Raw genomic sequence first — 70,567 nt, 5'->3', positions numbered from 1 at the left:
CTTAAAAGAAGTGTGGGGGTAGGAGTAGAGAGTGAGCGACGGGTGTGAAAGAGAAGAGAGATATCTGCAATGAAGTGAGCAGTTACGCGACGCGCGTCTTAAGCTCGGAGGAAGAATTGTCCGAATTGAAGGAGCATTATTGTTCCGCTTGAAGAAGTAGGCCGGGATAGCTCCGGTAGCTTTAAAATCCTCCATAGCGACAGCTTCGGTGCCTTTCATATTCAGACGGTGACAGCGTTCCAAATTTTGTTTGAACAGTTGGTTGATTACCGCGATTTTCGCGGCGGCGGCGACTACGATGCAGGAGTCGAAAGAGGACACCATGTGTACGAACGTGGCGCAGAATATTATAGTCATCAGCACCCCGCACGAGGGAAGGGCAACCAAATATGCAGGGATCCGGTCGCTCCGGGTCGGGGACAACGACCACGATGTTAACGCTTACTTGTCCGCGCCAAACGGGACGGCGAAGGGCGTCATTCGGGGGATATCCCTGGCTGATTCGAGCCAAGAGCTCCAGGGTAACATAGTGAACGACGCTAACCCACTCGCGTTAGACGCGCACAGGATCGGGAACACCACGATGGTGATTGTGGTGTTTGAGGGGAAGAAGGTGCCGAAATATGTGAAGTATGGTGCTATGCTCGTAAAGTGTAGTCTGTACAGGCAGCACTTTGAGGTGTGCCGCTGCTGCGGCAAAGTCGGTCACAGGACGGACGTGTGCCCCTTTCCGGACACGAAAGTATGCTTTGCGTGTAACGCGCCAAACCCTGGCCCAGACCACGAGCGGGAATGCAAGCCTCAATGTAAGCTATGTAACGGAACGCATCCCACCGGGGCAGCGGGGTGCAAAAATCGCTACAAGGTTCCCTACGTGGTCACTCGCCGCCGGTGGGGGCGTAAGCACGTGGAGGCCCAGCAGCCTCGATTAGGCTTAGAAAAGTTCCCGCAGCTGCAGCGGCGTGCCCACGTGACGGCACAGGCGCAGGTGGCGAGCGAGCGCGGGCGCCTACGTCAGCGCAGCAGCAGCCGGCGGCGCTCGGGCAACTGCGGCTCGAGCCGCAGCGCCAGTCGCAAGCGAGAGTCGAAGTCGAGAGAGCGTGTGGCGTGGGCCGACATGGTTAGACCGCAAATGCCAGAGCGAAACGCCGTATCCCCGACAAGTTCACCGCAGCCAAGCCCCGAATTGCTCATGCTACACCACGAGAACGAACGCCTAAAGAAGCGCATCGCCGAGCAAGACATGCGCATGCTGGAAATGAATCGGAAATTGGACTTGCTGCTGGCCAGCCAACGCCAGGAGCAGGCACGGGTCGTGGAGCGAGAACGGGAGCAGGAGAAGGTGCAAGCGCAAGCGCAAGTCCAGGCGCAACTGCAAGCGATGGAAACGCAGGTCGAAGAGGCCGAGACGACAGCGGGAGAGAAACCCACGACCGAACCCGAACCCCACGCCAAGCACCGGGTGGTGGAAACGAGAACGACGTACCGAACACTAGAGAAGCGCATCCAACGCCTGGAAGAGCGATTCGACAGGTTCGAAGAATTGGCGAACAGGAGGCTGGCCGCGCTGGAGGCGACGACGGCCGACATCGTCGTACGACTAACGAAGCTGGAGCAGATGTTCGAGGCGGTCGAAGAGACCCTGGTGCAAATGCAAGAGGCCATAGCAAGACTAAGCGCGGGATTCCAACAAATGTGCCCTGACCAGCGCCCAATATGGCCAGCACAACAATAAGACACGAACTCGTAGTGTGGCAGTGGAACGCGAACGGCCTGCGCGGCAAGAAGGCGTCGCTACAACAATACATTGAATAGGCGAGCCGGCGGCCGGACGTGATTCTACTGCAGGAAACACACAGCGAGACGCCCCCGAGCATGCCGGGGTACCGCTCGTACGCAAGCCCCCCCAGCGCGCGAACGCTCGGGAGGAGCGCCGGACAAGGGGTGTGCACGCTGATCAAGAAGGGACACACGTACGTGGAGCACGAGCTGCTGCGCAACAGCGCGGTGGAGCACCGAGCGATCGAGATCGTGGTGGGCCGCAAGAAGGAGAGCGTGTTCGTGATAAATGTGTATAGTAACCCGAAGCAGTTCCAGCAGAAGTTTCGAACATTGGTGCGCAAGGTGGATTAGCTAGCGGGGGCCGACGTCGCACTGCTGTGCGGGGACTTTAATGCGCCGCACGCGGCGTGGGGCTACCCGAAGACAACAGCGAAGGGGCGCAGCCTGTTTGAAGAAACGACGGAAGCCGGGTACCAACTGCTGAACGACCCGACGGCACACACGCGACACGGGACGTCGGTGCAACGCGACACGAACCCGGACCTGGCTTTCAGCAATAGGGCCGGTGTGCGGTGGAGGAACACGGGAGAGACGCTGGGTAGTGACCACTGTGTGTTGGAGATGGTGGTGCCGCTGCGTGGCAGGGCCCCGCAGCCACGAAAACAGCAGTTTACGGACTGGAGTGCGTACAGGGAAGCTCTGAGCGAAGGGCCGGGGGAGATTGGCGACATCGACGAGTGGGCAAGCGCGATCAACGAGGCGACGCGCAAAGCGACGACGGAGATCGAGGCGGACGACGAGACCCCGCAGGTGGACAGCCGACTTGCGCACCTGATGGAGGCGCGGAACTCCCTGAGGGAAAGATGGAAACGGCAACGACACAACCGGACGCTACGCAAGCGGGTGGCCCAGCTGAACCGTGAGATAGAGCGGCACAGCGCGGCTCTCTGCAGGCAGCAGTGGCACGCGGTCTGCCAGGAGGCGGATGGTCAAATTCATAAAAGTCGCACCTGGCAGGTGCTGCGCCACTTGCTGGACGAAAGTAAGACGAAGGGAACGCACCACCACATCTTTGCGCGCATGTTGCACAAGGCGAAGCGCGAGCTCGGCGAGGCCGAGGTCCGGAGGTGATTGAACAACAGGTACCTGCCGGCCACTCCACCGGTCCCCCTCCCGAGCTACACGGGCACGGCCAACAGCCAGCTCGACGCAGACATCGAGGATTGGGAGGTCCGCGCGGTGATCCAAACAATCAACGGCAGATCGGCGGCGGGGCCGGACAAGGTGTCGAACAAGGCGCTGCGGAACCTCGGCGACGCGGCGGTGACTGCACTGACGTGCTACTACAATAAGTGCTGGCGCGCAGGCAAGCTGCCCAAGAGTTGGAAGGACGCGCGGACGGTGCTGATCCCGAAACCGGGCAAGCCGCCGCACATTGACAACCTGCGGCCGATCTCGCTGACGTCGTGCGTCGGGAAGGTCTTTGAACACGTGCTACTGAACCGCTGGCAGAGGTACCTGGAAGAAGGGCTCTACCCCGACACAATGCTGGGCTTTCGGGCCAAGTTTAGCACGCAAGACGCGATGCTGTTGATCAAGCACGAGGTCCTGGACCAGCACACCCGTTCCATAGACAACAAGGCGGTGCTGGGCCTGGACTTGCAAAGCGCGTTTGACAAGGTCCATCACTCAGCAATCCTGAATCAGGTGTCTCGACTGAACATGGGAGAGCGCACGTTTTCCTACATCAAAGACTTCCTCACCGACCGCACGACGACGATCGCGGCGGGCGACATCGAACTACCGAGCAAAACGCTGGGGAGCGTGGGCACGCCGCAGGGCGCCGTGATCTCGCCGGTGCTGTTCAATCTGGTAATGATCGGGGTGGCCGAGCGTCTGCAGAGCCTCCCGGGAGTAAGCCACACGATATACGCCGATGACATAAAGATATGGATGACGGGCGCTAGCGACGGCGAGATCGAGGCGTCACTGCAGCGGGCAGTCGACGAGATCGAGGACCAGCTACGGGGCACGGGACTTGTGTGCTCGCCGACAAAGTCGGAGCTGCTGATCGTGCCGCCGCGAGGAGTAAGAAGGAGCAGGACGGCGGAGCCGGACATCACACTACGAACGAGTGACGGAACGACCATCCCGACGGTGAAAACGCTGCGGGTGCTCGGGCTACACATGGACGCCGGGCGCAGCAACGGACTAACGATTGCAAAGCTGGACGCGAAGGAGTCGGCGGCGATCCGACTCATCCGCAGAGTGTCGACGAGATATGCGGGCATGAAGGAAGCCAGTCTGCTGAAGTTGGTACAATCGTTTGCTGTCAGCCACGTGGCCTACGTCGAAGCTTTCCACGACTGGAAGGCGGCGGACCGCCAGAAGGTGGACGCGCTTATACGCAGGGCATACAAGACAGCGTTGGGGCTTTACACGTACACTAGTACGGAGCGACTCTTGGAGCTTGGGGTCCATAACACGCTGGACGAGGTGGCCGAGGCGCAGTGGACAGCACAGCGGGTCAGGTTAGAGAGTACCAAGACTGGGCGGTACATACTGAAAAGAGTTGGATACAGAGGAGGGCTGCAGGGAAGTGCGGGCCGATCGCCGTTGCCGCGCGGGTTGCTCAGCTCGTTGCAGGTGCCGCCGATCCCGCGCCACATGACCCCAGAGGTGGATCGAGGGCGACGGCTGGTGAGGGCGAAGGCCCTCGCGGCCACGCATGCGACGGACAACAGAGCACGATACGTCGACGTGGCGAGGTGTGCGGCGACTACCGGAGAGCTACTAGCGTCATGCAGCGTGCGGGCGCGAAGCCCGGGACAAGCGGAGGAGTTGGCCATCGCGTTGGCCCTGACGGACCCACACTGTACCACGGTGATGAGTGATTCGAGGAGCGCGATCATGAACTTTGCAACGGACAATGTGTCCCCGCGCGCGGCCAGGGTGTGCGGGGCCCTAAGACACAGAACGATGCCGGTCATCGTGAAGTGGTTCCCGGCCCACATGGGTCCGGTGAGCACCGGAGAGAACCGCAATGAGGGAGCGGACCGGGCGGCGCATGCGCTCACACAAGTCGCGACGCGTGCCCGAGCCCCCGACATGCAGAAGACGAAGACCACGACGAGGTGCTGCCGATCACCTCCTACCGGGAGGTGTTGGAGTGGTACCGGGATGGCAGACGAGTGTACCCGCCGCCCCACCGAAAACTCACGAGGCAGGAGGCGACGACGCTACGTCAACTACAGACACGAGCGGTGTGGACACCGGTTGTTGCAAAACACGTGTGCCCTGAGGTGTACGCGAGTGATGTGTGCGCGGTGTGCGGCAAGGGCCGGGCGACCATGGCGCACATACTGTGGAACTGCAAAGTGAGCGAAGGGACTACGGACGCGTTGCCACCAACCCTGGAAAAGGCGGTGCCAAAGGTTGGCTACGACGCCCAGTGCGAGGCCGTCCAGCAGACGTTGGTGGCCCTCGAGCAACAGATGCCGAAAGCGCAGCCCTGCGAAGGGGCGGTGCGAGTAGGCAGCTGAAGCCGAGCGGCCCGCCAACGTGACGTTTAGACCGCGTCACAACTTGCCGGAAATAAAGATGTTGTTTCTCTCTCTCTTGCAACGTTTTTGTAGCATCACTTTTTATAAGGCTTTGTTCCTTTCAATCGCCTAACAAAAAATTTGTAAAACAAAAATCTTGCTAACAATTTTGTTCTACAACTTTTAAAAATATATATTTTATTTATATACAAAAATATTTATTGTTGGTTTTCATATATAATATTTTGCATTTTCAATTACCTTTTACTATGATGTAACCATCTTTGCTTAAGTAGGAGTGTTTTAGAAACTAGTGTCAATATTCTTTGCCTTTTCTATTCTACTAAATTTTTCGTATATTAAAATAATTTTTTGTCACTTGTAATCGGCAGCACATGGCACCGTTAACGCAAGCGTTGCATCTGATGTGTTCGGCGTATTTGTTTATGGTATGTAACTGAGAGCATATAGATACCATGCACTCTAGTTATGAGAGTGTCGCTGTTGGTTTTTACATCCCACGAAACGTATTGTGCGGGCCTCATATATATCGCGATATCATTCGGTTGTCAGCGTATCATTCAAATTTGCTCCGGATGTTTAGCACGTTCTCGGAGTGGGAATTGTTAAGCCAGTTTGCGTCTTCTGTTGAACCTTGGGACCGCGCCCGCAAACACTTCACCTGCACCCACCGAAGTGCGTTCCGCCACTTACGCTATTTGCCGCCGCAAACTGCAGCGCTTTTTTCCTAGCCCTCCTCCTACCCACCTCCCGCACTGCTTTTTAAGTGCGAATGCACTTCTTAAGCGAGCCTGAATCGTCCGCCGCCGTCGTCCGCATAGCAACAGCTGCGGGTGCGCGCGCTCCTCGTCTTTCCTAGCAACGGGGGGAGATGGGCGCGCGCTACTCTCCTCCTCCTCTCTCCGCTCAGTGACTGCGGGTGTTGGGCGCCTCCTCTCCACTTCGGGCGGGAGAGCTCTCGCTCGCGTAGCGGGCGCTCCGCATTCCGACGCGTGAGGGCGCTCGTGTAGCGGCCGCGTGGCGCGGGAGGGTATTAGTCGAGCGCGCGCCGTCGTCGAGAGCGGTCGCTGGTCCTGCATCTCGATAACGATGATGGCGGACCGGGCAACGGTACCAGCAATAACGAGTGAAATATCTTTCTTTGTCGTTGTGTGCGTGTGTGTAATCTCTCGACTACTCATTAAGATCACGATATCCACCGTAATTGCGCAATCAACAACCGTGCATTCGCACTTACACACTCTCCCCCTCGGGGAAGTACGAGGGAATTTTTTTCCTCCTTGGTTGCTATCCCCTCCTCGCGCAACTGCAACTTTTCTGGAAGACCTTTTTTCGGAATCCTACAAAGTGTGTGCCTCAACAGAGAATTTAGCATTTTGCATTTAAGAGCACACCAGAAAGAGTAGAGCCGCGAGGAAAAATTGGTGCGATAAGAAACCCAAAATTTTAATTGTGACAGCACAACAACCGACAGAGAATTTCGAATGGTATTCGTAACGCATCAATGAAACGTCGAGATAAAAAAAATGTCCGCATACCTGCTGCTATCGTTTCAGATGATGATCTGATCTGATTGTGGGGTTTAACGCGCCGACGCAACGCAGGCGATGAGGCGCGCCGTAGTGGAGGGCTCCGGATTAATTTTGACCACCTGAGGATCTTTATCGTGCGCCGAAATCTCGTACACACGGGCGTTTTTGCTTTTCGCCTCCATCAGAAAAGCGGCCGCCGCGGCCGGGAATCGAACCCGCGACCTTGTGCTCAGCAGCGCAACGCCTTAGCCACTGAGCCACCGCGGCGGGTTGCTATCGTTTCAAACGTCAGCGAAAGACGATAGTCGACTGCGCCCCTGCCAAGTAAATATTCCCTTCTCTTCCCCGCTCTCCTCTCATGCTGTTCCTCTCAGTTGGCACAGGACCGTGGTAATTGGAGAATAATGGGAGAGGCCTTTGCCCTGCAGTGGGCGTAGATAGGCTGGTGATGATGATGATGATGGTGATGATGATGATGAACGGTCTGATGTTGGTCGGTTACAAGCTCAAATATCTGGGTTTCGCACGAACACCCTCGAAGAAATCCATGCTGATGAATATAAAAAAAGTTGTGCTCTGTAAGATATGTCATAACGGCTGATTATATAATTTGTTCTAGAATTTTGCATTGTACGCTTGTTAAGGGGATCGGTCTAAAATTGGAAAGTTCTGGTCGGCTGTCCTGGATTTAAATACGGGAACAGCGCGTGCGATTTTCCAGTCATCTGGTATGATACCGGTGTCGAGTGACTGTTGAAAAATAGCGGCTAAGATACAAGATATAATTGGTTTAGTCATTTTGAGCAGTTTTGGACAAACGCCATTGGGTCCTTGGGCGTAATTATTCGAAAGTCGATCAATGGCACATTCAATTCCTTACGGTGTAATGGAAAGGCCACTCCTAAACGCCGAAATAGAAGCTGGTTGGAGTTCAAGTGGTAGTGGGCTTTCATCTGTGAAAACAGAGCTAAAAAAGAATTAAGTGTGGTCGCAACCTCGCATGGTGAAAGTAATTCGCCTTCTTTGACAATAACTATACTAACTTGTGAGTTCTGTTTGGGATTGAATATATTCCAAACATTTTTTGTGTTATTTTTTAGCATGCTAATATTATCATTATTGTAGAATTTTTCGTTGGAATCATGAAATAAAGATTTGCATTTTTTTGATGCTTCGCGATAGCGTTCCCAATCACCATCCGAGTTTGAGGACTTGGCTTTTGAGTACATGCGTTTCTTCTTATTTATTGCTCTTTTTACGTGTGACATGAACCTTGTGCTTTGAACTGATGAAATGATTTCAAACTTTGGGATGTGCTTATACTTAGGTTCGATTAGCTTGTTTTTGACACAGATCCAGTTATAATTAACATTGCTATTACGCATTGTGCATATTACATTTCCAATATCCGTATCTTGATAACCTGTGGACAAAAAGACAAGATCTTCTGGAGAAGTTCTGGTGAAGGTGGGCAACCGAGTACCTGCTTGAGCTATCGTCTAACCCCACCGAGCCAATCGGACAGGAGACGTCGTATTACTCCAAGATCCTCTGAAGTCCCGTCAAAGCTGGAGACTGCAGCGCCAGGTTCGCATTCGACGCGCCAGAAAGATCAGAACCAGCTGAGTCAAACTCGCTGGTGAATTGTTATACAACGTTCCGTTTGCATGCGGTACACCTGCGGAGGACAGCCTCCTGCGAACTCATAATATCATTCATGGAATTTTTGGGGGGGCCGATTGTTAAAACATTACAGGAAAAAGAAGTGACACCAAATGGTGGCACCTGGCCTGCCGTGCATGCTTGGCGGTGTAGACCAGGCTATGCATTTTTGCCGTGTTCATGCTCTGTCATAGACGTCCACTGATGGTGGTTTCCGAGAGCCTCAATAACGGCGCCTTTTCTTCTTGCAGTGCACCATCGCCTTGTCAGTAGGTCTGAGCTAATACGAGGGTTACACGACACGATACCGGACCACAGTTCCAGTAGACGGGTACTCTTTGTTCCGAACATACAAGTAGGGGTTTGCCAATATATACGGGTCTCGGAGGCCATCGGGGGTTTGTTCTACACTTGGCCGAGAGTTTTCGCGCGGCCCAGGCTGTAACTGCCCTGCCGCCCGCCACACAGGACATGGTGCTGCCTCTGCTGCCTCGTTCAAGCAGCATCTTCGACTGCTCGGTGGCCAACGCTCTGGAACCTGGACCAACGACGGCCTCCCAAACATGGCTCAGCGGTGATGATCATGTCTGCGAGGACGTTTACCTTTTTCTGTCACTTGAATAGGCATTAAAATCTTTATCTTAGACCCCTGTGTTTCTTGTTCAAATCTGAGCATGCCTTTCATCTGTCACAGAAGTGGCGCTCCAAATGCAACTCATTCTCTTCTCTTTTTCTCGAGTTTCGATCCTATGCACCGCTGGCCTGCAAGGCTAATCGCATCCTCACACCACACCAACAAAACGAAGAGGAGAATACAAACACAAAGAAGAAGGCCAGGCTTGGGAAGGACTAGAACGCGCTGTATATGTTCTAGGTGAGTCTGAGGTTGTTCAAGGCTGTCATCAGAAGAAAGATCACAGGTACTTTGTAGCCGTTGTTTTATAATGTCCAGAGGATACGTCGCTGCCAGCAGTGCCTTGACGTGGCCACACCCCGATTGCCACTACTTCCCACTGCAATCGCCACCTGGTCTTCACTGCCCAGTTCCAAGCTTCCTGATCAGCCGTCGACACTTATCGAAACTCTTTCGTCGATCGTGCCCTCAAGTCCCTCGAAGGCGTCTGTCTCCCAGACACAAAGCACCATTCTAATCGTAAATATCACGAGACTCTTTAAACATTTCATCCTGTTTATTACCATTCGTCAATCTTTGCTTTATGCAAGTATCTTTTCCCTTGAACCCTCGCTTCTGACTTTTATTACATTTACATTTCCCGGGTAGCTCAAATGTTTTTTAATTAATTTGTATGGAAACTTTGTTCTGATTTTTTACTGCTGGCTTCATATCTCGTATTATGACTTGTTTCAAACCGACCCTATTTACTACGACACCGCCGCTCCCTCCCACGTAGTTTTTGTAGCATTTTGGAAGGGTTTACCGAATAAAGCAAGGTTATAAAATGCCGTGATCTCCTACCGTCGCGGATACAACCAAAAACGTGTGCAGGAGACTTTTCCCTTGTGTATTTCAGAAAAAAAAATTTTCCAGTCAAAATGTAACGCTTCTAAGGAATCACCGTGCAAAAGCGCACCTAGCTGTGGGTACAATTTAGCAATACTGAAATAGTAATATGAAATTGCTGATGCTCACGAAAATGGTAATCCTCACACGACAAGATCATCCCCCTCTAAATGTGAAAATGTCGTAATAGAAGCGGTTTCTCACAAGCTTTGAGTGTTCCTGCGAGACGCGCTGTTGGATGCATACTGCTGTTTTATACTTCGAATAAAACTCAACTGAGTGGACTATAAACCACCGTTTTTTTTTGTTTTAATTATTACGTTACACAAAACATTAGTACGCGAAAACCAATGCAGGCAAATGTTCCTTAATTTCAGTGATATGCCGAGTAAGAACGTGTATTTTCTTTAGCGCCCTTACAGGGAAGTGACTGAAGGTTGAAAAAGGGTAAATGGCCGTTAAGCAGACATCCGTGCCGGAAAGATATCACATGTGGCGAACTAGTTGTTGAGCGCAACAAGACCCACAATTATTACCGTTTAAATTACTCACAGGGCTTCGACGGAAATGCCGTACTGCGTTTGGTGCGAGGTCTTGGCCACCGCGTCGAAGCTCGATATGCGGGTCGTTGGAGCTCCTATTATAATTTCCGAGGCCCCATCGTAGTACATGGAATCGTACAAAACGAAGTCGCAGATGCCGTCAGGGGGAGCCTTGATGGTGGTCGTGTTACCTTTTGGATGGTACGCTTGAATAGTGCACGTCAAGGAGAACGTCGTGGGCCGGTCCGTAACACCTGCATGAAAGTGGTCAACGAACATGACGTGTTACGGTCCAGTTGTTAAATGGCAGTATTTACTGCATTCCTCACGAAATTAACACCATAAAATGGTGCAACAAAAAGTGAGAGGCGTTGTTATTGTTTCTGCAGAGATAATCCTGCAAATACAAGAAGCGTTGGTTCCATGGTGGCGTATTCGGTATTTTGTGAGGTCGTACCTCACGATAGAAGAATGGTAGAAAGCAAATGCACACGCAATGCAGAAACGACGGCCGGGTCGTTCAAAATCGGAGCAAGGAATAAACCACCCTGGACTGTGCACACTTGGCCGAGCGAAACGTTTTTCATATGGGTTGCCTAGGTGGGCTCGTGACCTGTTTAGAATGCGAAACGTCTTCGTTAACATCCCTAATAAGCGTTTATTTTGTTTTCCTAGGAAGAGAATTACCAATGCTGTATTGGGATAATTTGTTTTGTGTCGCAGTAAATTATCCCTAATGTAATGTCCTGTGAAGCATTACAAGCTTGCGTGCTCCCGTAATCTAAGTCCTATACATATTACGCGATTCCACTGGGAGCTGATATAGTGTTACACAAAATCAATGAATTTTTTTTTCCCATTCATCCTAACCCTAAAAATTATGACGGTACACACAAGGAATTTCGTAGAACATATAGGCCAAACATTTGGCAAAACAACCCGAAGGGGCCCCGAAATTTGTCCAATACAACCAACTGAAATTCCATCGAGGTAAACTGAAACAATTTCCGTAACTTGCCAGCGGCTGGGACTCTGTGTAACTAAGCTTGACAGGCGTATTTTCCGGCATGCCGTCTACTTTGATGGTGAAATGAAGATTTAAAAATCCCCTCTGTCAGTATCTTAGCTAGTGTTAAATATACCTAGGTGTTCTGTAATATTCCGCATCCCCAAAATAACCCGTGCTCTTAGGGGTTTCTACGTTTAAAATTAGTAGACATGACTAAACTTCGGTGTATCCACACCATTACTGCAAAACATGAAACCATAGTGTTACCCAGCACTAATCCATTATTTCTAAATAGAACAAAATAAACAAAGCCGTTCCGCACATAGTGTCATATAGATCGAAATAAAACAGGCCATTGATTTATTTGGAAGCGTGGCAAAAAGTGACTGCCTCTCTGGCAACTTAAGCCACTGGTGTTATGTACTGATTACGAGGTTCTTTAAGCATCCGAAATAGTAATTTCACTTTTTCACCGCTATTTCAACTCATTACAGAGGGAAATGTTTGTTACAAATGAGAACGCCCATGTTCCAAATGCCTCAAATTTCTCTGTAATCCTTTATGACCTCAATAGTGAGACTTTTAAAAGTCACCCCCAAAAGAGGCCCAATTGTTTTTTCATTTATGACTCATTATATCTAAATCCGGTTCAAATATGAAGCCGCTTTGCAGGTTAGGTGAGACATACTGATGCGTAAATCCTGTTTTAGAACCCATTAATCTAACCGACCCCTGTCGGGGTAAACCCTGAATTGCGTAAACTGCATATTTTTTGCGGATTTTTCGATATATTCTCTGCCGTTTAATATATCCAGCTGGTTTTTCTTACAAATATCTCCCGTACACGCGTCCTAACGGCAATTTGAGCATTTCGCCTTTACAAATATGTCAATTCGCTAACGTCATTTTATATCAGAGTTTGGCAGTGTGACAATAGTAATAGCGGCTTCCCAACTGAAGTATAAAACTAGAGGCATAAACTTTTGCGAGTATATTTGAGTATACAGGGAGCTGTCTAGGTTACATTACTTTAATGCAGCCGGACCAGTGCCCTAAATATGGACAGGTGTTAGGCTACTCACTCGAAACGTCGTTAAGATACCACCCCTAATCCGCCAGTGCTTTGTAGTTCCCCACTCCTTGCCCCCTTCCCGCATCGGTTTCGATTTGATTGTATTTATTTATTTATGTATTTATTTATTTATTTATTTATTTTTATACTCTTACCCGTAGGCAGGATGTTACAGGGTTTGGCTGGGGCGGCCCTATTCAACAATGAAATTGACGGAAACGTTTACACCTATGCAAAGAACATTCCCACATAAATATCAGCACAAGCAATGTTGCATATTTGCGCACAAATACAATTTGAACAGACAGGCCATGCCAGATCGACAAATTCAGACAAACAGCAAGTGTTCAACTCCACTGTGGGCATGAAACTCTTAGATGTCTCTGTTACAGCGCACCCTGTGGGAAACACAGGCAAAAATAAATCCCAAGATTCAAGCAGTCGAACGCTTTAGAGGAAGAAAGATGAATAAAACAGGGTATTGCTAACTGTCACCTTGAAATGAAGACTGCCTGGAACTGATGAACTGGGTCTGACGCAATCACCACCTGTTGCAGTGCATTCCAACCTTCTACCGTTCTCCTAAAAAACAGTATTCGAAACTACCTACTATTGCATTGATCGCAAAAAAACTGTACCCCCTCGTTTCTTCTGACGGTGCGCGTGTTACCTAGTTTTAAATAAGAGCGAGTGTTGTGCTGAGCGAAATATTTTCAACAATAAAAAAACTCATATTTTTGATTTATTGCGAAAGACGCGGTTTATGAATTTGGTGGAGCATATCGCTAACACCTAAGTGCGTTTAGGCTTCGAGGGAAAGCCAACCCACTTTTATTAAGGGGTCTTGAAAAGCGTTGTGAGCCACTAATTGCCGCGCAGCATGTTTGTCTGTTTGTCTGTTATGTTTTGCTTTTACCACTCGGTTGCGCCGGTATGTGTAATCTGTGTGTCAAGGGAGCGCGTGTTCCATTCTTTATTTCTATGCAGCACATGTTATCTCTCTCTCTCTTTTGATAGGTAGAGCGTTTCCAACTAACGTCAAACGCCTAGAATATTCTTGTTTGATCTACAATATTCTGGATGTAAATAGACGGCTCGAAAAACACTCGCAAAGAAAGGTAAAAGCGTGCAGAGCAGACGCCGCGGTATTCGTCTCGCCGATGATCGCTCGCGCACGGCACTTTGTGGACTGCTGCTTCGCCGCCTGTGTATTCTTTGAGTTGTTAGGGGAGCACAAGTTCGCTTTAATAAACCTGTTTTCCTTGAAGACAACAGCGTCGTCTTTGGGTTCATGACAATGCGAACATGTGCAATTGTTAGGCTGGGTGGTCAATGTCTTCTGTGCCAACAATGACTTTCACATGTGCTGCAGAAACTTCACACTTTCGTTTCCAAGTTTGTCGCACGTTTCCCAGTTTTTCCTGTGTGTTCAAAGCCATAAGCAGCCATGATGAAAGGCTTACAGAGAAGGCAGATGGTAATATTAAATTATTTATCTTCATATAGCAGCCGGACAAAGTGTCGAATGCATGCTAGATGTCGTATAACTACTGAACTTATGAAAACTATCGCACATAGTACGCTGGCTGCCATTCGGCAGAGAAACAACTCAAAATTGCTGCTTTCGCAGTCCGTAAACTTGTGCTCTCGGGAATGCGTCATCGATTCTCTTTCGCGCATCACACAGCATATATTCTGCTATTGGACGGCTTTTTTCTGGCATTGCCGGCGAAGTTTCGCCTCCTCAGCATCGGCGACTGCCGGTGGCAGCCTTGGTTATTGACGCTCCCTTGAGCATGCTTACACGCTACCGTGTTTGTCTGTATTTACCTTTTTTACTCTATTCACCCCATTCTCGTTATGTCGCAGCCACACTACGCCGAAATGCCGCCGACGGGAACCCGTCGGCCGCGTTCCGAGTTGGCAGGCCGCGTTGTCCCACTATGCTGACGACGTCACAAACACGTCTGCCCATCGGAAGTCCGGGTAGTGTGACTTGCTCGCCAGCAGAATACGCGAACAAAATGGGTTGGCTGACCCGGCTGACCGACAGTTGATAGGGAATCGGCCAAGAAATGAAAATAGCGCCCCGAAAACACTCGTCCCGTATGAATGCTGCTCTATTCGGTTACTGTCTAGAGCCTGACAAACTTAGGAAGGTACAGGAGGCCCAAACAACTCAATAACAGCACCGATGCGACCCGTACTTCGGCTTCCCAATCTTCGACTGTGTTCCGGCGTCTTCGCTTCCCCTGACATGCAAACTTCATATGCGTGGGCCACCGGCGCGCTTGTAGATAAGATAGTCTGAATTAAGTGCAGAAGAACAGGGCGTAAAAAATTATAGCGGTCAAGGAGACCCTATGGGCTAACGTTTTAGCGTAAAGTGTAGAACCAAAGTACGGGAAGCCCCTCTCTTACAGCACGAAATCACAATCGCATTCTCGCACCCTTCGACGATAGCTTTTATTCCCGAAGTAGGCAGTTGGTGGTGATTGACCGTAAAAGCTGTTATTGATCAACCTATTTGGTCGCCTCTGCATTTTTTCGATCTTATCAATCTCATATTTCCTGTACACATCATATATAATGGTGGTATATCCTCGTGTAGGCTGTACAAGCATTGATATGCCGTGGGCTTCGGTGTGGTTGATGCCAGTTTTATTTGTCTTCGTAGCAACCCGAGCATATATTCTGCAACGCTCAAAAAACGACCGATATCGGTTTTCAAACTAACGCCTTCAGGCAGGGTTAAGCCAAAGTGTTTAAATTGCGTTACCCGTTGTCCCGTTGCATGCCCGTCTAATCCCTTCGTAAACACCAACACACTTTTAAAAGTTGTTTACTACTGTCGTGTAGGAGGTTCGGCTACAGTTTCTTTCCATTTTTCGTTCATCGCCCCATTCGCGATGTGCACAAAGAGTATTGTGGAATATACGTCACAGTCATCTGCTAACAGAGGAAGGATAATATTGAAGGAAACCATTTCTGCGGTATGTGTAATTTGGCACAAGAAGAGAACCGGGTCGACCATGCAGCCCTGAACGACTCCTGATTGATCACAAATGATAGGTTATCACGTTAATTTGCTTCAAGGAATTGCGTCCTGTTGGATAGGTACTGCTTAAGCCGTTCAATTATTTACTCTTTACGCCAAGATGTACAAGTTCCTGTATCCATTAAGCGTAAAGAACACTATCAAACGCCTCCGTCATGTCAAAACAAACGCGCCAACTTGAATTTTAATTGAGTGCTTTCGGAAACTAGTATACTTTTTAATTAGTTGGGTCCCATTCAATATATGTGATACAGGATTTAATATGTTATAGCCTACGCAAGTGATTGAAATCAGTCTAATTTTCAACCCTATATTTTGCTCCAGACTTCTAAAAAGCGATTGCTTTTGCAGTTAACCAGTCTGGGAGTCAACTAGTTTGCATTTGTATAGTTACGAGTAGGGGTGCTTTGAAAATAAACCGCGTCACGCTTCAAGAACTCAGTTCGTATGCAATCAGGGCGTACAGGTACTGTTGTATCTATCTCCACAATGATCTAGAATATTCGTGTTTAAAAAATAACGCCTTCTGACAAGGTACATATGGTAAAGTAGTTACGATTACTGAAAATATGTTATTTCGGTCTTCTTGAGTAAAAAATACAGTATTAAAATAATCTTTGTACCTATCCGAAACTTGAGCACTGCCGGCCAAAATGTTTCAATCCTTGGCAAGATACTGTGCTCAAGGTGACGTCATTAAAGGTGCTGGGAAAATTTCCTAAACTCAGAAGTGTGTTTGCCTAACTGCATCGAAGCTGTCAGCTTAACCTTTAACGTTGACGAAAAAAAAAGTCTCGTCTGATTTATTACTGCGTATGGTTTCCTTCGCTTAATTTTGCGTTTGATTTGAATTTAATGTTTTTTCGCAGTTTTCGTTTTAGCAGCACAAAGTTGTCCTACAAGTAATCAGCTACACTTCCCGATATGCCCCCCAATCGGTCAACGATAGTTTGCCAGTTAAACAAAATTCGGGACATTTTTAAGTACTCCAACATGTAACGTCACCAGCTTGCTTAAAATATTTTACACTGGTTACTTTTAAGCTGTCTGGGTAGAATTACGTCTTTATTAAAAAGCAAGCTCAGTTTATATACAGAAGCACCGCAATAAATAGCTACTTCGTGTTCCTACCTTTCGCTCTACACAAATAATACATGCAAAACTGACTCCGTCGTTAGCCCTTCCAAGTGAATTCATTTTCAATTTGCATGAAGCCATTCTCAAAGTCAATATTCAGCAATATCGTGCCGTAGTTGACATTTGCCGTATCTATTTTGAGTGTATTTCTACATTTCCCGGATAGTTAAAATCCCCTCAATAATTACGTGGGCAAGACAAGGGACCTTGCTCTTGCATAGCTTTCTGAAAGGCAACAGGAGGCTTTGGTTGCTTCATAAACAGCATCAATGAGGCACGTAATCCCGCCCAACATGTTTTTTCTCTTTACACATTGTGCCCGGGCAATCATGAATAGCTACTGTTTGCACTCCGTAATTTATATAACTGCGTGTACGAGATTTCGCCACACCTTAAGATACCGAGGTGGTCAAAATTATTCCGGAGACCTCCTCTTCGGTGCGCCTCATCGCCTGCGCTGCGTCGGCGTGTTGAACCCGGCAATCAATCACTTTTAAGTAACTGGCACAGCTGCTCGGGTAAAATTGCGCTAATTGTGGATCATTTCGCACTTTGGCGGGATTATTTTGCTATTTTTTATGTCTGAAAACTACGCAAGTTTCAGTGGTAAAACAAAATTGGAGTTATTTCAATAAGCAAGTGTTCAAGTAGGAGGATATTTTTCACGAAGCTTTTCACATTTATGTTGACCAATGCAAACAATATCAAGTATGAGTGCACATCGCCACGGGCATTTAAATGCTCCCATCCCCCTTTTATAAACTTTAGTTGTGCAGTTTATTCCGTCGCTCGTGGGGAATCCTAAGTCATCAATACAATTTTGCGATGTGGAAATTCATCTTTCGAAACCCTAACCCTTTCCATATTAACAGCGGTGCTGTATGAGTAAGCAGTTCGTTCGACCAACGGCATGTGCAGGAAAACCTGGCCGAGCTGTGATGTCATCGCGCGTGCCGGTATCGTCGCAGCTATGCCACGCAGAACTCGGTCGGGACTTAGGTCGCCACCTGTCCGAGGGGCGATACAACTGGTACAAGCATGGCCTCGAAAACGCATCGCCGGGAGGCCAACTCTATTGCTTCTTGCGACAGGTGGTGCAGTTTTGACGATGCAAAGATACGAATTAAAGCCACAATTAAAGTAGTCTCAAATCCGAGAAGTGACAACGTTAATCAACCGCATTATCTTCCCACAGACCACGCCATAGAAGCCGAAAAGGCTCCTGTGGCCTGGAAGCTGAAAAAGCCACCAAACAAATTCAAGGAGTTTGAGCAAACGCCCGTCCCGTCCCGCCGGGCGGTCCACCCATCTTGGAGCTTCACAGCCAAGCCGTTAAGAAATGACCGACTGATCATTGCTCTTTGGGGAAATGACACTGCGCAGAATACTTGAACGAGTCACGAAGCATAACAATGCAGAAGACGTGGCCGACTATCCACAACCGTTAACTCGCATAAACGCAGCCGCACCAAAAATAAGTGAGGTGAGACCGCGAGCCTTGCTGTTTGCTCAGCCTTCACCCTGTATAGTGTGAGGCGGATTGATTCCTTTGAGCAGTATTCGCGTTTCGGAGTTTTTGCAATATTTTCTCGGAATAATCACCCCATATGAAAATTTTACAGCATTTCAGTTTCTCAAATGCTAAATACTGCCGCGTTTTTATTGTAATCAAACAATCGCACATGATCACAGCGCGGGTCATGCTGTCGCGCTGCTTCTCACCTTATGAGTTCTTTCCACCCTGCTGACTATATTACAAAGACGCTGGTTGAATTATCCAAGCGAATCTTTCTGTTTATTTCTTTCTCTCTCTTTCAAGCCTTCTGAAATACCAGAGACAGCCCAAATTGTTATAACGGCTCTAATCGTCCACATCGACTAGCTTTGGTGTATGAACATACTGTTGTTTCAACGATTTGCATTACCATTTTTTGATACTCTTTCCACGCTTTGTCTGAGGCACATTTGTTAGGGTTCCTTGAATTTGCTCTGTATCCTGATGGAGTGTTCAGCTTATCAGAGAGCAGATGTACATAATGACTAATTGACCACAGCCGGGGTGATTATGCCGCTGACATATTTGCCGTCCGGCAGCCAGGCTCTTTTTGGGCAGGGGTCCCGAGTTGTCGGCCAAGAGGCCCACGTCTTCGTCTGCCGGTGCTCGTTCCGGGTGCGTGAGCCTAATCACTGTATATTGCTGCATTCGAAGCGGTTTTTATTGCGCCGGATGGCAAAACACGGACGTGAAGCTTCTGCAACGGTTTTTTCATGCGCAGAAAACCCTGAAAATTAGGGCATACAGTTCAGGCATGTTCGTTCCAAGCGTTTCGCCGTGCCCACGATGTGGTTCCTTAGAGGCTGCTCCTATATAGCCGGTGCACTCCGTCGTCGGTGTACAGGTGCTCATTCTGGGCACGTGGTCCTATTAGAGCAAACCACGAGAGCGGTCATGGAATGCGACCTTCATTGCTCTTGACAGAGAAGCACGAGTATGAAGCTTGACAAGCCTTCGTTGCATGGCACAGGAAGACGTGGGAATGTAAGATATACCGCTGAGGCTCCCGCTGTAAAGATATTTCTGGGGTCTTCCAGAGTTCCGAAGGGAATCCAAGAGGTGCCTTCAATCCAAGAGGCCTTCAGACGAGACTCTATTTGAAAAGCCTGTTATCGATAAGACAAACACAACGCTCACTGCGGATACGTTGTTTCAAGGTTGTTGAGGCACGAGTCCTCTTCAAAATTGCATCATTCAATACCTTTACTTTGTTCTGAATTTGTTCGCTTAGCTGGTGTAAAATTGGGTGGGACCGGGAATATCGTTTTCGTGCTGTCCTTTAAAGACACAAACTTTTCTACGGCGACAATCTAAGCAAAAAAGGTACAAGAGGAGAAAAATCGTGACTTTTCTTTTTCAGCCATCGAGTTTCTCCTTCTAGCTGTTTACATGTGACGCCCTGCAGACTTTTCTACCGTACATGGACACGGCGGAGTGGACATTTTCTCCTATAGTATGCGATCACCCGACAGTGCCGGCGCCGATAACGAAACCATTCTAATTTCATCGAATGTACGCGATGACAATGTGCGACTCCGGCCCTGCAGTGTGCTGCTTTCTGGTCCGCTGACAGTGTTTTTTTAACCACGATATAATCCCCACGCAAACACACTGCTCCCCATCCGCGTGTTTTGCGCACATTTTGTACGGACCGCTGCATTTTTGCTATGTGCGGCTTGTGCGCGCCCTGTTCAACGTTATGACCGCTTTGGTGGACGCTTCCAACTGATGCCCTATGGTGAAAGGTGGCAGCGATGGTACTAAACTCTTCCTTTCTTCATCAACAAGCACAGACCGCTGCATATTCATGTATTAGTTACCAACAGCACAATGTCCACGTTTGGAAGCATTTGAACACGCCTACCCAAATGGTTGCGAGACTACGGGGGCGCCTTCTGCTAAAAGGGCGAAGGCGAAGCAATTAGTGTTAATAAGGGTAGCGTCCTGGGCAGGATGGTACTCCATTGCTCAGTAAATTACTTGCGCTAAAAACGGGGACACGGACGAACTTGGGACACACACGCAGGGCTAACTTCTACCCAGATTTTATGGCCACTGTGTCAACATTTATACACTTTACATAGGACGATCGCGCATTCGTAAGCATAAAGAGTAATTAAATGTCTAGCGATGCGGCGGCGAGAAAACCAATTATTTTTCGGTGAAAGCCAGCTAGGGCGTGCTGACACTTTTATCTCCGAGTCTTGCTATCACCTCAGCCTCAGTGATTTCTCGCATGATTTCTCACCCGGGTCGCACAGGCAACAAACCTCTTCTGGTGCTTCTTGTTGCCCTTCTCAGGGGTGGGGCGATTGGGTTTCATGAGTTTGCTCAGCATCCCATCCTTGCTGGGCGCCGAAAAACCCACCTTAGTGTTCGCCTTCTTCCCAATTTTCTTGTGGTTGTGGGAAATATGGTGCATATATGGCACTACAACAACTTTATGCCGATCGCCGGATGTGACATCTTCAACTGTATGTTGAAAACTGGGTCTGGCTTCTCTCAAATTTTTTTCGGCTACAGACACCTGCACTGGCTGACAGCACATGGGAACAGCAGATGGGAAGTCCTAATTGTGCACATCTCCACACGGCAGTAATTCTGAGCGGTTTAGAATTTCACAACGTTCGCACAACGATACACAGTGGCATCACCGGGAGCTACGGCAAATATTCATTGGTATGATAATACATCCGTAAGTGGTCTTTTGCTATGCTTTCAAACATCGTATCATAGTCATATTTGTAATGAAAAAGAGAAAGCGAACTCAAAGCTCACGTGGTCCCATTGGTTTTTGTAGTGGTTGCGTAGTTGTAGTGGCTACAGTGGTTGCGATCGTATTTGCAGGCGCTGTTTTCCCGGTTCTCGGCTGGCTTCTCGGGCTACGTGCCGGCAGGCTTGTTGTTTTGGCGGCCGGCGGGCTTTTGGGGCTTGGTGCCGGCAGGCTTGTTGTTTTGGCTGCGGACGGGCTTCTCGGGCTGGGGGATGACGTGCTTGTTTTGGCTGCCGGTGGGCTTCCTGGGCTGGATGCAGGCGGGCTTGTTGTATTGGCCGCCGGCGTGCTTCCGGGGCTGGATGCAGGCGGGCTTGTTGTTTTGGCTTCCGGCGGGCTTGTTGGGCTGGGTGCTGGCGAGCTAGCTTTAGTGTCTGCCGGCGGGCTTGTTGGGCTGGTTGTCGGTAGGCTTGCTGTTTTGGCTGCCGGCGGGCTTGGTGGGCTTGGTGCTGGCGGGCTTGCAGATTCGTCTGCCGGAGGGCTGCTTTGGCTGGGTTTCGGCACGTTTTTAGGGTCGGGTTCATCCACCTGGTAAAAAATTAAACGTAGCAATATCTCAACTCTGCGCTTGTAGAGAGATTAATTCATTTATCGCTGATCATCTTACTTCAAAGAAAAAACATCCCATTAAAACTTCCCAATATTGGCGAAAAATTTTGTACAAATGCATCGTAACCGCAGCAAGAATGTTGACCCTAGTGCCTGGGGATTACACCAGATTCAGTAGTTGCATTTGCTATGCCAAAAACCCATAGAGCTAAAATTGCGGTCATTATTTACTCCAAAGGCAGGGAACTGATCAAAAGAGCGATTTTGAGATTTTATATGGTGGTACTCATGATTACAGCATTGCACCTCAAACTGCAAAAAAGGGGAAAAAATGAGCCTTAAATATAGGGGTACTATTTCTTACAAACACATATAGAAGGCTGACGAACTACAAGAGTGGGTATGGTTAAAGACTTCAACGAAACATTTCTGACATGGAACTTTCGTGCCCTAAACTTTATAGAGAGTACGTGAAATAGACTCCGTGGCAAATGCTGCATCCTGCAAAACCCACAGGAGAAAACGTTTGGGTATGGCCCGAGATTTCAGTGCTGTCATGAGTGTAACGGCCGTCTTAGAGAACTGCTTGCTCAATGGAACACTGTGAACCAATCTGGCACGGCTAACTCGAGAAGCGCTTTGAAATATAGGAGCAGTACCCCAAAAAGAGCTGTAGTGACTTCCCATGCAAGCTATGTATCAAGAAAGACGACATGGGGTGGGGCATAAATACCTCATGGGAAATATATCTACTTGACCCGACCCAGCTTCGAAGAAGAAAGCGACATGCATTAATGTCCTTGTAATTTATACCACTTAGAAAACATCACGTTCGTGCACGGGCAGAAGCGCAATTTTGGCGCGCATTGGAATCATTCAACTGGGTGCATATTGCCGCGAACCATGCATTGGGTTTGTTCATTTGTGTTTTGCTTTTACCGCCCGGCTGCGGCGGTCTGTGTTATCTCTGTGCCAAGGGAATCGCATGTTTCTTCTTTCTTTCTGTGCCGCATGTGTTATCTGTTCTGATAGGGAGAGCATTCCGAGCTAACGTGAATAGCCCAGAGTAATATTCTTGGATCTACAATGTTCTAGATGCGAATCGACGCTTCGAGAACCACGCGCGCCGAAAGATAAAAAGCCTGCACAGAAGGCGCCACGGCATTCTGATTCTGCGACGCTCGCCGACGCAGGTTACTTTGTTGACCGCTGCTTCGCCGCCTGTGTGTTATTTTGAGTTGTTAGGGGAGCACAAGTTCACTGCAATAAACTTGTTTCTCCTTCAAGACAACTGCGTCGTCCTTGGCTTCGTGACAATCTTTTCTCTGCTTAAAAAGAGTAATGGCTGTGCCGTCGTCGCCGGCAGCTTTCCGAATAATCATGCTTTTCAGAGTCTTTTCAGAGTCTTTCCAACTTCCTCTTAAGTTACTAATGAGACATTGCAAGTTCAGCTTGCAATCTGAGTAGCTTGCTCTGGCCTAACGTCTTTTGGCACAAAGACTGAGGTAGAATTGTTCTGCTGCCGTAATTATCTCCTCCAAATGGTACGTTATGTTTCTCTCATAAACTCAGAGTGCGTACAATCTGTCTGCCGATGTCTAGCTTTCTTTTAGTTGCTTTCAAGCTTCCCCACATTTGTAGCACTTTCTCCACCACTGCCATGTTATATGCACAAATGTCTTTTGTTTTACTTTTGTTAATCAGTTGTGACAGCTTGGCTAATTCAATATGATCCACCACACTTGACCCTTTCATTTTATTACATTTGCACTTAGTTATTTCTTTGTTTTCCAGTTTGTTCCCTAGAAGCTGCTTCTCCAATAGGTGCTGGTGATCTACTGAGTCCCGATGTTACGTGGTCACTTACCCTGTCTACACTCACTTCATTCTTATAGTTTAGAAGAAAGAATTTGCTTCGAAGAGGTATTTTAAACTCCTGCGATTTTGCGCTGATTCTATGCGGGGTTTCGTAGTTTTCATACATATCGGTTGTTCTCTTCAGAGATTCAACCTTAGCTTCCATCTAACCCTCCTGTGATCACTCCTCCAAATCCTAATTAGCACATCTACATCTTGCACAATACCGGGTTTGTCACTTAGACTCAAGGTAATTTCGTTTTTTGTTGTACCATGAAGACTTTTCCGTGTACATTACCTGTTCTTTCGTTTGTAGAAGGAAGCATTCATTCACCTCAGGTTATTTATCTTTGCAAGTCCCACCAGTTTAATTCTCGGGTGTTGTGATTACCTCTTCAGATGTTTCCCGCTGACCTTCCCCTTCTCCCATTTGCTTCTTAGAGAGCTTTGGGTTATAAAGTCCCCAACTACAATTGAGAACTGTGTCGTGGCCTTCTTTATTACTGATGCGACGTCTTCGTAGAAGCAACCTACGGCTGCACCATTTCTGGTTGTTCACGCATAATCCTGTACCCTCTTAACCTGTATTCCTGATTTAGCTTGATCACAATAGCCCCAACTCTATTGCTAATGCTGAAACGCTCCGTTACATTTCAGGATATCTCTTCATAGATTAAAAATGAAAAACCTTGTTCTTTTTTCTCTTGGGGTCCACTGTTGCATACAATAAGCCCGCTAGTGAACTCCATGTAGCATTCTCCTGCGCTTGTAACTTCGCCTAACCCGATAATGCCGCAGGTAAAGTCATAGAGCTTCTCTGAAAGTGCAGCTCAGCTTCCTTCGTCAGACAGTGCGCGTGTGTTGAACGTTGCCATGGTCAAGTTCCATTGGCGGCCTGTCTGAACCCGGAGGTTCTCAGACCACTCTTCTGTATCGCTGTTCTGACCGCCACAGTGGGCAGGTGCTCTACAGCTTCTGGGGACTGAGGGCCTAGACTTGGGTTGGTTGCCCATGCGGCCGACTACTAAACCTGGGCAGCCAGATTCTTCTCTGGCCAAAGAGTGCAGTTTACCTCCCCAAGAGCCTTCCTTGCATGGTCGAACATCTGTAGTGTAGCTTCGTAGCTAGCCGGGATGCGGATTACTTCCAAAGACACGCAGCACTGCATACCTACATGAGCTAGGATTAGTGCCAATTGAAAAATATCGAGAAACCTTTCCCGCCAATGACGTTGTAAAGCACGGCTGTAGTGATACTGAGCAAGCGTTTGTCAATTTTGCTGTTTAAACTTGCGGTTCTCAAAAAATACGATGACAAGCTGGCTAACGGATAAGATTCACTGTGGTCTCTACGTTGGAAATGTATACCACTGCCATGTCCAAGTGTATAGCTACGACAAAATCGCTACATTGAAGCTCAGGCGGCCCAGCAAAAGCTGGTGAAGATAAGCCTGGCTTCTCAGCCGACGTTCAGCTGACTTGTTTGACGCTTCTATCGCGGCTCCGTCTAATCGTGTCCGACGTGAATGAAAGCTTCCCGAACGTGTGGTGACTGCTGAATTTCGGGTTTTGGATGTGTGTTTGCCAAAAATGGCCTAGCGAGGTGATATGACTTGTCGAACTATCAGAAGAGCAACACGATAACGCGAGTATGGCCGTTAAAAGGTCATCTTGTCGCGTAAGTTAGCTATCTGTAAAGCCTCCTGACGGGCTAGTTCGTCAGACATAGTGAAAAAAAACTTTGTGCTACAAGGACGGTGCGATAGAAGAGGACACACCCCACAGCCCAGACTAACATACTGTGTTGATTCCACGCGAATATATACTACTACCATGTAGACATGTGGAACCAAGAAAAGTTAGAAATACACAAAAATAACACACAAAAATTTAAACCCCAGACGTTCACCATGACACATAGAGTCTCAGCAAGACTATACACCACCAATAAACGCGATTTACTTGCCCAACAGTGATATTGAAGCAGCACTAATGCATCTATCCCCCGTACGCACAATTTTCCGCGCCTCCATTTTCTCCCGCGTGAGCACTTCACGTCTCCTAGCAAGCACCTTTGTTTTTGCAAAAAATGAAACACCTGTAGTCACGGCAATGAGTGCCAAGGTGCCCGCTTATCGCATTACTAACAATATTTTTGTGCTCACGGAGCCTATCAATAATACATGTGCCAGTTCGGCCGATATATACCTTTTTTGCAACGCAACAGAGTCAGACACACCACTCCCTGCGTGCAGGCAACGAAGTTACTTTGGTGCTTTGTGTGACACAGAACAAATGGTTTGAGTTGTTCAATGAAGAGAATCATTTGGACACTGTACAATCATTTCAAAAATGCTTTCATGAAGTCACTACTAGCCATCCGAATGAAACAGCTATAATTTTGATCGAAGTTACCGCAGAAAACTATGAACCTCACTGAAAAGCGCAAAAAACATGAGTGTCCACTCCGATAGGCAGAATAGAATTGGCCAAGTTTTCAAATTCATCATCAAAACTAAAACTTCCGACATCACTGCTTCCAACCTTGCATTAGTAAAAGCAGCAATGAAACATGGAGGAAATTTGAAAGTGAATAGGAGAAACATCGCTTTTGGGAAAAATAGAATGTCTGCACTATGGTATAGGAATAGCAAACTAACCACAATATGGGTGATATCTAGAAATAGCAGAGAATTTTTTGCAAACCTCTAGGCTATTGAACCTGACTCAGTGACATTTTGCGATTTCTCATGTCCCAGAAATACCGCCTGTGTGAATGATAAGGTTGCAACGGGCTCATAAGAATAAAGAAAGGCATGGCTTCAGAAGAATATTTATTCAGGTACCCCTAAAGGCCCTCCGTAGGAGGGTATTACATGGGGGGGGGGGAGCATGCGCATACAGCGAGCATAACATGAATGAGTGCTAACAGAATGACAAACTTAAACGTAGCAAAAAATACAAGCAATAATTTTTTTAAAACACATAACTACAAAACCATATAACAACATGGCAAGCATATCACAACAATAAATAAATGTTAATAATAACAAAAAGGTCAATATACGCAAGCAAGAACAGAATTAGGTCACTTCGTGTTTTAAAAACTCTTAAAATTTTGTTAGGTTAGCTCCTGTGGCAATGTGCTCTTGTAGGTTATTCCAGTTTAATATTGTGCGTGGAATGAGGGAGTGTCAAACGCAAAAGAATGGCAAGCGATGGCAAGCGATGCGCTTAACTTTACAAGAATGTAACAGTGGATGAGAGAAAAAAAGTCGTCACGAAGGCGCTCATGGTGATACAGTTTGCGAAAAAGTGTTCGGTGAGCATGTCGGCAGCGAAGTGATAGTGAAACCAACTCTGCGCGATTCTTCAGGGCTGTGACGCTTGCGTATGGTGAATAATTAGAAAAATTAAGACGAACAGCATGGTTTTGCAGGGATTCAATATGACGCATAATGTATTCTTTACATGAATCCCAGATGGCACATGCGTATTCAATTTTAGGGTGAGTGAGAGTGAGGTATGCAACTTTTTAATGTGTGATGGTGAGTGCTTTAGGTTGTTTTAGTACGCCTAGTGTACTATTGGCAGATGCGAGCGTTTGATTAGTATGGTTATACCTTGTTAAATTTGATCAAAAATGCACGACAAGGTATTTGTAAGTAGAAACCACTTCAAGTGTATCGTTCTTCAGGAAATATGTAGGTGAAATTTTCGTGGAGGAATGTGTGAATGACTTGTACTTTGTTTTGGAAAGGTCACGAGTCATTAGCCAATCAGAACACCATGCATTTAATGTGTCAAGATCAGCCTCAAGAGCCTGGGGGTCAGTATAACTTGAAATGTTACGATATATCACTCAATCATCCGCAAAGAGCCTTACTCTAGATGTTAGGCTGTTAGGTAAGTGAATAATATAAACAAGAAAGAGAGAAGGGCCAAACCCTGGGGAACCCCAGACGTTACCTGTACGAAAGACGAATTTGAGCTGTTAACGGATGTAAACCGAGTACGGAAGGATATAAAATTTGTTATCCATGCAAGAACATTAGTAGGAAAATTAAGACTTCTAAGTTTTAGTAAAAGTCGGTTGTGAGGAACACGGTCGAAGGCTTTAGAAAAATCCGCGAAAATGGCTTCGACCTGTTTAATACCGCCGAGAGATTAGGTAAGTAGTGAGTAAAACCGGCGAGCTGTGTGTCACATGAGTAACCCCTGCGAAAAGCGTGCTGATATTTGTAAATATTGTTGTGTTTTTCAAGGTACTAGGTGATTTGGGAGTGTATGACGTGTTCTCACTGTTCACAAATCATATTAGTTAATGAAATGGGTCGGTAGTTTAACGGTGATGTGCGGTCGCCTCATTTGAAAAATGTGACAACTTTAGCAATACGCCAGTTATCAGGAATCGAACCATGAAATAATGACTGTGAAAAAGTGCGGTTAAAAACACACACATGCTGCAAGATATTTTTCTGGGAAGTGTTGAACCCCGAGTTATGGGATGCCAAGGAAGTTTTTAATTTGTTTATAGTAAGTAAATACTGGCTTCTTCAATGATTATTTCTGGCATAGGACTCCCTGGTGATATTGTCACCGATAGGACGATGGACCTTGGTGGTTTAGGGTTGAAGGAATTGGCTTTATTGCCACGAACTCGTTGGTTCCTAAGAACAGCGACAGCGCGCTTGCCGAGCGCCAACAACGTCGTCTTCTTCTGGCCATCCGTCGATGATGATAGTGGAGGATTGACCATCCGCCGTGTCAATGAATACTAATGATTGCGGCATTACCCCCCTCTTCAAGAACGCATCGTCTCGATGCGAGTGGATACGTAAACTGCAATGCGCTACTCTGGAAGTGACGGCCGGAATGCTTGCGAACAAAGTAGGGTTTGAGGCGCACAACATGTACAACGTCCGGATGTAAAGGTCGTCGGGATGAAGAACGCACTGCGTCCGGTAGTACCTCGTAGTTAACGTCGCTGATACGGCGCAGTATTGTATATGGCCCGAAATAACGCTTAAGGAGCTTTTCGCTAAGACCACGGCGTCGAACGGGTGTCCAAACCCACACCTTATCTCCAGGACTAAAGTGTACGTCACGTCTACGAAGATTGTAGCGAGCAGCGTCGACTGACTGTTGAGTGGAAATTCGGATTCTGGCTAATGGCCGGGCCTCCTCTGCGCGCTGAGAGACTAGTCGAGTGTCCTCGTGGGCATCATCATTGGGCAGGAGGGGCAACATGGCATCGAGCATTGTGGTTGCTTGCGGGCCGTGAACCAGGTGAAACGGAGAAAACCCTGTTGTCTCCTGGACGGCAGTATTGTACGCGAAGGTAACAAAAGGTAAAATCTCGTCCCATGTTCGATGCTCCACGTCGACGTACATCGTCATCATGTCTGTAATAGTCTTGTTGAGGCGCTCTGTCAGTCCATTGGTTTGAGGGTGGTATGCAGTAGTTCTGCGATGGCTGGTGTGACTTAGGCGCAGAATGTCTTGCGTTAGTTGAGCTGTAAACGCGGAACCGCGGTCGGTGATAAGAACCTCTGGTGCACCATGTCGTAGAACAATGTGCTGGATAAAGAAAGCAGCTACTTCCGATGTGGTTGCGAATGGAAGGGCTTTGGTTTCGACGTATCGGGTCGATAATCCGTTGCCACAACTATCCAGCGGTTGCGTGCGATCGACAAAGGAAAAGGACCTAGCAGATCCATTCCAACTTGCTGGAACGGGGTCGTCGGCGGATAATCGGTTGAAGAAGTCCGGCAGGGCATGTTGGGGGCCTCTTTCGCCGCTGGCATTCTCGGCATGTTCTGGTGTAATGACGCCCAGCTTTGGGAAGATGAGGCCAATAATACTTTTCCCTTAGCCGCGCTAGCGTACGGGTGTAAACAAGGTGTCCCGAAGTCGGATCATCGTGACAACTTTCAATAATCTCCGTGCGCAGATTGTCCGGCTCGACCAGGAGCCACGAGCGACCGCCAGCCGCGAAGTTCTTCTTGTAGAGGACATTGTCCCGAAGAGTGAGCGCGTGCACAACACGTTTGAAAGCTCTAGGGACAGCACTTAATTGGTCGTCCAAGTAGGCGATCACCTGCCTGAGCTGAGGGTCGCTCCGTTGGCGTGTCACTATGTCCGCACTACTGACTGCTCCCAAGAAGGCGTCGTCATTGTCGTCGGTAACAGCCTGCCCACACACCATGGGAGCCCGAGAGAGGCAGTCGGCGTCACTGTGCCTGCGCCCAGACGTGTACGCTATAGTGACGTCGAATTCTTGTAGCCTCAGGCTCCACCGTGCTAGACGGCCAGACGGGTCCTTGAGGTTAGCCAGCCAGCCAGCATAGGGAGTGGTGGTCAGTGACCACGCAGAACTGGCGCCCATAAAGATAAGGGCGGAACTTAGTGACAGCCCAAATGACGCCGAGGCACTCCTTCTCAGTAGTGGAGTAATTGCTCTCCGCCCTAGAGAGCACGCGGCTCGCATATGCAATGACTCGGTCAGCGCCATCCTGGTTTTGAATAAGTACCGCACCAAGACCCTTGTTGCTAGCGTCAGTGTGAATTTCTGTCGTCGCCTCCTGATCAAAGTGCCCCAAAGCAGGTGTTGTCTGTAGCGCTTCTTTGAGTCCTTCGAAAGCCTGTTGTTGCTCACGCTTCCATTCAAACGGAACATCTTCTTTCGTGAGGTGGGTCAGTGGGGCGGCAATGTGGGAAAAGTTCCGAATGAAACGTCGGTAGTAGGCGCAAAGGCCCAGGAACCTTCTGACCGCCTTTTTGCCTGATGGTCTCGGGAAAGTGCTCTCTGCAGCAGTGTTCTCTGGGTCAGCGCGTACTCCTTCGTTGCTGACGACATGGCCAAGAAATTTGAGCTGGTCGTAAGCAAATCGGCATTTTTTGGGATTTAGTGTCAAGCCGGCGGTTTTCAGAGCTTCAAGCACGGCTCTCAGCCGACGTAAGTGCTCCTTGAAAGTGCAAGCAAAAATGACGACGTCATCAACGTAAACAAGACAGGTCTGCCATTTCAGGCCTGCGAGGACCGTGTCCATGACGCGCTGAAAGTTGCCGGTGCTGTACATAGCCCAAACGGCATAACTTTAAATTCGTACAGGCCGTCTGGTGTAATAAATGCAGTTTTCTCCCTGTCCCGCTCATCTACCTCGATTTGCCAATAGCCACTTTTTAAGTCAATAGACGAGAAGTAACGAGCTTGAAGGAGCCGATCAGGCGTGTCATCAATGCGTGGAAGGGGGTATACGTCCTTCTTAGTCACTTTGTTCAATCGCCGATAATCCACACAAAACCGCAATGTTCCGTCTTTCTTTTTTACCAGCACAACCGGCACGGCCCAGTGGCTTGTCGACCGTTGAATAACGTCGTCCTCGAGCATGTTTCGAACCTGCTCCTGGATAACTTCCCTTTCTTTTAGAGAAACGCGGTAGGGTGGCTGACGGACAGGATGTGTTATGTCGTCAGTAATAGTTCTGTGCTTGGCTACACTTGTCCTGCCAACAGCGGTTTCTGCAGCGAAACAGTCCCAAAAGTCGTCGAGCCGTTGGGATAGCTCGTGCCGCTCTGAGAGCGAAAGCTTCGGATTGATGTCTAAATCGATGGATGCATTCGTGCCTGCTTTCCGGGCTGCAGATCGTGTAGTCAGTTCGGGCAGCAAAGCATTGTCAATGGAGTCGGCAATTCCTTCCAGGTCAGCTACGGTCATTGCCCTCGTCAAATGCTGTGGCTCGTTCCGGAAGTTCGTAACAAGGACATTCGCGTGTCCTTGATGAAGGTGTGCTATGCCTCTAGCAATGCCTATCCCCTTTTCTAGAAGAACTTGGAGACTGCCCTCGATCAGAGCATCTCTGCTAGTTGCCACATCTGTCTGTACAGACAAGAATACGCTGGAGCGCGGGGGCAGCTTCACGTGATCGGCTACGACACGTACTGGTGCTGCCGTCACCGAAGGGATCTCTTGAGTAGGTGCAGGTGCCCGAAGCGTAAGCCTGTTCATTCCTAGGTCGATGACGGCGCCATATTTGGTCAAAAAGTCTATTCCAAGGATAACTTCCCTGGAGCAGTTCTCCAGTACGAGGAACTTCACCGGGCGCACTTCACCATTGCTTTCGACGCGGGCGGTGCAACGTCCTATCGGCGCCACAGTGTGACCTCCGGCGGTGCGCATGTCGGGACCGTCCCACTGCGTTGTTACTTTTTTCAGGTTACGACACAACTTCCCTCTCAAGACGGAATAGTCTGCCCCTGTATCCACGAGCGCCGTCACGTCGCGTCCGTCGATAATGATGTCAAGGTTATTTGACATGGCGTGCGCACTCTCGGCGTTATTGTCCGGGCGTCGCGACGTTCGTGGAGGCTCTTCACAATTTGCGACATCGGCAACACCACCTCCAGGGGTTGCCGGGGTTAGTTTTCCCGGTGAGGGACGGGAGACTGACTCTCACGGCGAGATCGTCGAAGAGGTGAGGCTGGGCGATGAGGGGACGGCGAGCGAGCTCCTCGAACAGTAGAGGGTAGCGGCGAGAGCGGACGTCGAAAGTAGTCCTCACGCGGCAGGGACGAGCGTCGAAAGTACTCATCGCGCGGCGGAGACGAGCGTCGAAGGTAGTCTTCGATTTCACGAGGCTGCTGGCCATATTTCTGGCGTGGGTCGTTTGGAGGGTACCCTCGAAGCCCAAGCTCATGGTAGGGGCACCGGCGGTACACGTGATCGGCTTCACCACAGTGGAAGCAGAGTGGGCGGTTGTCGGCCGTCCTCCACAAATCCGTCTTTCGGGGTCCACGCTGCTGCTGCCTAGGTTGCTGGTAGCCTGTTTGGGCAAATCTCTCTCGTCGCGGCGTGCTCATGGCGGGCCCAGCAGTAGGCAACTGCGGTTGGCTGGCAGCGGCAGCGTAGGTTGCGGCCGAGCGCTGGGGGGTTACATCGACTGGGCCACCAGGAACAAGAGCTCGTTGCACCTCCTCCTGGACAGCCTGAACGAGAGAAATAGAAGCTGGCGACTTCGAAGCCGGCCGCAGCTTTTGGAGCTCTTCTCGAACAACGTCCCGGTTGAGCTCCCGGATGTATCCCTCGGATGCATGGTTCGAGAAGTGGGCCGATGCAAAAGCTGAAATCGTCGGGGTATCTGTCATTCGGTGGTAGTGATCGTTCCTGGCTGCCCAAGCTTTCTCAATGTTCGTTGCCTCCGTCACAAATCCCTCGACTGTTGTTGGTGGATTGCGAACAAGGCCACCAAAGATGTCACTTCTCACGCCCCTCATCAATGCGCGTAACTTCTTTTCTTCAGTAGCTTGTGGGTCGGCGCGGGTACTCAGCCGGAGGACGTCTTCGACAAAGCTGATGAGACTTTCGTTATGGCCCTGGATTCGGCGTTGAAGGAGGTCTTCAGCCTTTTGCTGTCGGTATTGGTTGCCGAAGGCTCGCCGCAGTCTCTCCTTGCAAACTTCCCACGAGGTTAGCGATCGTTCATTGTTTTCGTACCATGTCCGGGCCGTATTTTCCAATGAGAAATAGAAGCTTTGCCGGCAATGATCTGAGGTCCATCCGTTGTGACGAGCCACCCGCTCATATTGATCTATCCAGTCATCGACGTCCTCAAAGGCATCGCCGTGGAATGGGGCAGGTTTTCTTGGGATAATGGGCCAGTCCACAAGGGGGAAGAAAGGTGCATCGGTTTGCTGTGCCTGTGACGTCATCCTGGAAGATACAGTGGTCCTTGGGCCGTCGGGTAGCAGTCCGAACTCCGGAGTACGGCCTTGCAGCCGCCTGCTCGTGCGAGCCTCGTTCTCCAAGAAGGCGCGGCGGCCTGGCCTTAGAATTGGACTCGCCTCGCGGGGTCGCCGCGAGCCGCTGGACATCGGGTGAATGTACCCAGCACCTCCACCAGAATGTCACCGATAGGACGATGGACCTTTGTGGTTTAGGGTTGAAGGAATTGGCTTTATTGCCACGAACTCATTGGTTCCTAAGAACAGCGACAGCGCGCTTGCCGAGCGCCAACAACGTCGTCTTCTTCTGGCCGTCCGTCGATGATGATAGTGGGGGATCGACGATCCGCCGTGTCAATGAATACTAATGATTGCGGCAATATCTCTAAAGTAAAGGAGGGGAAAGACAGGCATCTTTGTTAGTAAAAACTGAGGCAAAGGCGTTGTTTAAGAGCTAAACACACTGAGATTCGGGAATTGTTGCGCCATTAGAACCACTAAGGATGATATCAGGATTGTTTCTTGGATTAATTACACGCCAATATTTACGGGGGTTATCCAAACGCATGGAAGTCAAGTCATGGTTATAAAAATTACGGCGGGTGGTCTTGAGTAAAGGCTGGTATTCTTTGTGACATTTCTTGTATTTAATCCAGCAAGTTGAAAGTCGGTCTTTACCAGCTAACCTGCATAACTTTTCTTTTTATTTTTAAGGCATTGAAGCTGTCGGTTAAACCAGGGAGTGTTGTTGTTTGTTTTTATGCCTATGGTCGCCATGCTGATCTCGATGCACCAACAGCTGCAGCAGCAGGCCGTGCAGCCAACAACGCCGCAACCACAACCGACGCTAGAGCGGCACCAAGAAATAATGAACGAAGACAAACCAGAGCCGGAAACTGACCCTAGGGCGGCCCGCCCGTCAGAGCTGAACCCCAAACGACGGGTGGTGGAGAGCGCCAGAGACCTTAGGATCAACGCAAGACTAGACAAGCGAGACGAGCGGCTGGATCGCCTAGAAGCCAATGCAAAGATCACCAACGAGTGACTCACGGCCCTCGAACAAACGACTCACGCAATGAACGAGCGCCTCACGGCCCTCGAGCATGCAGTGCATGGACTACAGAACGCGTTCACGCAAATACAAGCACAAATACAAGCCCAGATACAGGGACTGGAGAACGAGATCATTGCCAAACTGCAGCAACTATGGATGGGACAACCCGCCGTAGCACAGCAACTTCCGCAGTCGCAGCCCCAGTGCCAATAACGGACCTCCTGGTCTGGCACTGGAACTGCAACTGGTTCTCACAACGAAAAGCGGTGCTACAACAACACTTAAGGCAGCTCAAGCGCAAGCCCGACGCAATACTACTGTAAGAAACCCACTGCGAAAGTCCCCCGCCGAAATTACAGGGGTACCGTACCCACGCAGAACCAACTACGGGACACATTGTGGTGCTCAACGGCAAACGGCGCAGACACAGAGGTACGTGCATTCTGGTTCGGAGGGGGATCACCTTCGTCGAGCACACGCTTCTGACCAACAGCACGGCGGAGCACTGCATGGTCGAGCTCGTTACGGGTAAAAGGAAGAAGGAAAGCGCATTCGTGGTGAACGTATACAGTAACCCGCCCCACCACCAGCAGCGCTTCAAGGCCCTCATGCACAAGGCGGCCCGGCTGGCCGGCGGGAACACAGTAGTAGTATGCGGCGACTTCAACGCCCCGAACCAGGCTTGGGGACACGCCAGAACGACGGTCAAGGGAAGAGAACTACTACAGGATGCCATAGACCCGGGCTTCAACCTGGTGACGGACCCGTCGCAACCCACAAAAACCTGTACGTCGGTGGCGAGGGATACCACCCCGGACCTGACGTTCGTCAAGATGGGGACGGCGTGCTCGCGCGAAACGCAATGGCGCAACACGGGAGCAGACCTTGGCAGCGACCACATGATAGTGGAGGTCCGAATCCCGCTCGCCGGCCGCAACAACTACGGCAAGAAAACGCACAAGCTCACGGACTGGGAGGCGTTTCGCCGGGCGCTACCCGAAACGCACGACGACATACAAGACATAGAAGAGTGGACCACCACCATCATGAAGACAGTGGACGACGCTACTCAAGAAATAGAAACGGACGAGGGCATCGACAAGATGGACAGCCGCTTGGCGCACCTTCTGGAAGCCAAGAGCTCACTGAAGGCCCGCTGGCTAAAACAACGCACCAACCGTCAGCTGAGGAAACGGATCGCCGAACTCAACAAACAGATCGAAAAGCACTGCAGGGTGCTGTGCGCCCAGCAATGGAACCAGGCGTGTAACGAGGCGGACGGCATGATTCACACGGGAAAGACGTGGAACATGCTACGACACCTCCTGGACGAGACCACGACCAAGAGTACCCAACACAACAACCTTGCCCGTACGCTCCGTAGGGCCATCACGGAACTGGGAGAGGACGAAGTCAATAAAACACTGGACGCCAAGTACCTCCCGACCACCCCCACCGAGGACCATCCGGGTTACCTCGGAGAGGAGAACGCGGAGCTAGACAAGGACATAGAACCATGGGAAGTGCGCGACGCGCTGCAGAATGGCAACAGAAGATCGGCGGCGGGACCTGACAGGGTCACCAACAAGGCGCTCAGGAACCTAAACGACACGGCAGTGGAGGCGCTGACGCGCTACTTCAACAAGTGCTGGCGCGCAGGCCAACTCCCCAAGCAGTGGAAGGCGGCCAAAACGATCCTTATCGCAAAACCCGGCAGGCCCCCGAGCATAGAGAACCTTCGACCAATTTCACTCACGTCGTGCGTGGGGAAGGTGCTGGAGCACGTCCTCATGAACCGGTGGCAACGCTACCTAGAAGACGCAGAGCTCTACCCCAACTCCCTCATAGGATTCAGAAATAAGCTGAGCACGCAGGACGCCATGATCCTGCTAAAACACAAGATTCCTTGACGACGACACAATGACCAGAGACAATAGAGCGGTGCTTGGCCTGGATCTGCAGAGTGCGTTCGACAAGGTCCGACACTCGGCAATCCTAGGACAAGTCTCTAAACTCAACATGGGAGGACGGACGTACTACTACTTCAGGGACTTTTTGACGAACAGAACGACCAAGATCTGCGCGGGAGACCTGAAGCTGCCCGAAAAGAAGCTTGGCAGCGTCGGCACGCCGCAGGGTTCAGTCATTTCCCCGCTGCTGTTCAACCTGGTGATGATCGGCGTGGCAAATCGGTTGGAAAGGGTGGCGGTCGTCCGCCACACCATCTACGCTGACGACGTCACGCTGTGGGTCCCTGAAGGCAGCGCCGGACATATGAGACCACTTTGCAAGAAGCTATAGACGCAATCGAAGAACAGCTCGACGGATCGGGCCTCGTCTGCTCTCCGACCAAGTCGGAGTTGCTGATACTCCCACCGAAGGGTGTTAGGAAACGCAAAAGAGACGACCGGTCAAACATCGTCTTACACACGGCAAACAGACAGGTCATCCCGGAGGTCGACCAAATCAGGGTGCTGGGCATGCTTCTCGAACGAACGAGGGTCAACGGCGCCACAGTAACCAAGCTGACCACGAAATCCGACGCGGCCATGCGCCTTGTCCGCCGAGTCTCCAACAGAAGGGGAGGCATGAGGAGGAGAACCTGATGAGGCTTGTACAGTCCTTCGTCTTAAGCCACGTCGCGTACGTCGCCGCGTTTCACAACTGGAGGGCCTGCGAGAAAGCCAAGATCGAGGCGACCATACGTAAGGCGTACAAGACGGCTCTCGGCCTCATCAGAAGTACGAACACTGACAAACTGGCGGCGTTGGGGGTGCACAACACCCTCGACGAAATCGCGGAAGCACAGAAGACGGCGCAGTTTGAGCGCCTGTCGGGCAGCAGAACGGGACGGTACATCCTCCGACGCCTGGGGTACGTGCCCAAGGAGGGAGGACAACCAGCAGGGGAACCGCTGCTCGAGGGAACGCGGGCACGGCTCGTCGTCTGTCCTATACCTCGCAATATGAACCCAGAACATAACAAGGAACGAAGGACCGCTCGGGCCAAGGCCCTGGTAGACCTACACGCAAGCGACAACGGGGCAGTGTATGTGGATGCTGCGAGACACCAAGATGAAGAAGACGTCCACGCGGCGGTGGTGGTGACAGCCATGACGGGAGACACGAAGACGGCGGCGAGCGTTCACGCCAAGAAAACACATCAGGTCGAGGAGGTAGCGGTGGCACTCGCCCTAGCAGACCCCGGGTGCACGACGGTCCTTTGCGACTCGAAAACGGCCATCCGCAACTATGCCAAGAACAGTGTGTGCGGTGAGGCCGCGCGCATTCTGCACAAGGCCGAAGCCAACGGCTGCTTCAGTAGAGGCAGTGTGGTGCTCAAGTGGTTCCCGGCCCACATGGGTAGAACCGTGGCGGGCCAGGTTGGCAACGCGAACCACAACGAGACGGCCAACGCCGTCGCGCGAGGACTTGCATGCCGCGCGACGAACAGCGACCAGGCCGCCTCGGACGACGTGGACGCAGGCGCCGAAGATTACGACGGAACCAAGGATACGATGACCAGCTAGAACGACGTTGTGCGGTGGTACAGACTGTGTCGACGAACGATGCCGCCTCCCCACCCGAGGTTGACTCGGGAGGAGGCCGTATTATACAGACAATTACATACGGACTCCGTGATCACCCCGGTGCTCGCGAAGTACATGTGCCCAATGGTGTACGACAGTGATGTGTGCAAACTCTGTGAGTGTGAGCGGGCCACGCTGACCCATATCATGTGGGACTGCAGAATCAGCGCGACGAAGGCAGCAGAAGAAACGACGCTTCCACCACCCTTAGAGGCGGCGAAGTGGACTTATGACTACGACGTGCAACTCCAGGCAGTCCAGCAGGTCTCGGTGGCCCTAGGTTTGCAGCGACCGAGCGACCCCAAAGAGGGGAGGGCGAGTGGTGGCTCTCTCCGACCCGAGCGGGGAAGCAAGGGCGCAGGTCCTAGGGTCAAGCCGGGACGACGTCCAGACCGCGTCACGGTTAGGATGAACCTCTCGTGAAAGGGTCGTCCGAAACCGCTCTGCAGGCGACTAAATAAAGTTGCTCTATCTCTCTCTCCATGCCTATGGTAGGTACAAAACTGCTTATGATACTAGTTAGCGCATCTTTCAAAAGAACCATATTTTCGTTGACAGTGCGGTTTAGGTAATTTTCAAGAAACCGCTCGCTGAAAATAGATGACTTTGAAATATTGGCATCAAAGTTTGCTCTGTTGTAACACGTTATTGTCTGACTGGCAACTTTCTAGTAGCGGTATGAATAATCACTCCGGTGATGATGTTGTGATGAGAAAGTCCATCAAGGTGAGTTACGTCTGAGCTAATGTGTGGCTCATTTGTTGGAATTAGGTCTAATATTTTAGAGGTAGATCCAGCGCGCCGTGTAGGTTCACTAACTGTTTGGGCTAACGTGAAATCAAGGCATGTCTGCAAGAATGAATGTGCTTCCCTGACACTGCAAGTGACTGACAGTGATGGCCAATTGATATTCGAACGTTGAAATCACCAAAGAAAATTAGTGAGCATTTTGGGTACAGATTATACACTTCACTCAAAACACGGTTACACTCCGCAGAAGAAACGCTATTCAAATCAGTCGGGTGATAAACGGCACCAAATACTAGCAAGAGCGGAAGCTTGGGCGAGTTGGTAATACATTGCATGGACGGGAAGCGCAAATTAGCACGAAGACAAGAAGAGAACGACAACCAAGACAAGGCGAAGTGCTACTATCAACTCGTTCTCTTCTTGTTTCGTGTTAATTTGCGGTTCCCGTCCATGCAACCAAATACTACGTCAGTAGTTTTATATTTTAGCAAAACCCACACGCATGCCCAAAACGAAGTTATATTTAAAGGAACACAGGTAAGTTCTTGTTGTATTGCTATATGTACACCACCACCTTCGCGACGTTTTCTGTCGCAATAAAAAATTGTAAACTGTTCACTAGTGCAAAAACATTGCCGTCAGTTACAGTATGATTGGGCCAAGTCTCTGTTAAAACAAGTATTGACGAAGAACATAAGCAAGCGATGATATTGCAACATTTTTGGAAATAGGCTCCTGATATTGGTGTAGAGGAAAGAAAGACAGCTAACTGAATCAGTCTGCCTCGCCACTGCGAAGCAGGGCTTGTTTGTCCGACTGAAACAGGCACAGTTGATGTGTCATGGCACAACTTCTGGCAAGGGCGAAGCATTCGCCTCTAGAGCGACAGGTTGATATACATGTGTTGCACGATTCGCGGCGGCGTCCCATACATACAGAGTGTTATTAACCATCAGCTTGTTGAACACGAGGCGCACGCGGTCTTCTTTTTTGATCGCTGTCGAAAAAAAACTAAAGTAGCTTGCGACATTTTTTGCGCACAGCCTCAGAAAAATCGCGTGAACTGCTGAACGTTGTATTTTTAAGCTTTGCCTCTTTACTTAAAATAGTTTGGACATCTTTTTCGTTGTAAAACATAGAGATAATTGGACGCGCCTTTCAGCTGAGAATCGGCCAAGTCTGGGAGCCCTGGCAATTAAAGTCACTATGACGCCACGCTTGTTTGAGTAAAACTCGCGAAAATGTGTTTTCGAGGATTCCCAAGACTACGTTTGGTCAGTGTCCTCGATGCCGAAAAACACGACATTCGACCTGCGAGAACGGTTTTTTAAATGATAAATTTCTTCCTGCATACAGGCTAAAATTTCATCCTGACCAACGACGGCTTCGCAGCCACAACAGACATGGCTTCCAGTTCTTCGACACGTTCAGTCAATGCTTCTAAGTCATTGTTTATATCGATATAAATTAGCAAGATTTTGTTGACGGCTTCGAGAAGGCTCGTATTGTTGTCTTCAAGGCGTAGAACAGTACTTAAAACCAAGTCCAGTTTATCTTCTTGTGCTTTAGTCATGTGTCCTGGCTTTGCTTCCACATCACCGCCAGGTAGCAGTAGGCGTCAAACACTCAAGGCAGATGAACGGATACGCTTCAAACAATTGGGGGGGGGGCACGACACCGCAACAAGACAGACTATATTATTTAGGTAACACCACGTCTTTAAGTAACGGACCTGTGCAAACGTGAAGGGTGAGCGTTGCATGCCGAGTGCGGTGGCGCGGCACACAGCAGCGTTGAAGTGCGCGCCGTTATACTCGGTCCAGTCATGTGACGCAGTCCCGTGTTGCCAGGTGAATTGGGTAGTCACCGCCAGTGTTGGTGGCGATCCTTGCAGTTGGCTCGTAGATGCACCGTATTCCAACGATTCGGTTGAGATGCGGGAAGGATGAGCGCTCCCTCGACGTTCAGGTAGCACGAGAGCCACGTTAGTCCAGCCCGGCAACAGGAGACCCACGACGGCCAGCGACAGCCCCCGTGCAAACGTGAAAGGTGAGCGTACAATGCTGAGTGCACGCCGATATATTGTGTCTTGGAGGCTGTACTGAGGTCGTCAACCTTGCAGACCTATTCTCGCTGTGCCCGAGGAAATTAATGGTGCATGGGTTCGTTCCTAGTTTGCCATTTGAGTTTTAAAGGTGTTATGACTGATTGGACACTTTCAGTAAGAGTAAGATTCACCTTTCGCTATGGCATTGGCGCACATTTTACGCAATTTCGATAAGGTGAAGCTTTCACCCATCTTAAACTTTTTTTTGTAAGGGATGCTTAAGTGTTTCAGAGCAAGTACGCGAAGACTGCGCAGTTCGGAAGCGGGAACACGAGCCAAGGCACAACGGGAAGAGGAAGGTCTAGATTCTGCCACTCAGCGATCACCGACATGGGCACAATACCAAAGCATAGGACTTCGAACTAGGCATTCTCAGCAGCGAAAACTAACTCGCCTGAAGAAGAGTGTAAAAACAAAAGAATACGGAGATTTAGGGCCCATCCAAACACTCTAATACTGCCTGTGATCATGAACCGTCGCGCTTAGGTGGCAGCCTAAAAAGCGGTTTTCTGTCGTACTCCCAATAGGCTTCGCCAAAAATGCACAGACGTGCCTTTTTCGTACAGTTTGCGACCGCCAACTTGAATAACGCCGTTATAAAGAAGAAACCGAAAATTGCAAGAAAACAGGTTTACAAGAAACTACTGAAGTTTTAGGGCCTCTGTATTACTGGCTTCCATGCAGCTACTTTGTAAAGCGTTTATGGCTTTCCTATAGCAACAGCTTTAAAGGACGAAGCAGCGTTCCCTCTTCCCATAGTTCGCTCTTCAACTGTAGTTCTGTACATATGTCATCGGCAAATGTGCAGTCGTACATAAATCCGTTCGTTTGCCACGTCTCTTCTGTAATTCTGCTGTGGTGCATAATATTTTTAGGTGGCCAATGACAAGAATGATGGTTCAGGACAATGGACGATATATTTGATCGAGCTCACTCAGCCATCATCGAGCTCACTCAGGCTGCAACCCCCCACCCAACGTCATCGCCGTCAACGTCGTTGTCGAGTGTGGGTCATGGTATTTTGAATTTCAAGTTGGGAGCACTTTACGCGGCCGCTCGTCGTCCTAGCTCGCTCGCTGGAACCAAGAATATCTCCACGGCGTTACGATATACTCTGTCACGGCCCCTTCGCCGCGGCGTAACCTAGAGGCTTCGAAAGCCAAGCGGTTTGCATAATCATAAGCGCTCGAAACTTGTGAACCGCTGGCACTTAGCAGTGGGTTAGCTTGGCTATGCCAGGGTATGCGTAGCGTGAGCTAAGGTTCAACTGGTTATTCTTAGCTTTCCTGGCTTTCTATCTTTAGCTGATTATTATGCTTACTGCTGCTTATCATCCAATCCAAATCCAATTAATGCAAGTCAATGCAATCCAAAACCAATCCAATCCAATCCAATCCTCGCGCTTGCGGGAAATATGGCATCGCAACGCCGGCACATGCGGGGAGAAATCACAAAGAGAACAGAACTCTCGATGGTGCAGTTTCGGACAGGAGGCGCGCGAGCACTGCGAAGGAGGGCAACCTAAATTGCCTGGTGTGGTAGCAGTAGCGCATAATGGCGGTACATCCCATTGAGACGAATTACTGCTCTGCAGTTGCGACAGCTTCCACATTGAGTGGAACGGCTTTATTTTTTTTATTATTTACCTGACGATGCCTTAATGTTACAGCCTTTCAAATTTAGGGAAAACGGAAAGGTGTTCTTTTCCGACTCTTTTTCAAGCGTACAAAACAAAAAAAAACTTTAAGAAAGATATACGCGCCCAATTTGGTGATCTCTTTGCATATTTTTGAGGTTTTAGAAGGTCGCTAATAGTTCTAATTTCTTTCTTCTTCCTTTCGAGAGTATTCAAACTAAAATCCTCCCACCGAAAACTGGCAATCCCCATTTCATCAGCCTTTATTTGGGATAATTTGCTACTCACGTTTCTTTTGTGTCCACTCTACAAGCCACTCGTATCAAAGTGTTATATGCTGCAACCAAAGACCGTGTTATTTTTATTTCAAACTGCACCGAAAGGTGTCTCACCCGCCGCTAGCTCAGAGCGCCATGCGTGCAGTCATTTTATTAGCGGACATTGCATACATTCATAGCTAATAATTGTTGAGCGGAGGTTTTCTAAACATAGATTTTAGCAAGTGTCCTCCGCAACCAGCCTCTCTTAAATTGATAGGCTCCACCATTAAAACGCTTCTAGTCCTTAGCTTAAAAAACCCTACCTTGACCGCTGTCTTCATCGTCATTCTTCTCGGTGAGGTAGCTGTATGTATGGCCACGGGCATTCCATAGCTGCCGGGTGGGCCTCCGCTGTTGCCGCTACCGCCGTCTCCGCCACCACTACCTCCGTCACCTCCACCAGGGACATCCTCATCTGTGAGAACATCGAGAAATGTCACTGTACCAGAATAGAAAAGCTGTGTGCCAAGTTTTAAGAAACGGTGGCGGCAATGCTGACACATGTCATGAACTTGTACGGTGCGAGAAAGGTTGCTTGGATTTCGCGATTAGTTTGAACGTACCAGAAACTTGAAAGCACTTGAAGGCGAAATACATGGGAGCTCGGTTTTCAACCAAGCTTCTGTTTTTCCATAATGACTTGAGGTACCACTTCAGCGTTGCCGGTTTCCAGGGAACAATGAAATATATCCTGATCATGTTAACAAAAGTGCTAGCAAAAACGGCAGGAACAGAACTGGAGGTAAAACTGCTTTGATACACAGCAACAAAAATATCCGCAGGACTTCAGGCCATTGCCTGCTATTGTGCGGCATTATTTAGTCATTTTGCTTTGTGTAACCTTGTTACGCTCAGATAGGCTATCAGTATCCAGATGGATAGGATTACCCTATTGTTTTACACTTGTCCTTTTGTGCACGGCGACTTTTTCTGTGGGGTAGGGAAACATGTGGAAGGAGACGCCAATATTCCTGAATTCTCGGTGATTGTCGATCAGTGCACTAGACGACAGAGCTCATGCAAAAAAATGAGCTGTATCAAATGCGTATCAGTAACCCCGAAACTGAAACGCAAACCAGTGTATTGGAATCACTTTGGCGCCGTATCACAGAGCAAAAAATAAGTGCCCTTCCACTCTGTGAAGATGGATGACCTGCAAAGCTGGACACAGTTCATGGAGTGCATGAACCATCTTGGAGTAAGCATATCGGGACATGGCTGGGATCACCGTCTTGGAAAAGTTAGGATTTTGTTTCATTCGGAAGTTATTCTCGGCTCCGCAAACGCGGCCCTCCATACTCATTCCTGTACGCCGCGGACACGCATAAGTGCCCTTCCACTCTGTGAAGATGGATGACCTGCAAAGCTGGACACAGTTCATGGAGTGCATGAACCATCTTGGAGTAAGCATATCGGGACAGGGCTGGGATCACCGTCTTGGAAAAGTTAGGATTTTGTTTCATTCGGAAGTTATTCTCGGCTCCGCAAACGCGGCCCTCCATACTCATTCCTGTACGCGGCGGACACGCCGGAGGTATTTTCGGTTACTCAACTAGCCGAAAGTGAGATGTTAACGGTGGCACCAGCAGCTTCTCGTTGTTTTTGCGCCCGTTCTCAATTGTGTTCGAGCCAACTCTTCAATGCTTGATCTTCTTCCTCCAAACGAACGGCATACATTCGTTCCATAACGAGTTACACCTGGAAGCCCGTAAGCTCTATTCTTGCGTACAAAATTGTGGCTGTTCGTTTCCTACCCCCTCGTAGGCATCATACTGTATTCGTAATATGTCTGTGTAACCCACACCTAAACCACCTGATTAAGAAGGAAAGCCGACTAGGTGCATTGAGCCATGTAATTTCGACATCTTTATCTCCCACCAGCACAACCGGCATTTCATCGGTAGCGGCATGAAGCCTAGCTGTGCCTGCACGTCTGCCTTTCTACACCCGCACGCCGTGCACGTATAAACCGGTAGCCGCTGATGGCGCATACTTATGCGTTAAAGACACCGGTTGAAATGCCACCTGGAGGCCTTCCAAGCAGAAAAAAATATGCGCTGGCGCCCTCGTTCCAACTGGGCAAGGTATTATTCAACCGGGAGAGATTCGCAGCTACTCAGCAAAGTGGAACTTCAGCGCAAACAGTGACGGTGGGTTTTGGTAGTTTTAGAGGGCACCCCGTTGGCAACCGTTACCTGGGCTTCGCGGGAGCGGCGTCTGTTTATGTCCGCATAACCGAGTGAGCGAACTAAGCAGCGACGAAAGAAAACGGAGACGAGGGGCTAGTGAAGGGTGAAATGCAATATGACACGTGCGACTACGGCGCATCTCTCTGCCTTTTCTTCACATATGTCTCATGCGTTACCACCAAGGAGCAACCCCCCTGACACTTTCCCGTGACACTGTTCTATTCTCCGCTAATATAAATCGCGTCAAATTTGCGCGGGAAGTTCAAACACGATTTGCAACAACGTGCTCGCAGCTCCCTTCTGCGGGGCTAGTCGGAGCCACGTGACATTTGCGCGGGAGGTCTAAACACGATTCGCAATATCCTGGCCGGCGGCAGCGGCACGCTGCAACGTAGCAGAAGAGTGTACCAGGCCGCCGGACGTTCGTTGATCACGCGAACACTTCCTGAGACGCAGAAAAACTGCGCCGTGACCGAAAAGACTGCAGCTCGCGCTGTGCACAAATTTTATATTAGGGAGTATAGGAATCTTCACTGCATTTTTACGCCCATTGGTGCTTCTGTTTATTTTTTGCAATCATCTGATAACCGTACTACCGCTGTTAGCTGCCCACTGCGCAACATGACAAAGGAGCATCGGGGGAGGCGAGGGGAAAAATATCTGTGAAAAAGGTGTCACCGGGGGCGAGGAGGAGCCCCAGAGCAGCGCGGGTAAATCGATGACAACGGAAGGACAGCTGAGGGGTTAGACATATAATGCTTTGACGTAAAAGCACCCCTTCCGCCCTCCCCCATAGTTTTCTCTCCATTGCGTCAGACATTTGTCCTCGTGTATAGCCAATTTGAAAAGGAGGGTGGCGGAGTTGGGTACAGGAGAAGACTGAGGTCGCGCGAAAACACCAGGTGCTGCCTACATCAAACATCACTGCATGTTCCCTCCATCACCGTCTATGATGTCTATTGCCGTGCAACTAGGTGCCTGTTCCTCGTCCGAATTCGAAAGCCGAGCTTCCGTTCGGCATGCTTAGCTGCGACCTAGAAAATCCCATTTTACGGCCAGAGCGGTTTCCCAAAATAATTATTGGTCTCACGGCAGGCATCCGCCAGCATAGAAACATGCTGCACCACTTATTTCTAAACACCGGCAATCTTCGCATCATCAAGCGTCTCCGCCTCACCCGTCTCCCTTCGTGTGTGGCCAGAGTCCTCGAACACAGAGTCACCAGGAGGTTCACCGATCATAGCACGTGAACGAAAGCCATCCAACCCACTTGTCTCAGGTACAGACCTAAACACTCCAGTCAAGATGTTCTCCTCAAGCCACACCACAAGGTCCCGTCCAAACATCCTTAGGATGACGCAGCGGAGATCATTGATGTTTAGTTGCAGAAATCATTGAGCAGTGTCCCCAACAGTGAGATCTTTAGACGCATGCAGTCCATTCAGCGAGAGGAGTGTGGTTGAAACTGTGTGTAGTTTCCCAACTGCATGCATCACCATAACGCAAGAAAGGCAGGCACTGTTCTGACACTACCCATTTTCTTCGATAGGCGCGCCCCAGGGTCCAATACACTCCCCGTTTTACTAGACCAAGCACTCCTTAGAATCTCCCAGAAAATAGCCTCACTCCTTAGCCTTTGATATACTCCTTATGCAGATTTCAATGCAATCTGCATAGCGGGAAGCAGCGATCCTCCGTAAAAATCATCCTCCAGCAAGGTGCTCAGATCAAGTATAAAAAGCGCAGCTTTTTAAGCTATCCTGTTCTCTCAAATATTCTTCCCGCCTCAATCTCCCTGGCTGTTCTCGCCGCGATTCACGAACATCCAATTTTCACACCTTTACCAGATTATTCCAGAGGTGAAGTGCTGAATATTTTAAGCCTCCTTGTACAATGCACACACGTTAAGGGTGAATTTCTCTCTTTTTACCCTTAGGATATTCAAATAACGGAACAAATGTGGAGTATTGTTCGTAAACGCCAACAGCGTAAGGAGAGAACAGAATTCGTCTAGTTCAGCTCTCCATCATCAGCCAGATCATGCGCTATCTGCCCTTCCTAAAGTTTACCGCCACCGTTATAACCAAATCTGCTTAGATTACACCAAACGCATGTAAGGTTGCTTTACAAATACCCTCTACGATTCCTCTGCCAGAGTCACCTCATTGGCTGTAAGCACATGAGCTGTCTGTGGCCACCCGTTTTAATCAGCTGTACCACCTATAAACCTGCAACAAAGGGCGGCACATTTTCAACTTGTTGTAAATAGGCATCACGACAACAATTACAAGCGAAGCTTCGTTGCATCTAAGTGTTCAAGACTGCCGCAACGTGCGTACCCTCCGCAAACCAACGCGCACCCAGTGCACCAAGTGGAGCGTTGAAATCCGCGTTGGCGTTTATTCCCAGTAGCGTGTATAAAGACACCACCGAGTGCCGCTATGCAGACTGCTTCTGTGTGGTAATATTCCCTCACCCCATTCACCCTGTCAGTTCTTTCACTTTACGCACCTCCTTCCTACCCCGGAACGGATGAGGCGACAAGAGCTGTGACCCTTGCGCCTACTCAGAAACCTTTAGAAACCGTATTCGTGGTTGCGTTACGGCTAAGCCAGTCACTACTATACAAGATCCCCTTACCCAACCAGTCGACATCACCTAGACTGCAAACCACACAGGGGTGGGATGTAGGGTAGCGTCCCTCGGAGTACTAGGAGAAGTCAAAGCCGGGCTAGGCTACGTCGGAACCCGTTTCATTCCTATCACACCAAGAGGTTACGAAGCACTGCCCTCATTCGCACCGCCTCAGTCGCGCTGCCCAGAGATCCCTCGCTAATACTCAACAGCACCTTTGGTGAGTGCTCCCGAAAAATTCCTCGCCAGTCGTTTTACCTTGTCCTCCCCCGAACGAACTGGCGAACATGCACAAACCTTATTGCGATCACCACAAACCGACCCATGAATTGCAGGGTCCATGAACTGGCCCAGCTATTGAGTGTACTGACCACGACCAGCATTTTTTATTTTCCTTTACCGTCCCTGCCCATTCATCTCGCTCATCGTGACCAGTGCTCATCCTGTTCTATTAAATGCTGTATTTCTCTTTCTGTTGAACGAGATGAAACTCTCCCGGTTGGCTTCTCCAAACGTTTAGTTTGTGGTTGCCTCAACATGTTCCCTCATTTCATGCAGGTTGGTCCGCTCAGCGTATTGCCCCCCTATATAGCAGCAGTGAGTGAGAGGACGTGCTTGGCAGCTCACAACGGGATGTTCAAGTGCAGCGGCCACCGCTTTATAGAAAGTAAAGTTGTTTTGGGCACAAAACACGTCTTTCTCTTTCTGTCAACACCACAGGCACTCCCCTTGGGGAACTAGTGGGCGGGAAATCACAACTTGTATGCTTGTTCTTCCTGATGCCGGCGGCTGCTTCGCACTTGTTTAGGAAGTCACCGCGAGACCTTTTGTTATCACATGAAGCAATCCCGACGTTGTGCCCAGCCTTCTTAAATAGGTGACCCATCGCTGCGGTGATGTCAGCCACTCTTGCAAATCTCACTTGAATGCCATCGTTGATATGTTAAACCCAGTTTGTTGGACTAGAATGAAAACTGGAACCGAAAAAACGAAAAAAGTGATACTTTTGGATCGAAGGAAAACAGAAACGGAAGGTTATTTATTATTTCATTTAAGAGTTAAACCAAAAAACTATCGTTTCTGTTTTCGGTTTCGGTGGCGTGTTAAGGTATTTCAGGATTGATTTGAAAATTCAAGCAATGAGATGGAAGACTGCCTTTTGTGCACCGGCATAAGATCCCCTCTCCTCAAACTGGCGCCTTGTCTTAGGCATCGACAGGCTTGCTTCCGTAGTCACTTTGTCTTTATGGTCAGTGCCGAGCTCCCGCTGTGGTATCCACGCACAGTTGGCTGGGATGCGCACGTTCCACCCTTATTTATTTGTGTACTAGCCTACTTAAAGTCCAATTTTATAAAACACGAAAAAGTAATAACGAGCGAAGAATAAAATGTTTATTGTTATCGGAGCAGCATACACAGAAGCAAAAACATAACATGACACCGGCACACTCAATGGAAACTGCTACAAGGCACCATGCTCTTATACTCAAGTGCAGGAAGGGTGCAACAGTAAGTATTTTATAAGGGCGGAGAGAACAGTGTTGGTCAGGGGATCCCTACCTTGAGCACATAAAAAAACTCCTGGACTGCGGATAAGAAATTTACGAAATTTCTTGCTTTCGTCGCTTCCTCTGTATGTATACGTAGGAAGGGAGGCTAAAACTAGTGATGATAATTTATTGCTACCTTCTGTTCTACCATCTGTTTTGAATTTAATCTCCTAGAACAGGTATGCCAGAACTTTACAAGGTGAAAACTTGAAGCATCATTTGCAGCGGCGGCATCAAGATGTATAGAAGTGGTTAGTTGTGCTCTGCGTGGTTGTGTTAATATGCACCACTAATAGTTTTTAGGATACCTAAAGAATTCTCAATGTGTTTAACATATTTCCCTAAATTTGTTTTTTTGGTGCACAGACACAAATCATTAAGAGCCGTTGCGAAACGTTATTTGTTTTTATCGTGCTGAAGCGGAACGGAACTTTTATTTATAGAAATAAACAGGACCCGGAACGAACAAAATTCGTTGCCACGCCCTGGACGGTGCGTAGCAAAACCCTCCCTTCACTAACGGGTGTGCCACTCGGTTGATACTCGCGGCTTACACTGAAGTGCCGCCTTGAGTCCAGGTGCCCATCAGGCAGCCTTGGGCCATTGTACGCAGGGCTGCTTCATTGTTGCTGCCGCCAAGCGAAAGGACTTTCAGAGTTGAGTAAATTGTCGCGGCCATCTTTTCCGCTGCCACTGTAGTTTTATATCCTTCTCGCGTAAGTTCAGCCTACGTAGCAAAAATAGCATAACAAATGCTTGTAGCAGGCGAGTTAACCCGTTCCGCTTGAGCTGAATCCCACGCGCAGTGAGAAAGAGAAGACGCCTATTATCTTCGATCGTTCTCACCCATTTTGGTCTTCCTCATATGGCTGGACAGTGCAAAGTTTGTAAGCTAAGGAATGAAAACCAAGAATCTTGTGGCGAGTCTTCAAAGGTATCTTGGGGTAAATTTGTAAGCTGGTATTTCCACTTCTTGCGTAGTGATTGTCATAAATTTTATTCGAAGCGATGCGGTGAGCCCCCTGATTTGTATGTTTGCATGGATACAAAAACCAAGCCGAATAGTTGCAGTGTCACAGAAACTCTGCTCGATGCTTAGTATAGTGTAATTTACACAGCAATCTCTTAACCCTTTCGTTAGTTTTTGTGCTGTGGAAGTATTTTTTTCTACAAACTACAAATACTGCACACTTGGAAATAATACGCTTCCGCAAGTCTGTCATCTTTACTCGTTCTTGTTGGCAACGTATTTTTGATGGCACTGTTAAACTTTATCTGGCTCCGTCTCACATTTTTTATAGAAAAGTTCATTACGGGTAACATTTTGTTGACATTGTTATCTTCCATTTAGGGTGTCCATTAACAAATCGCCCTCGGTCCCGTACTTTTTCCAAGATTATTCAAATACCCGCATTCATACGTAACATCACGCGTGCGACTTTTTGCTGATGGTTGTGCAGTTAATCAAAGGGTAATTACCCATACGGACACTTAATTATTCGAAGGTACGTAACTCATATCTGCGATTGGTGCAACGCATGGTACATGTCAATATATTTAGTCAAATGCTGAGCATGTTTTCGTAAACGATCGGTTTGTTCTCAGTTTTGTGCTGTTTATATACGTGATTGGGTGCCCAGGTTTTTATTTAAAAGCAACGACTACGCTTAACGCTGAACCCTTCACGCTGAAAATTCGGCACTTGCGTCGAAATTTGCAGGCTTCTCCATGTCACATATTTGTTCATTAGGATGTGAAACTCTCACTATGCACAGAGAGAGCTCCATTCTTCTATTTCGTTTCCCCATCAAACTTTTTTCAGTAAATAAAAGCAATGCATAATGTTGGATATGTTTTTTATGCTTGCCGTTTTACCAACTGCCGCTTAACCAAAACAAAAGAGACTTTCTCAACAGCCAAAATATATCCGCCGGTAAACATCTCGTGGAGGTTTCATAAGTGCGCTTTATTTCAGAGGCGCTCCACAAAGAACTTCTACACAGTGTTTCCGAATCACTCAGAATATACAACCAAGGTATATTGTTATAATATGCGAATATGATTTCTGCCACATTTTGTAACAAACAATTGGTCAGATAGATCATGTTGAATTTTATGCTACGTGAGATGAATTCGTCATGCGCATTAGTTAACAACCCCATTAGCTTGTACGAGGTGATTTAATACGGTGTAATTACAGCCGCCCACTTGTCTAACCTACGAAGTTTTCGCACTGCTTTACACACACAAACACCGCACTTTTTATGTTTTCAAAAATATAACCAACATACAAGATATTTCTGAATTGTCAGCCAAGGGTGTACATTACTGTAGAGATCAAATACTGAGCTGAATGCCTCGTAAAGGCGACCTTACCGCCGTTTGGGAGCAGAAGCCACACTATCCCGAAGACTAGACCCAGTACCAGGATAACACAGGCAATGACACAAATCGTCATCCTAAAGCTACTGTCTTATTTGTCTCACGCGGCAAAATTTACAGACGAATTTACAATCGAGTGATTGACTCGTGCCGTGCACACATAAGCACAAAGGTATTTCTTTAATCAATTATTTATTCATGAATTATAGTAAATCTTTTGATGTAAATTCAGCCACTCTATAATACTAATGACCGAATAACACAAAGCAAACATTTGGTTCAGAATTACCTGTCAAGAGGACTATTTCGGAAAAGGCTGTGGCTAGCGTTCCTTCCAGACGGATCGATATACAAGTTTTAAAGTTCCGTCCAGACGGAAAGGAGCACTGCGTGTTATCCTTCCGTCCAGACAGAATAGAACTGAGAGCTCATTGTTCCATCCAGACGGAGCCGGCGTGAAAATCTATATAGTTCCGTCCAGACCAAAGCAAAACTGGCTGATTAGACGCCATGTTCAGTCTTCAGATTTGGTGTAGCGTTCTGTCGAAACGGAACAATATACAAGTGCTAAAGTTCCGTCCAGACGGAACGGAGCGCATCGGGTTATCCTTCCGTCCAGACGGAATACAACTGGGAGCTGAGCGTTCCGTCCAGGCGGAGCCGGCGTGAAAATTTACACAGTTCCGTCCAGACGGAAGCAAAACTACCTGATTAGACGCCATGTTCAGTCTTCAGATTTGGTGTAGAGGTTCACCTCGGATAATTGCACTATTGTACCGGGTTCGATTCACCCCAGATGTGATTTATTTTTATTTTTTGCGTGGTTGCGCCAGTGTTTTGTAACAGATCACTTCGCGCCAACTTTGCAATTGATGAGGTTAGAGCAGTAGGCCTTGATTATGCACTCAACCGGCCGTTCTGCTACCGCTCACTAAAGCCAATGCTGACATATTCATCGCCAGAGTTCCAATTATTTTGATCTTTATGGTGATCACTAATTAACGGTTATTCCGACTAGTCAGTGGGCGGAAGCGATTCATTCGGCTGGGTAAATATAAAAGAAGACTGCTCTCGCTGCTTGTTGTGAAGCGCGCGTGGTTGAGGTAGCGGCTTGGAGTACCGTTTGTCGGAGTTAGAGTTATTTTGTAATTAGAGTTACTTGGCGGAAGTAACCGTAGTTATTTTAACCATTGTTCCCTTACAAAAATGAATTTTGAGTTTCAATTCAGTTCCAGTTGAGTTTATTGAGTCAACAGAAACCTAATTCAAACTCAATTGGCTATTGAGATGTGTCAGTAGAAACTCAAAAGGGTTTGTATTGACAAAACGAATTGACACCAGTCTATTGAAACTCTTTGGAGAACCAATTGACAAAACTCATCAGGCTGAAACATACACTTTGAAGGGCTATTTTTTTCAGCGCTGACCACTGTGTCTGCAGAATTAAGACTACTAGGTTACTTTTATGTTTTTTTATTCCGATTAACATTTCTATTGAGTGCAGTCAATAAAAAGTCAATGAGATTTCAATAGACAAAACTCAACAGAATATCAAATGACTTCGTTTAATTGAAACTCAATAGAGTTTCTACTGACAAAAATCAAGTAAAATTGAGAGTCGACCTATTTGGTGAACATATTGCCGTGAACCATACATTGGGTTTGTTTATTTCTGTTTTGCGTTTACCGCCCGGCTGCACCGGTGTGTGTTATCTCTGCGCCAAGGGAAGCGCGTGTTCCATTCTTCCTTTCTGTGCCGTATGTGTTATCTGTTGTGATAGGGAGAGCATTCTGATGATAACGTGAACAGCCCAGAATAATCTTCTTGGATCTACTATGTTCTCGATGCGAATCGACGTTTCGAGAACCACGCGCGCCAAAAGATAAAAATCCTGCAGTGCGGACGCCGGGGCATTCGATTCGACGACACTCGCCTGTGCAAGTCACTTTGTTGACCGCTGCTTCGCCGCCTCTGTATTCTTTTGAGTTGTTAGGGGAGCACAAGTTCGCTCCAATAAACGTGTTTCTCATTCAAGACAACGGTATCGTCCTTGTGTTCGTGACATCTGGTGGAGGTGCTGGGTACGCACCCTTCATGCCCACTACAACCTCGGGAAGCCGCCAAGCCAGTCCGATAAGAGACAGCCTCCGCCTGCAAGATTTACCACCCGAGTTCGGTTTGATGCCAGAAGAGCCCAAGAAAAGGAACGCTGCAACCAACACCATGGTGCAAGAAACAACGTCGCCAATCGTCCTGCAGCAGCCCCGGGAACCGCCATAGTTCCAGGGAGCCCCCGCTGAAGACTCCGAAGAATGGTTGGAGAAGCTGGAGCGCGTCCGCATCTTCAACAGGTGGGACGACGAAGAAACTTTCGGGCATGTCTTCTTTTACTTAGAAGATGCTGCTCGAACTTGGTTCGAGAACCATGAGAGTTCTTTGACCGACTGGACTCACTTCAAAAGGGAGTTCCTTAAGACATTCACTACGGTTGTGAGAAAAGAGCGAGCTGCGCTTTTGCTTGAAACTCGGACACAACACCCCAACGCAGGGGTCGTGATCTTCGTTGAGGAGATGAAGCAACTATTTCGCCGCGCGGACCCCGAAATGACGGAAGAAAAGAAGTTACGTTTCTTGATGCGCGGTGTGAAGGAGGAGCTGTTTGCTGGACTTGTCCGCAACCCGCCCAAAACCATCGCTGAATTCGTGACCGAAGCCAGCACGATTGAGAAGGCTCTCGAAATGCGTGCTAAGCAATATGACCGGAACTTTGTTGGCGCGGCCAGTGCGAACTACGTCGACAACACGCGGATTCCTGCTGATAGCCTACGCGAGACCATCCGCGCAGTAGTAAGAGAGGAGCTGCGGAAACTTTTCCCAACGACGCCGCAACCCCAAGTCGCTTGCCTAACTGACGTGATCCGGGAAGAAGTTCAAAACGCTTTGGGAACTTCTGTGGCTTCCGAAGTACACTGCGAGCCCCAAGCTATGACGTACTCCGCGGCTGTTCACCGACCCCGCCCTGCTCCAACACGTCGTAAAGAGGCACGTCGTCAAGAGGCTCCGCCCTACCGCCGCCCACTGTCTCCCACCCGACCCTCGGTAGCCCAAACCCAGACGCCGAGGAAGACTGACGTATGGCGAACACCGGATAATCTTCGTCTCTGCTACCACTGCGGAGAGGCCGACATCTACCGTCGCTGCCCATACAAGAGACTCGGACTACGTGGTTTCTCCGTCGACACACCACGCCCCCGACCCGGCCAGCACCCCTCTGAGACTGAAGAATACCTGTCGAACACCAGCCGTGGACCAGCCCGTTTCAACCGTTCGCCGTTGCCCTACCCGTACCAGTCGCCGGACCGCCGTAGCAGTGCTGACTTCGCACGTGGAAGGTCTCCCAGCCCACGTGGGGGAAACTAAAGGCGGCAACTTCTGGAGGTGAAGTTGCTCTACGGCGAAAAACTGGAAACCCTCCAACGACGCAAGGACGCGCTCAAGACAGTGATTCACGACATGCCCTCATCCCGACGACCCGACCTAACCCTGACGAGACTCCCCAACACGACGACAGCTACACGGCGCGACGCGTACCCGACCTGACCGAGACGTTCGTTGAGAAGACGACGACAACGACGATGCACAGTGCCCGACCATCAACACGTACAAGCAGAGATACGACGCCCCGACGAACCCGGAACTCGAGGAAGACTGCATCTGACGTCAAGGTGTCCATCGACGGCTTTGACGTAGTCGCCCTCGTAGACACGGGAGCTGACTATTCGGTAATGAGCCGACCGTTTGCGTCTAAACTGAAGAAAGTTATGACCAGATGGGACGGTCCGCACCTACGCACAGCAGGAGGCCACCTCGTGACGCCAAGTGGAACGTGCACATCGCGCGTCACCATAGACGGCACAACGTACCCTGCGGCGTTCGTCGTTCTGCCTAACTGCTCCCGCGACGTAATTCTTGGAATGGACTTTTTGATGGACAAGGGTGCAATAATAGATCTGCAGACTAAGTCAATAACTTTTTCCCCCTATCACTCCATGATGCCGGAACCGAACCCCGAACGACGTGCTGCTGTAAGGATTGCCGATGATCATGTCACCCTGCCACCCCGCGCAAGCTTGATGGTCGCAGTCTACTGTGAAGATGCTGCTCCTGACGTCGACGCTATCGTAGACAGTGATCAAAGGGTGCTTCTCGACCGTGGTGTGTCGGTCGCAAGAGGCATTGCGCGCTTCAAGGAACACCAATCCCACATTTTGGTTACTAATTTCACAGAGGAGTACCAGCATTTGAACAAGGGCGCGGCAATTGCATTCCTCGAAGGAACGCGAGAAGCAAGTGACGTGATCGCGGTCGCCGACTTTGAACGCACACCCGCAGAAACCTTCAAGCTCCCGCAGCCATTCGACGTGAATCCGGCGCTACCGCAAGAACGACGGAAAAAAATTATTGGCTTCGCTGCGTCGCTATAGCGAATGTTTTTCATCGAGCGCAAGACTACGTCAGACCCCTCTAGCGAAGCACCGAATAATAACCGAAGATGGAGCCCGACCTACCCGACAGTCACCGTACCGCGTCTCTTCACACGAACGAGAAGCCATCCGGACTCAAGTCGACGACATGTTCAGCGACGACATTATACAGCCATCGAAAAGCCCCTGGGCTGCGTCCGTCGTACTCGTAAAGAAAAAAGACGGCACATTAAGGTTTTGCGTTGACTACCGGCGACTGAACAAAATCACGAAAAAGGACGTGTACCCCCTCCCCCGAATCGACGACGCCCTCGACAACCTCTGCGACCCGAAGTACTTCTCATCGATGGACCTGAAGACCGGCTACTGGCAAATTGAAGTGGACGAGAGAGACCGAGAGAAGACTGCATTTATAACCCCAGACGGCCTATACGAGTTCAAGGTGATGCCGTTTTTTTTTATTTTTATTACCCTAAAGGCCCTGGCGGGCTTTACATAGGGGGGGAACAACAGATTTGCACAATGCACTCTAACCAGCAGACAGTACATTCACAAAAAGTGTTAAAAAAATATACAGAAGATAATTATACATTGAAAACCGCATACAAAAACAAGCGGAAGTATTACAACGAAGCATTCAAAACAGTACACAAAAGATTACACTAAAAAAGTAAAACCGCATATATATAAAAAAAAACAAGCGGAAGTATTACAACTCTCATTACAGAACAAACGTCAAACTAAATACACGGCTTGGTCCGATCAAAAGTAGGACCCAGGGAACAAACGGGAATAGTCTATATTTTATTGCACACACTGAAACCGTTGAACAATTTCCTCGGTGAATTTTTCGTGGTTAGTTATTGTGGCAACACGCTCTGGGAGGGCATTCCATTCACTAATGGCTAAAGGAAGAAAAGAAAAGGTGGTGCAAGTCGGTACGCGAATATTCAGACTGCACTTGGTTAGGGTGATCTACACGTGCGGAAAAATGTTGGGCTGGTTTTATTCTTGAGGCAGTGAAATTGTTAGGGTGATGGTAGAGCTGATGCAAAAAATGTAAGCCTGGATATTTTGCGTCTTGTATCCAGCGATTGAAGACCGAGATTCCTTTTTATCAATGTAATGCTAGAATGGGGCGTGTATTGTCCTGATATGAAGCGGGCGCTCTTGTTTTGCAACGATTCTATTTTTGTGGCCAAGTACGATTGATAAGGATTCCAGATTATTCCAGCGTATTCAAGTTTTGATCTTATAAAGGAGGTAAATGCGAGCAGTTTGGTATCTTTATTGGCTTGACGTAAGGAACGACGAATAAAACCAAGTTTCTTGTAAGTGTCACCCAAAATTGAATTTATATGAACCAAGACAGGTTGATTGTGAGGTGGACTCCTAAGTATTTAAACGAATCGAGAGGTTCAACATTCACGCTATTCAGTGTATAAGCAAATGAAACAACTTCTTTGCGTGTGGTGAAGCGCATAAGTTTCGTTTTTTTAACATTAATGTTCATTTGCCAGTCGGAACACCACTTTTCCAATCTACACAAGTCGGTTTGAAGTTTAGCACAAATAGAATGGTTCGATACACGCCGATAAATTACACAATCATCTGCGAATAACCTAAGAGAAGAATTAATACCAGCACAGATGTCATTTATGTAAATTAAGAAGAGAGTGGGACCAAGCACAGACACCTGAGGAACCCCTGATTTGACTAACTGAAACGAAGAGTGTACATCATCTATAGTAACTGCCTGTTGCCTATAACGAAGATATTCCTTAACCCACCTAATAACATTGCGTTCTATTTTAATATTTTCCATTTTATGAATGAGGAGATTATGGGGGACACGATCGAATGCTTTTTCGAAATCGATGAATATGGCATCCATCTGCTCACGTTGATGAAGGAAGTCATGAATATCAGTTGTAAGTTCAAACAGCTGGGTTTCACAAGAGCGCCCGCGCTGAAATCAGTGCTGATTGGGGTATAAAATGTTGTAATTTGTCACGTATTTCATTATATGGGACGATAGATATGCTCAAAAAGCTTGCATACTACGGAAGTTAAAGAGATTGGCCTGTAGTTACAGAATTCATTTTTATCCCCCGCTTTGAAGATTGGTACCACATACGCTAGTTTCCAATCCTCAGGTATTATACCGGTATCAAGAGACTGCTGGAAGATAAGTGCTAGGATTAGTGCGGAGTAATCTTTTGTAACTTTGAGTAGTTTAGTGCTTATACCATCAGGACCGGGACTTGAATACGTTGGCAATCGCTCGATCGCTTTTATAAGTCCTTCGGAGGTAACTAGAATACAAGGCATGCTGTGCGGGAGACTAGTGAATAGGCTTTGAGAAGGTATCAGACTCTCGTCCACAAAAACACCGCAAAAATAGGAGTTGAAGGTATTGGACACCTCCAGACAATTCGAGTGAGATTCGGAGACAAGCTGAGGCATTTCTTTTGAAGGTGGCGGAGAAAGAACTTTCCAAAATTTTTTAGGGTTGGTTTTCATGAAATTTGGTAAGTCGACGTTGAAAAATCTGTCTTTGGCCTCTTCGATAAGTTTCTTGCACACTTTTGCATGTTCAAGATAATCGCTCCCGTCCTTGTCTTTTTTGCTTCGCCTGGCCTTGACGTACAATCGCTTCTTGTTATTCAAACATCGCTTTACATGTTTAGAAAACCAAGGCCTATCAGTAGTTTCAAGAAGACATTTTTTGGGGACATATTTTTCCTGTATCGATCTCAGCTTGTCTCGGAACAGCAACCAGTTTTCATGTACCGAACGCGCTTGATATGTTTGCGAGAAAGATGTTACGAACTGTTCCAAGTCTCCGTTTAGGGCCACGAAATTGCTTTTAGCAAAGTCGTACACGAATTTCTTCCGGGGTACCTTCTTTTTTGTATTTGACCTAAACAAACAATGAACAGTGCGATGGTCACTGATGCATTCTAGTACGTGCACATCAGCTTGATCAGGGTGTGTAGTTAGAACAAGATCAAGAATGGCATCTGCACGTGTAGGGGAAGTCACCAGCCGGGTTAATTGGAAAAACGATAAAAAATCCAAGAAAGCAGTGCGTTCGTGCACTGGCCTTATGCCATCAGTTGATACTTTGGACCAGTTTAAAAATGGAAAATTAAAGTCACCGGCTAGGATGATTGGAGAGTTCCTATACGTATGCTGAATACCAACAAGAATGTCGTGTAGTTCGTCGATAAAATCTGCAGGTGAGTCAGGGGGCGTGTAACATGCTCCAATAACTATTGTTGCGCTCACTTGGTAAAGGGCAACCCGTAATGTTTCAAGAACGCGGTCCACATGAATCAGCGGCACAGGAATGTGTTTTTTCATTTGCTATCAAAACCCCTCCTCCCCGCCAACCATCACGATCCTTACGAAAAACAGAAAAAGATTTGGAAATTTCCATTTCGCAACTGTCGATCTGTGATGTGAGCCATGTTTCCGTCCCAACAATGACGTCTTCATTGCAGGTGTGAATAAAAGCAGCTAGTTCATCCTGCTTGTTCATAATGCTGCGAAAGTTTGCTAATATCAGTGAAAGATTCGGGTCAGTGCCTTGAGGTTGTTCATTACACCCTTGTCACGAACGTCGGTCTTGCTGTATGCACTCAACCACCTGCGCAGTAGCTTGGCCATAACGGTATCTACGGTTCCTGAGCAGAAGCTTGTCAAAAGATATCTTCATTTTTTCATTTGGTTGACGATTTGCTCGCGCAAAGTCCCGAAGTTGCTTTCTGACAAATTGAATCCTCGGTGAAAAGTCTTTTTCAATCCATTATTTCTGATCCTTCAGTTGTTTCAGTTTAAACGCGTTTCCAAGAACTTCACATTTTGTTTTGTAGTTGAGAAACTTCACGATTAGAGGATGGTCGTAACCTTCCTTTGGAGCGCCAACACAGTGCGCGCGTCCAATATCAGTGATATCTAAGCCGAGATGCTCCTTGCAAAAGTTAGTAATCTTAGATTCAGAGGCGTCTGGATTTTCCATTTCTTCCTCAGGCAGCCCCTTCAAAATTAAGTTTTTATGTCGCATGCGATTGTTCAGGTCGTCTACCACATCGAGTAGGCCGGATTGGCTGTCCTGCCAACGCGAAAGGGCCGAAATGTCTGTTTTGATTTCATCAACTGAGCCTCCGACGGTTGTTATGGTGTCGCCATTTTTACTCAGTGCTACCAAACTTTCCTCAACCTTTGAAGGACGCTTTTTTAGATCTATGATTCCTGTAGATATGTCTGTTACCTTAGAGGTAATTTCTTTTTGGAAGGCATCACGTGACGTTGCCGCATCTTTCAGGGCACTAATAATCATGTCCAGTTTGTCAGGGCCGGGGTTTGTTTCTACATCACCGCAACATACCAATAGTTGTGCAAGACAAAACAACACGACTACCAAACTGCCACGAGGGCACACCCTAGACAGAAGACAACCGACATCAGCCTGCGAACTCCCCTCAGGACTACACAATGACTTACGGCCGAAGGAGCCGATCCGCGCCCGACAGGTTTCGAGATCAACCCCCATGTTAACAGAAACAGTACATCAGACAGTGCACAGGTGGGATTTGCGGCAGAAGACCAATAGAACCTTAACAATACTAATGGCACACACTCACCTACGGAAGGCAAAGGCAGTGTTTAGTGCAGTGTTCTGCGGCCGCAAATGCCAACGATGCAGTCGGTGGCGGGCCTTTTATAGCAGAGCGCCGTCCGAGAAGATGACGTTGCGCCACGTGGTCAGGACAGCTGGATCCGAGCAGCGCCGCCGATTTCTTGTGTTGTCACTCGATGATGACCACACCCAGGCATGCGCAGCGGTAGTGCCGGTAGCACCGCCGCCTCAACTTTTGTCCCGGACACGGAAGCACTGATCACTCGAAGGAAACGTCCACTACGGAAGGCAAATTCAGTGTTTAGTACAGTGTTCTGCGGCCGCAAATGGGCTGTGCACAGCACCAACGACGTTTCAAAGAGTCATGGAGACTGTGCTAGCTAGCCTTAAGTGGCACACCTGCCTCGTATACCTCGGCGACATAGTAGTATTCGCCCGGACTTTCGTCGAACACCTTGAAAGGTTGGAGTCTGTACTCGAGGCCTGTCGTACGTCGGGGTTGACGCTGAAGCCTGAAAAGTGCCGTTTTGCATACGGGGAACTCAAGTTCTTGGGCCACGTAGTCAACGCCGCGGGAGTCCTACCTGACCCGGCAAAAACTTCAGCCATTGCGAACTTCCCAAGGCCGAAAGACAGGAAGGGCGTGGGAAGATTTCTCGGGCTGTGCCCATACTACCGGCGCTTCGTCGCAAACTTCGCACGCATTGCAGAGCCACTCACTCGCTTGACGAAAGATGGCACCCCTTTCAGCTGGGAAAACGACCAAGAAAAAGCATTCTGCAAGCTGCAAAAACGCCTGCAAAGCCCGCCCGTGATAGCTCATTTCGACGAAAATGCCGAAACGGAAATGCACACGGACGCAAGTGATATAGGCTTGGGTGCCGTCCTTGTCCAAAAGCAAAGCGGCTGCGAAAGGGTAATCGCCTATGCCAGCCGTGGTCTGTCGAAGGAGGAGAAAAACTATTCTGCCTCTGAGAAAGAGTGCCTGGCTATTATATGGGCGATTTCAAAATTTCGCCCATACTTTTATGGAAGGCCATTCAAGGTTGTAACAGACCACCATGCGCTGTGTTGGCTCTCCAATTTGAAGGACCCCTCTGGCCGTCTTGGGCGGTGGAGCTTGCGCCTGCAGGAGTTCGACGTTACAGTCGTTTATAAATCCGGCAGGAAACACTCCGACGCCGACTGCCTGTCCCGCGCCCCCGTCGACCTACCACCACAAGACTCTGATGAAGACAGCGCGTTATTCGCGATCGTCACGGAGAGCGACCGAGCCGCCCAGCAGCGTGCCGACCCCGACTTACGCGTCATAATCGAGTACCTCGAGGGATGCAACGTTGCCGTTCCTAGGGCCTTCAAACGCAGCTTACCAGCATTCAGCCTGAGAAACTCCGTCCTCGTGAAGAATTTCAGCCCCGGAACAAGAGCGAATCACCTTCTCGTCATCCCCGCGGACCTTCGTGACGAAATTTTGGAAGCGTGCCACGACGACCCGTCTTCCGGGCATCTGGGCACAGCCCGCACTATTGGAAAAATCAAGGCGAGGTACTACTGGCGCGGCCTTACCTCTGACGTCACCCACTACGTCCTGAGCTGCCATGACTGCCAGCGACGAAAAACGCCGCCGACAAGACCCGCCGGACTTCTGCAACCGATCGCCGTCCCATCGAGACCATTTCAACAGATTGGAATGGACCTTTTAGGCCCGTTCCCTACGTCACGATCACAGAACAAGTGGATTGTCATAGCGACAGACTACATGACGCGCTACGCAGAGACCGCCGCTCTTCCGAGGGGGACTGCACAAGAAGTGGCGAAGTTCTTTATAAGCCCAGTTGTGCTGCGACATGGAGCCCCGGAAGTCCTAATCACAGACCGCGGAACGGCATTTACTGCGGAGCTGATGCAAGGAGAATTACGCTACAGCAACACGGATCACCGAAGAACGACGGCGTACCACCCCCAAACGAACGGACTAACAGAACGTCTGAACAAGACAATCGCAGATATGCTGTCAATATACGTTGACGTTGAAAATAAGACTTGGGACGAAGTGCTCCCGTATGTCACGTTTGCGTACAACACGGCTATCCAGGAGACGACGCAGCTGACGCCGTTCGAGCTTGTCTACGGTAGAAGCCCGACTACGATGCTCGACGCCATGCTTCCGCACGTAGAAGACGACGACCTCAACGCCGATGTCCACGGATATCTTCAACGTGCGGAGGTGGCCCGCCAGCTCGCTCGAGTTCGTATAATGGACCAGCAGCTGGTGGATGCGGGCCGCTACAACCTCCGACGCCGAGACGCCGAGTACCAACCAGTGGATCGTGTGTGGGTTTGGACACCCATCCGACGACGCGAACTCAGTGAGAAGCTCCTGCGACGGTATTTCGGACCCTACCAGATTCTACGACGTGTTGGCCAACTTACCTACAAAGTGATCCCCGATGGTGACTCCGGCACATCACGACAACGCACGCGGCCTAAAGTCGTCCACGTGGTTCGCTTAAAACCTTTCTACGGACGATGACGAACTTTTATTTTCATTTGTTCGGACTGTCGCTTATGTTAGCATCGGGTCGATGCACTCATAGAGGGGGGGTAATGCCGCGAACCATAAATGGGGTTTGTTTATTTGTGTTTTGGGTTTACCGCCCGGCTGCGCCGGTCTGTGTTTTCTCTGCGCCAAGGGAAGCGCGCGTTCCATTATTTCTTTCTGTGCCGCATGTGTTATCTGTTGTGATAGGGAGAGCATTCCGATCTAACGTGAACAGCCCAGAATAATCTTCTTGGATCTACTATGTTCTCGATGCGAATCGACGTTTCGAGAACCACGCTTGCCAAAAGATAAAAAGCCTGCAGTGCGGACGCCGGGGCATTCGATTCGACGACACTCGCCTGTGCAAGTCACTTTGTTGACCGCTGCTTCGCCGCCTCTGTATTCTTTTGAGTTGTTAGGGGAGCACAAGTTCGCTCCAATAAACGTGTTTCTCATTCAACACAACTGCATCGTCCTTGTCTTCGTGACAATATGTTGTTGAAAATTATACTAGTGTCCTTCTTTTTTGTCCATGGTTTATGGTTCGCGCTTAATTTTCAAAGCTGAAAAAACTCCTTAGGCCAGTAGCCTTTACCAGCAGCATCTTCGCCCAAATAATAATTATACCTGCTAAGGGGGGAAATCAATTATATCTGACAATTTTTGACTGCCTTTCCTCAAATACTGCCGCAACATGTTTGCACAAAACAATGGAGGAAATAAACATTGACAAAACTCTAGTGACTCAGCTCTTCTGGCACGTGACTCCCGCGGAATCGGTTCCTTGCTATAGCAGCGGATTTTCTTCTTTATACCTTAGCACGCATTGACATAATGGGTGAGCAATCTCCACTACTGCTAAGCTTCCGCTTTAGCGGCAGTGGACATATTTGAAGTCAGTCTTCTGGGAAAGTTGGAGCGGAATCATGAGGCATGCATATCTCGGCCGGGAAAAAACGGAAAGGCGGGGGGGGGAGGGGGGAAGGTTACACATTTCGGGTCCCAGTTCTGGGGGCAAAAACAAGTCGTCACTCCCCCTACCTCTTTTCACACATACAATGCTGTGATACCTTGTGTTCCGAGGAGGGGAGGTGGAGAGGAGGTACATTTAAAGCGCGATTTCATCTGCTACGTCTACAAAAGGCATATGTGACATCGCATCCTACTGCGATGATTCAGTGTTTTTCTGTGGAAGCACGATACTAACAGCGCTGTTTTGCAGAAATGAATACTTATCTCACAAACCCAAACGCACAAGAGTATTCCAGTGACGAAATTGTGCCTATAAATACTCAGAAAAAAAAACAGCAAAACTTTGGTGTAAATCCCTACACGTCGAAAAAAGAACAATTAAATTTTTCTACACTGCGAACTTTTAAAACAAGCGTTCAAATCAAGTGAACGCAGGCTTGGCCTCATCGTCGTTCACTCGTGAACTTCATTACTCCAGTTATCACTCGCGCACCCCGCCGTGGTCTGAGTCCAAGGACGCGAGTTCTATTCCCCGTCATACATAACTTCCCTTGACGATACCGTGAACTGTCTATTTTAAAAACAGTAGAACAGCAATGTGGAATGCAGAGAATCCCACAAGTTGCAAACGCGCATCTACGCTCTATTAAAAGAGGTGAAAACAGTTCTTTCACTGCAGAACTCCGTACGCTAGTCCAAGGCGCCGCCGCTCACACGAACTGAACGAACAAACGAAGAAAGAAAAGGATGAAAGAACTGAAGCGCTGATTAACAACTCATCTTTACTGCACAGGGTCACAAAAAGAAAGAACGAGCCTGACACTGCTTCACGCCACTACAAAAAGAAAGAGAGAGAGAAACCGAACAAATTAGTGGGCTGGCGAACCGCTCTCTCGCTAACGAAAGCATGTCTTTTAAAACAAGCATATCGGGACCGCGGGCGCGGAACCCTGATTGGTCGATTCTGAACACGCTGATTGGTGGGGTTACAAGCGGATGTGACGTCATTTTTTTTACTGTGAGAAAGACGCGATGTTTTGACCTCCGACGTTTGCGGCATGCATGTTTATTTTTCTTCGGCGTGGCGGGTTCGTCGAGTGCTGCTCCCACCGATGAGGATCGTCGGCGCTGCCCTGACTGTGACAAGGTGTTTTCGCAACGAAAAGACACGCTTAAACACGAGAGAAACGTGCACCACAAAGAGGGGACAAGCTCAAAAAGCAACACGAAATGTGACAAATGCTCACACCATTACAACTTTTGACAACCTCGTCCTTCACCACAGAGCGATGCATGATTTCGACGCTGAGATTGTGCAACTGGTCTTCGGCAGCGCTGAAGGTAAGAAAACTTGGAATAGTTTGCTTTTATTTCGCCTACGTTAATCCGCTTCATCTAGTATTGTGCTCAGTGATTGAAGGACCTTTATCGCACGTGACCTTGAATAGCTGTGAGCAGCGTTTAGAAGTAAGAAAATGTAAATATGAGCGAAGAGATATTCGTATTTTATTGAATGGACATTAGTGTTAGTTAGAAACGATGACTTCATTGTTTTGTTTGCGACTGTGTTACAAATTTTAGGCCTCAACGTAGGCCTGTTAAGTGTCAAGTCCACGCTCAGCGACGTTGCAATTAATGCAGGGTGGTATATCTTTCCTGCTGTTAGCTAAACGGAATCAAATGAAATGTAAGCCTACGTATATTCGTCACTGTGTAAAATCAACCTCCGCTTGTTTCATGTTGTGACGTTCCAAATTTCTATGCCTAGCGTATTAGCCGTGGTTCTGGCGAGTTGGTACATCACTGCCAGAGTTTAAAAGCCCCGCAAAGACGGCGGACCGAAACGGAAGGAAGACTCACAGCGCACAATTGTCTTTGTGTTTCGGTCCCCTGTCTTGGCAGCGCTAAAAAAAAATCTTGGAATCAAGGCAGCGCGACGTAACCGGGTTTACGTTACCGTTTACCGTGTTTGCGGGAGTCGACTGCGCACGCACGAGAGTTAACGTGAACGGTAACTTACCGGCACAGGCTTTACCATCACCAGCGAGCCGTCGCGTATTGAATAGTGTACCGTCGCGTATTGAATACAGCAAATGCCGTGCGCTCGCCGCTTTATGCTTGGTACAGCCTGTGAAAGTAATTTTACTTGATGCTGTTTATTACGTGTTTCTTGTTAAATAATGCTCAGGAGAGCGACAAACGACCATTTTTCTCAGATCAGCGAGCGAAATGACTATCCATACTCGTGCTAAGCCTTGCTCGCCTCAAACAGTTCCGATAAGTTTCTGAGCTCGCAAAGTGCTGTTAGGCCTCCAAAATTGTACTGGGCAAGGTAGTTAGGTTATTGAGTAAATACTACATATTTTACTAATTTCTTGCCTAAATATTTAGCGCTGGGGCAAATTCTATTTTACCTTGATTCTAACTTTACTCAGTATATGGCGCCACCAACACATTTTCTTTGCAAAGCTGCACAGGTGATAACAACAGTACAGTATTTTCAAAACAATTACAGCTTTTGTAAAAGATGGCAGTATCATTAAGAATAAATGTGTGGTTGTGATTATGGTATGCACTACAGTTGCATTCAAATTGCATGTCGTCCCACGCTGGTAATCTTTGGACTGAAATCTGGACTGGGTGGTTCATCTAAGTTGGCCCAAGCATGTTGCAACTCAAGCCCATGCGTCTGCTTGGTAGGAACGGTGCTTGTACCCGTGGACCAACAGGTGACGCGACAATGAAAGCTAGTGCCCTGTGTTCTGCCACAGAAATGGGTCTTCTATATCATGCTTATATGTGTGCATGCCGTCTACTAAGCCTGTTTCGGAGCTGAGCTAAAATGTTGCTCTGGACTGCCTGTATGTTTTCTTGCACCCCTTATCCAGTGCCGGTTTCCCCGGAATGGTGCATACCCAACCCTGCCTGAGCCCGTTAAGCTCCAGAGGACTTCCACCCTGGGCCACGGCCCACAATGGCCCACCCGGTGCTGCAGCCCCGGCCACTCGCGCTTCGGTAGCATGCTGCCATGGGTTCTTTTTGGATAGCCGGGGAGAGGGGGGGATTCGGTGGTGCTACAATTGACCACGACTAAACTAGCAGTGCTAGAAGAGGCCAACTGTGGGGACAGATACTCCTGTACAACATAAAATGCCTGCTTTTGCTTACACTGTTTATTCTTACAAAAAAAGCAACACCTGGGCCATGAAGCACATCATAGTGGAGGGCTACGGACTAATTTACACAACCTGGGGCTATTTAATGTGCACCGTAATCTTGACACAACGGTACCATCGTATTTTGCCTATTCATTCCCTGCAATTACAGCCTGGCTGTCCTCAGTTACTGCATGCTGCAACCCTCCTTAGCTTGTCATGCTGCAAAAGCATGCTACAAAAGAACTCGTGGCTTGCTCAGACTGACATTTGGGTTTCGCTACAATTGACGGATATGAAGGCTCACTTACAGCCTCTGTACATTTTCTTTCGCTTGCTAGGAGACCACATTCACAGCACTACAAAAATTTCAGTGCCTTGGAATGTCGCCACTTTTGCCTGCAGTTGGATGTGCACTACCCCCACTCCCTCCCCAAACATGTGCTAGGCTTTTTTGCGAGCTGAGAACAAACTCAATCATTACCTGTCAGTCCAACTACCTAAAATGCAGTCCGGCAGAGTATAGTCACTCATGCTGTATGTGTTTCGTTTTTCTGTATTCAGCAAGTTCCTGTTGTCATGAAGATGCTCCATCCCCATTGCCTGCTGCACCTGTTACTGGACAAGTCACTGGTGCTCCAAGAACTTTCATTTTGAGCTGTGAATGCAACACTGAGGGAGCTGAAGACATGTTGAGAAATGTGTCGCCTGGGCTGCAGTTGGTGTTTCCCTTATTGCTTGAGATGTACTCTATTAGAAGTGTTGCCACACTACCTTGGCAATGGAGCCTACACTGTATTCATACTAATCCAAATAAACATGATTTACCTGGGAAGTTTGCTTCAGAGACATCTTTGCTACAGACAGCAATATAGGCCAGGGTGGGAAATGGGAACTATTGAGTGCATGGTGGAGGCTGCCACGAGCGCACCTCATTTGAAGGACTAGCAACAGTACCACTTGATTATGAACTTCTGCAACTTAACTTTCCACATGGTGGTTCGTTGTGCACCTGCAGCATTGCAAGAAAAATGGCATTCATGATGGAAATGCGAGGGTTTTCAAGGTCTTTCACAGCTGTGTCAATTTTTTAGCACCACAATGGGAACCTTGGTGGAGCCATCATTTCAACCAAAGAAATCCCCTTCAGATAACTCCACCTGTCAAAGCAATGGCTCAACAATTGTTCCTAATGGTGTGTTGATAGATAAGCACTTTGTGTGTTACAAAATTTTTTTATTCGCTAATGATCAACCAAACAATCGGGTCGTCCTAACGGGGTAGCCTTATGGTTAATTTTATTTATTCAGAAACTTTGACGCTTATCAAGGGTGTGTGCAATGCAGTGGTTTGTAAGTGTTTAGAGAACCATCATGAAACCCAGTAAAAGGCAACAAACCTCAAGACATCAGAGATCAAGGCGCTTGTTTTCAAGCAAAAGGAGCTTACATAGTAGCCCCCTAACTTTGCGGTATCCTAAATGGTAGAATGCAGCGCACATGAACAGGTAACAGAATAATGTCTCTTAGCAAAATTACTTGGTGCAGGTTAGCTGCCATGACCATTTTGAGTCACGATGATGAATATTTGTGCATAATCAGCCTCTTACTGTCCACTGCACCACAAAGGCCCCTCCCACCGACTTCAAAAGCATGCTCTGTCATCTGAATCCATTCCTTTCTCTGCAGTGGCAAGAGTACAGTACAGACAATATTCATGCAGCAAGCACACACAAGTAAAATTGGCCAACGAAGTATTTGTTCCAAAGCAGCAGCAAAGCCTAGAATTATGACGGGGGTCAAAAACACCGCAGCAACTACATTTAATTTCAGAATGCGTGAGCTTTCCGAGATGCACTGTAAAGCTTACAAACTGCCCTAAAGCTCTGATGCAGAACAGCAGCAAGTTGAGAGCTATTTTAAAGCTAATAATGAGGATGTCGTGCAATGAAGTGTGCATGTCTCGTACAAACATCTGTACAGCTATTCTTGAATCCTGATTTTAGAGGACTGCTTGCGAAATTGCTAGCCATAATTACTTTGGTTCAGGTTAGCTTATGCTTAACAGTATATATAACAGAAATATAGCATGCAAGCAGAAATGATGCGTTAAGCAGACACAGCCATGCAGCATTGAGTAAATGGAAACAAGTGTGGCATCTGTGCAAATCAGTGGTTGCCGAAAGAAACAATGTGGCATGGTATTGGCAGCAAATTTTACTAGGCCAGAAGACACGCTGAGGCTTGATTGATTGTAGGGTTTAACGCGCCGACACAACGCAGGCAATGAGGCGCGCCGTAGTGGAGGGATCCGGATTAATTTTGACCACCTGGGGATCTTTATCGTGCGCCAAAATCTTGCACACACACGCGTTCTTGCTTTTCGCCTCCATCAGAAAAGTGGCCGCCGCGGCCGGGAATGGAACCCGCGACTTTGTGCTCAGCAGCGCAACGCCTTAGCCACTGAGCCACCGCGGCGGGTGGCGCTGAGGCTTCGTCAACTGGGTGGAACAAACCATTTCTGATTCTTGTTTGGGAGAAGGTGTACATGCAAGTCGAGAATTTCGAAATTAAGAGCATATAAAAAGAAACTGCAACTCTCGGCCTAGGGCGAGCACAAATCATGGCTGCCTGTACTGCAATGAATGTGCAAGTAGTTTTCTCCACCACCTATTCACAATTCACCTATTCACCTTGGAGGCTCACTAAGAGGGTTCAACTTAAATTGAGAACGACTCAGCGGGCAATGGAGCGGAAAATGATAGGTGTAACATTAAGGGACAAGAAGAGAGCGGAGTGGGTCAGGGAGCAAACTGGTGTTAAAGACATATTAGTAGAAATTAAGAAGAAGAAATGGACTTGGGCAGGGCATGTAATGCGAAGGCAAGATAACCGCTGGTCATTAAGGGTAACAGAGTGGATCCCTAGAGAAGGGAAGCGCTGCAGGGGACGGCAGAAAGTTAGATGGGCAGATGAGATCAAGAAGTTTGCGGGGATAAATTGGTCACAGTTGGCACAGGACCGAGGTAATTGGAGAATAATGGGAGAGGCCTTTGCCCTGCAGTGGGCGTAGACAGGCTGGTGATGATGATGATTCACCAAGTAGGGTTTTATGCTGACTAGAGAGAGCAGGTTACGGGGTGACAAGGGTTGGCTGCAGTGAATCCCGCATGGCAGGCAAATATGTGGCCCTTAAAAGGGCCGTTTTAGCAAGCCGATGGTG

General features: G+C 48.5%; 1 protein-coding gene across 1 annotated transcript; it reads left to right on the top strand.

The window, feature by feature from the left end:
- Nucleotides 1-34,101: 34,101 nt before the first annotated feature.
- Nucleotides 34,102-36,299, top strand: LOC144177951 (uncharacterized). The gene is made up of 3 exons (XM_077705516.1): nucleotides 34,102-34,376; nucleotides 34,814-36,034; nucleotides 36,107-36,299. Exons 1-3 carry the CDS (start codon nucleotides 34,102-34,104, stop codon nucleotides 36,297-36,299), a joined length of 1,689 nt encoding a protein of 562 aa, XP_077561642.1.
- Nucleotides 36,300-70,567: the final 34,268 nt, after the last annotated feature.

The sequence above is a fragment of the Haemaphysalis longicornis genome, unplaced genomic scaffold (genome assembly GCF_048455015.1).
Source record: "Haemaphysalis longicornis isolate Haplotype H1 unplaced genomic scaffold, Haemaphysalis longicornis Haplotype H1 scaffold_35, whole genome shotgun sequence".
In the NCBI taxonomy this organism is placed as follows: domain Eukaryota; kingdom Metazoa; phylum Arthropoda; class Arachnida; order Ixodida; family Ixodidae; genus Haemaphysalis; species Haemaphysalis longicornis.
Note: the sequence above shows the minus strand (reverse complement) of the source record. Positions and strands in the feature narration are given on the sequence as shown.

Coding starts and splice junctions, on each gene's coding strand:
- LOC144177951 (XM_077705516.1), top strand. CDS start 34,102: ATGGTCGCCATGCTGATCTCGATGCACCAACAGCTGCAGCAGCAGGCC. Junction 34,377..34,813: donor AATGCAAAGATCACCAACGA/GTGACTCACGGC, acceptor CAAACGGCGCAG/ACACAGAGGTACGTGCATTC. Junction 36,035..36,106: donor CTGACGCGCTACTTCAACAA/GTGCTGGCGCGC, acceptor AAAACCCGGCAG/GCCCCCGAGCATAGAGAACC.